This window comes from Xenopus laevis, chromosome 8L (assembly GCF_017654675.1).
Source record: "Xenopus laevis strain J_2021 chromosome 8L, Xenopus_laevis_v10.1, whole genome shotgun sequence".
Classification (NCBI taxonomy): Eukaryota; Metazoa; Chordata; class Amphibia; order Anura; family Pipidae; genus Xenopus; species Xenopus laevis.
In genome coordinates this window covers 116,059,857-116,131,945 of record NC_054385.1, presented here as the reverse complement: position 1 = coordinate 116,131,945, position 72,089 = coordinate 116,059,857, and the positions used below count along the sequence as shown (strand labels likewise).

General features: G+C 38.0%; 5 protein-coding genes across 5 annotated transcripts; all 5 read left to right on the top strand.

Annotated features, from left to right (window-relative positions):
* The first annotated feature begins 4,059 nt into the window (after positions 1-4,059).
* On the top strand, positions 4,060-4,995 carry LOC121397323 (olfactory receptor 49-like). Its single transcript, XM_041573957.1, has one exon. The coding sequence runs from the start codon at positions 4,060-4,062 to the stop codon at positions 4,993-4,995; it is 936 nt and encodes a 311-aa protein (XP_041429891.1).
* A 5,733-nt stretch (positions 4,996-10,728) lies between these two features.
* LOC121397322 (olfactory receptor 493-like) lies at positions 10,729-20,657 on the top strand. Its single transcript, XM_041573956.1, has 4 exons — positions 10,729-10,761; positions 16,153-16,229; positions 18,518-18,581; positions 19,704-20,657. The coding sequence occupies exons 1-4, from the start codon at positions 10,729-10,731 to the stop codon at positions 20,655-20,657; spliced, it is 1,128 nt and encodes a 375-aa protein (XP_041429890.1).
* A 5,319-nt stretch (positions 20,658-25,976) lies between these two features.
* LOC121397321 (olfactory receptor 502-like) lies at positions 25,977-26,912 on the top strand. Its single transcript, XM_041573955.1, has one exon. The coding sequence runs from the start codon at positions 25,977-25,979 to the stop codon at positions 26,910-26,912; it is 936 nt and encodes a 311-aa protein (XP_041429889.1).
* Positions 26,913-34,695: 7,783 nt separating this feature from the next.
* Positions 34,696-35,616, top strand: LOC121397320 (olfactory receptor 6N1-like). Its single transcript, XM_041573954.1, has one exon. The coding sequence runs from the start codon at positions 34,696-34,698 to the stop codon at positions 35,614-35,616; it is 921 nt and encodes a 306-aa protein (XP_041429888.1).
* Positions 35,617-36,125: 509 nt separating this feature from the next.
* v2rb-1.L (vomeronasal receptor B-1 L homeolog) lies at positions 36,126-66,124 on the top strand (the record flags this gene model as incomplete). The annotated part of the gene is given in 7 exon segments (XM_041573953.1): positions 36,126-36,136; positions 46,740-47,031; positions 49,579-50,269; positions 50,404-50,678; positions 59,172-59,295; positions 61,127-61,997; positions 66,085-66,124. Coding segments are annotated over 7 exon segments (2,304 nt in total), but the record flags the coding sequence as incomplete, so codon positions are not given.
* Positions 66,125-72,089: the final 5,965 nt, after the last annotated feature.

The window sequence follows — 72,089 nt, the reverse complement described above, 5'->3', positions numbered from 1 at the left end:
ACTCATAAAAATTTTGGATTTTGATAAATAAGGCCCTTTAAAAAGGTTGCCGATCCCAGTCATGGTAAATACACCAAAAATATCCAACCAAGCCTTCCCCGGATATTATACCCCATTAGTATATTCAAAATTATCGGTCATAAAATATCGCTTTGATTCATATAAAGTGATATACGTGCAAATGTACAAGTACATGTTGTATGTTATGACTTGCTGCACCTGTGAACCAAATAATCTGCCTGTGCCAAAGATCAAATAGCCAATGCCACATACCTCAATTCTATTCTTAGTCCAGCATTGTCCCCAGTGATTCTTTGTTGTTGAAGAAGCCATGCAAATGATATTGCTTGTTTCTTTTTTCATTCCCCCTTGATACATGCACCAGTAAATTAATTGCTAAATAAGCAAATTCTCAGATGACCAACTTTCTTCCCTTGAGGCTAATGCTGCACAATCCCCACTGGGTAATATTAGATGTAAATACAGTATTTATTTGTTGTGCTTCAACCTCTTTCCAAGATATCGCAGAAGCTGACACCTTGTGTTGCACGTATTTAACGTAAGTGGCATTCATGAGATTGTGGTGGAGAAAGGAATGAAATATATTGAAATGTATTATTATAATTAGTAGATTAGTAATACTTATCATTGTTATTATTATAGTTAAGGGTTAAAGCAACTTCTGCTTCATATTATTGAGAATTTCTGTTTTATGGGCTAGACTAGTGAACTGATGTAGGGCTGGGGATGTGAATTCAGTCTGGCAATGTGACATACTCCTGCCGTATTCTCTTCTATACATACACTGCTTGTGGATAGTGATGGGCGAATTTGCGCCGTTTCGCAAAACGGCGAAAAATTTGCGAAACAGCGATGGCGTCTCATTTTTGACACCGGCGTCCGTTTTTGATGCTGGCGTCTGTTTTTGACGCTGGCATCCGTTTTTTTGGCAAAAATGTGCCAATTTGCGTCAGTGAATTTTCGCGCCCGTTTCGTGAATTTATTCGATGACGGTGAATCGCGTGAATTCACTCCTGGCGAATAAATTCACCTATTACTACTTGTGGAAGCTTTCATCTTTTACACTGTACCTCAAACAGCTCCAATATTGTCTCTAGCTCCTTCCCACTACAGATCAAGGTAATAATAGAGGAGTCAGGTGAGACTAGAGTCAAACTCATGGTCTTTTACCATCTACAGCTAGTGATGGGCAAATTCCTCCTGTTTTGCTTAGCTGAAAAATTTGCGAAACAGCAAAAAAATTGTGTAAAATTCGTGAAAGTCAAAAATTGATACCCACGTAAATTTTGGAAACGCGTCCGAAAAGTCGACGCTAGCGACTTTTGGGATGGGAGTCCAAAATTTTTTTAGACAGGTGAATTTTCGGTGACAAATTTTTGCGGGGAGTTTTGTGAATTTATTCACCGGCGGCGAAGTGTGGAAATTTGCCGCAAATTACTAAAAAAAAAAGACTTATTTATTCGCAGATCACTATCTACAGCATTTTAAAGCAGATGTACTGAGACAAAAGCAAAATCAAGCAAGAGCAAAATCCTGGGACTGTAAAGCCAGTACTTTTGTGTACTGTTTCAGTTAACTTTTAGTATAATGTAGAGAGTGGTATTCTGAGACAATTTGCAAATGGTTTTCATTTTTTTTTTATAATTTTTGTTTTTTTGCATTATTTTATTCAGCAGCTCTCCAGTTTGCAATTTCAGCAATCTAGTTGCTAGGATCCAAATTCCCCTAGCAATCATGCGTTGATTGGAATAAGAGACTGGAATATGAATAGGAGAGGGCCTGTATAGAAAGAAAAGTAATAAAAAGTAGCAATAACTATAAATTTTATTTATCACCCGAAAACCCCGAATTTTTCGGATTACTGGATGAAACCCAATGCATACCACAATTTGTAAAAGGGACATCTACCATTGACTTCTACATGACCTCGGCAGGTTTGAGATGACAGATTTTCAGATACTAACTTTTAAGCAGTTTTGGGTTATAATAAATCTTGAAAAATGTGAGTTTTTTTTTCCTCTAAAAATTAGAGTTCTCCCCTTTAAAACATCGACTGGAAAAAAACTGAGATTTAGTAAACAACCCTACATTGTATTACTCATATTTCTGTTCAGGCCCTATCCTATTTATATTCCAGTCTCTTCCAATCAATACATGGTTCATTTGGACCCTAGCAACCACATTGCTGAAATTGCAAATTTGAGAGCTGCTAAATAAAGCTAAATAACTCAAAAAATTAAAACCAAATGCAAATGGTCTCAGAATATCACTCTCTACATAATAGTAAAAGTTAACTCAAAGGCGAACAACCCTTTTAAGAAAAGCTTTGCATCTTGTTTATGCGGACCTAATGCCCAGGGTCGGACACCGGGAAAAAACCTGGTGGGCCCCACCGGGCCCCCTAGTCTGATCCTGCTTAAGCCCATGCACTGGCTACACAGTTTTTAACCATGAGGAGGGCAGTGCCATCTAAAAAGTGCTGAATAGAAAATGAAAATAACTGCCTGCCCTGTGTATAGACATGAGGCAGGCAAAGAAAGATTTCTAAATTAGTGTATAACAGGTATGACTGTTTTAATAAAATAAGAATGTTTCGTGTTTAATCAAAAAAATGCTTTTATTATGCAGCTTTTTTTGTCTGGATGACAGGTCCCCTTTAATCAAATTATTCAAATGTTTTAAAAAAAATTTAATAATAAAACAGTATATTGAAATTGATTCCAACTGCTAAATCATATTAAATATAAAAAAAAATATTGCTTTATTTAAATGGATTCTGTCATGGGAAAACATTTTTACAAAATGACTATGTAGATTTTCATTCATCCAGGTCATGGTATATCTAGTATAGGTCAATCTAAAACAACTGGACTTGCTGAGTAATCATTGAAGACGTTTCAATGATTACTCGTTACTTTTTACAAAATAAAAAATTCATTCTTTATTAGTTAAGCAGAATCCTGCATTGTAATCTATTTTTTCAAAAGAACAAAAATATTTTTCTTATATTAAATATTTACATGGGGCTAGACATGTTCTTAGTTTCTCAGGTGCTCCCTGCCCGGTGACTTAAGCTCTTTTAAACTTCAGTCACTCTTTACTGCTACACTACAAGTTAAAGTGATATGACCCTTTCCCCCTCCAGCACCCCATCAATAGAACAATGGAAAGGTAGCAAGATAGCAGCTCTCTGACACATACATTGCACATTTTAATTTAGGAATGAAAGATACACCTCAAAAATAACAGGGTCCTTTTAATATTTAATAAATTATTTTTTAGCTGATTTAAGATACATGTATGGGACCTGCTATTAAGAATGCTCGGGACCTGGAGTTTTACGGATAAGGGATATTTCCATAATTTGGATCTTCATACCTTACAAATCTGTTAATACTTAAAAAGCATTTAAACAATAAATTAACCCAAAATGCTGGTTTCGTCCCAGATGAGGATTTTACTATATCTTAAATAGAATCCAGTACAGGTATGGGGCCTGTAATACAGAATGCTCGAGACATGGGGTTTTCTGGATAAGGGATCTTTCCATAATTTGCATCTCAATACCTTAAGTCCATATCCTGAAAAACACAAGGATTTGAGTAGTGATGGGCAAATTTATCCCGTTTCGCTTTGCCGAAAAATTTGTGAAACTCGAAAATTGACACCGCGTCAATTTTGGACTCGCGTCTGAAAAGTCACTCTTGTCAGTTTTGACGCCGGCGTTAAAGTCAATGGGCGTCCGATTAGTGTTGTTGCATGGCGATTTTGATGCAAGCAACTTTTGTGACGAGCGTCCAAAATTTTTTGCCACTGGAGAATTTTCGGGAGTTTCGCAAATTTATTTGCCTGTGGCAAACGGAAATTCGCCGCAAATTTGAGCTAGGGCAATTTATTCGTCCATCACTAGTTTCGAGTATTCCCAATAATAAGTCCAGTACCGTCCGCTAATAGGAATTAAATGTTCAACTGTAAATACAGAAATTTCATACAGAAACCTATTGTGTTTTTTTCTTATAGATATTGCTTGGAAGCCTGATGGATAAAACCAATATAACCACAGTGAAAGAGTTTATTTTATTGGCTTTTTCAGATTTATATCAACTCCAGATTCCTCTCTTCATTGTCACTTTGCTCGTCTACATCATGTGTGTGTTTGGGAACTTTGTCATTGTTATTATAGTTAGGGTTGAAACTTCACTTCATACTCCAATGTACTTTTTTATCAGCACATTATCTGCCATGGAAATAATATTTGTATCTATATTTATTCCTAACCTTTTAGCTAACCTTGTGGCTACAAAAAAGAGCATATCCTTTAATGGATGTTTTATACAATTATTTGTTGGCGCAACCTTGGGAACAGCAGAAAGATTCCTACTTGCAGTCATGGCTTTTGACAGAGTCCTGGCTATTAACAAGCCCCTTCAATATGTTTCTATCATGACCCAACGGGTCTGTGTGCAACTTGCACTTTTACCATTAATTGTTGGGGTTGTCACTGCATTGATTCCCACAGTGTTCACAGCTGAACTGCAATTCTGTGGTCCTAATGAAGTCAACCATTTTGGTTGTGATTTCAGTCCATTACAGTCCTTGGCTTGTTCTGATTCCTCCATCAGTCAGTTGGTTACAATTTCTGGGACGGCCTTTGCAATAGTTCTCCCATTCATTACAACTGTTGGACTCTACATCCATATCATTTTCATAATTTCTATGATTAACAGTGCCAAATCTAAATGGAAAGCCTTCTCCACATGCTCTTCTCATCTCATTGTAGTAGGTTTGTTTTATATAACAACTATTGTTGTGTATGCCACTCCAAGGGGTACCCGATATGACAGGTTCTTTGCCCTCATGTATACTGTTATTACCCCTCTTTTGAATCCATTCATATATTCATTCAGGAACAACGATGTAAAGAAAGCGCTCATAAAATCAAGAAGGTTAAAGTTTTGCCAGGGATCATTCTAATAATAACTAGAAACAAATACAATTCAAAGCTTTTTATTCCATATCTGTGTTCCTTGATGTTCTATTTTCTTTTTCATACTGTTTGACCTACTTCCCTCACCAAATCATGTTCTTTTGTTCCTTACTTCTTTGAATCTGAGAAGCATTTAAAAGTTTTTTAATGATAAGGGACTTTTCATTCTACAGTTCTACTGTTTTAGTTCATAGAAGGGGTTGCAGAAGGACTAAAGTACTGTAATTGCTAGCCTACTGCTAAAAACATTATAATATTATAATATTTTTTATCTATATATACACACTGAGGCCTAATCCATGTGTAACGCTATAGTAGACTGAGTGGCACCGTTTATCTAACTATGAGCTTTACCCCATCATGTGCTCCGGATGAGACCTTAATTCCCAGCGGTTGAGCCCTTGCAACAATGTGAAGGCAGGGTGTTGTACAACTGTAAATGAATGCTGTGCACTATAATTGGGCACCAGTGGTTCTTGCAACTTACATTAAACAGAGAACATATTTATTAAAGAGAATAATCCACAAGGGAGTTCACATAGTATTGAGCTGGAACAAGAAACAACAGTAGATAGGCATATATACTCACAGCATCAATGGTCGGTACAAGTCCCCCCAGGGAAGAGAGCATAAACAGCATCTACAAAGGTACACCCAGCTTTCAGCCTTTACCCTAAGTGGAGTGCACTCTAATACTAAGTCCCTACTTCTGGGCAATCATAATCCCACTCACACTCTTTGGTGGAGCCTCAGCTGCTCGGAAAAAGGCCTAACTATCTGTCACTTCTAGAGTGACCTATGAAAGTGAGCTAGCCTATCCTTACAAGACCTGACCTTGTCTAGGTTCCACTTCCCCTGTCCTGCCTGCTCAAATTAGGGGATTAACAAAATGAACCTTGAACACGTGGCTGCTCTGGCCTGTATATTTTATAACAGTAACTTCTACTGGACACTTATTGAACTACAGGGGCATAGCTAAATGCAGGATAAGGAAACAGTTCCTCCTGTTAACTATAATTTAGGACCCATTTTAGGAGTCTAACACTAGAGAACTACCTGTTAAATAATAATGGGAGACTAATTTACATATGTGATGTTGATTATCCCGTCGGATGTGAGAGGGAGTGATTTCAAATAGACTAGATCCCACTTTAATCTACCACTACACTACCACTACACTACCACTGGTTGTTACTACAAATCTGGTGGGTACAAGGTAGCCTTGTTTTAACCACCTGCCACGTAATATATGTAAATAACATACAATTATCAAATGGATACACTGGATATACTGACAAGGAATCCCATAACATCCCATTACAAAAGCCCAATACTTTGATACATTTGTTGGCATTCTTGCATTACTTTGCATTTGGACTGCTGCACAATCTCCTTCCCTATTATTAAATGATTTTACAGCCAGCACTTGACTATAATCTGGGTAATTTTCTGCAGAGGAGCACTGTCTTATCTTTTATCTAGTTACTAAAAATTAACTACATGGTTTTTTTCCACACCCATTATATATTTCACCTACAGAAACCCCAAATATTCTTGATAAATTCAAATAACAAGTTCCAATATGTAATGACAATGACAGTAAGTAATTTGTTGGTGCAAAGTAGGAGATAGAGGAGAATGAATTCAAAAGTCTTTGAAAACAGTGATAGATTCATTGTCATCATCATCATCATATTATTATTATTTTTATCATTATGATTAGTAGTAGTAGTAGTAGTAGTAGTAGTAGTAGTATACAAATTTATAAAGCACCAACATATTACAAAATACAACCTATACATGGTGCAAAAATGGCCCTGCTTAAGAGACCACACAAGCTAAGAGATAAGGGGGCACATTTACTACAGTGTGAATTGTGGATGTTTAGAGAAAATATATGGTTAAAATACACCTGACAAAGTGGGGCAACTGTGGTGAAGTTAGGTGAAGAAAAAATTCACACTTTAGTAAATGTGCTCTGAAGAATTGTATTGAGACAGATAGTGTATCCGGGTAAAGGACAATGATGCATGGGTCAGAACCTTAACCAAAAAGAAGAAACATTGGCACAGGAATTGTGTGCATTAGGGATGTCGCGGACTGTTCGCCGGCGAACTTGTTCGCGCGAACATCGACCGTTCGCGTCCGCCGAATGTTCGCGAACGTAACGCAACGTTCGCCAATTTGGGTTCGCCTTAGCTGGCGCTTTTTTTTGCCATTTCTCCCCCAGACCAGCAGATACATGGCAGCCAATCCGGAAGCTCTCCCTCCTGGACCACCCCCACACCCCCTGGACCACTCCCCTTCCATATATAAACTGAAGCCCTGCAGCGTTTTTTCATTCTGCCTGTGTGTGCTTGGAAGAGCTAGTGTAGGGAGAGAGCTGTTAGTGATTTGAGGGACAGTTGATAGTAACTTTGCTGGCTAGTAATCGACTTGATACTGCTCTGTATTGTAGGGACAGAACTCTGCAGGGATTTGAGGGACATTTTAGGTTAGGTAGCTTTGCTGGCTAGTAATCTACCTTCTACTGCAGTGCTCTGTGTGTAGCTGCTGTGGGCAGCTGTCTGTCCTGCTGCTGATCTCTCATCTGCATCTGTTCTTCAAACCACTGCCACCTAGCTGTGTGAGCTTTTTCACATTCTGTCTAAATATCAATAATAATACCGTCTCCAGAAACACCACCTAAGTGACGTAGTGTGATTTCTGCCCTTTACAGCACAAAACGCAGCGCTGTGTCAACAATGGATTTTTTAGAAACATATTTGCCCTTGATCCCCCTCTGGCATGCCACTGTCCAGGTCGTTGCACCCTTTAAACAACTTTAAAATCATTTTTCTGGCCAGAAATGTCTTTTCTAGCTTTTAAAATTCGCCTTCCCATTGAAGTCTATGGGGTTCGCAACGTTCGCGAACCGTTCGCATTTTTGTCCGGACGTTCGCGAACATGTCCGCGAACATTTTTTCCGACGTTCGCTACATCCCTAGTGTGCATCTGTTGTTATTTGTTTTGAGAGTGTTAATGAAGACACGGAATAATTTAGCTAAATACTAAAATAGTTTATCCACTCCTGGCCACTTGCACTTTGGCCAGTCTGCTATTGGTTGCTATTAACACGTCAGATAAGAAAAGAAGACTATTGAAGAAAGACATTAAGGTACATTTACATAGCCTGTATGCTAAGTTCCAGCAGATGTGAGCACAAAGCTCCAAAACATTCTCTAAACATCTTGTGTGTTTTCATGAATCTCTTGCATGTTGCAGTTTACATTTGCACAATGGGCATGCCATCACTTCTGGAAGGCCAATGAGTACAATACAGTATCAATAATGGCATTAGAGTGGGATTTGCTTAGTGCAAGTCAGTAGTGACTATTGACACAACCTGCTACTGTAAACCTGCAATTACCATCATGTTCACAGTGGTGCCTTGTACATGTCCTTGTGCATAATTCATCACATCAAGCTAAATGGGCAAACTGGGGCACAACACAAGTAAATGGAAGTGCTAAATGGAAGTGCAAGGAGCATTCACGAATGCAGGTACCATGTATGAATGGCACCAACATAGCACATTTACAGAGCTTTATTGAGCTACTGCCATAAAGTAGAAGAACCCACATCCAACTGCTCATCTGCAAACATTGCAGTTAAACCCACATACTGCAGTGAATGTCAGTAGCAGTACCCAACCTTGATGTTCTCCACAGGCAGAACTGCTAAGTGCAGACTGCCTACTATAGCATTTCTATTAAAAATCGTGTAAATGCTGCACTAATGAATTTTATTTCCTAATGGAACCATTTGTGCAATTCCTACCTTATTATCATTACCTTCCACTGTCTAGAAGCTGTTAAAATCATCACAAGGACTTTCATCATCTTTATTTCATACACGAATAATGAGAAAATAATTGAACTAATCTCAAAAAAACACTTAATTTACAATTTATTTAGGGACCCATAGGGTTTATGCTCCTCTATAAATGTATCTGGGACTGGAGCCGAGATACAACAGAGAAAGTAAGGGTGCTGCCTGATGACTTGGTTTTGTTTGATCAGCTTGGATGCCTTGAGCTTGGCCATATGATGAGAGATTAGCATAGACACTGAGGGGCAAATTCACTAAGATTCATATTTGCGCCAGCGTCCGCTTCGCCGCGTATTTTCACCAGCGCTATGCAAATTCCCTAAAATCTGAAGTTGCACTCAGGGGAAGCATAAGGTTGCGAAGTTGCACTAGCGTTACTTCGCCAAACAAAGTGAAGTTACTCTAGCGATGCTTAATTTGCATACGGCGCCAAATTGAAGTTACAATGGAGTTATATGTAGCAGCACTACACAAGCCTGGGAAACCTTCAAAACAACAAATAAAATTTTTATTTTGCCCTACACATGTGCCCACTGTATAGTTAAGGTGCCATGAGTTAGGAAATGTAGGGGGGAAGAAGGGGAGCCCCAAAAAAATTTTCGATCTTTTTCAGCCTATCACCCATAAAAAAGAAAAAACGCCAGCGTTTTTTGGGACTTAGAAATTTTTTTAACTTTTTTTGAAGCAATCCCTATCTACTCTATTGCACTTCACCTGGTCTGAGGAAGTTTGGCGTAAAAGGTAGCGTTCAGAAAAATTTGCGTAGTTACGTCCGTTGCGCAAATTCGCCAGGCGTAAGGGTGCGAAGTAACACTTGCGAATTTACGCCAGCGTCCGTTAGTGAATTGGCGAATTGACGAAAATGCGCTACGCTAGCAAATTAACGCTAGTGTTAGGCGCTTCGTCCTTTAGTGAATTTGCCCCTGAGAGTCCCTGGTGAGTGATCTGCCTGAGGGGAGTTATTAAAAGACTCCAGTAATGTGGCCCCTTGTGTGATGACAGGTGTTGATTGTGAGCCTGCTATGTGGGAGCTACTGCTTTGACCAAAGGAATGGTACTGTGGGCTAGGTAGCACTATCTGGGGTCTAATGAGAGTTCCTGGGGTAGGGACTGAACTGTGAAACTGTATTAGTCCACCCGAAGTGGAGTGTGGGACTATGTCCTAGGAGAGACATGGGGAAACCACACGGGCTCTCTAGAGCAGTGTGACATTGTTTGTAATTGCATTTTGTATTTCTTTTCATTTATATACAGTTTATCTTGTTATTGCAACTTGCATGTTTTATATTCCTGGTGGAATTCCCCTGAGGTGTAATTTTTCACTGACCACTAGGTAGAGGCACTGTGTTAAAAATCCCAGTTTCCAATAATTTTCAAAGAGAATTCAGGTCCTTTATTGTGAAGAGTTAAGTTTTTTTGAGAGTGTATATCCTATTGTACCAGAGGTGTCATGATAGGGTTAAATCGATTACACCTAATACTACAGAATGTTCTTCTTAAATTTGTGGTTAATCATAAGGTATCTCTCCACATGAAAGGACATATTGCTTTTTTTCAGCTCAAAAAGCTTAAAGGACTTAAAGTTAAGCTGGCCATAGGTGCAAAGATTTGATCGTACAAATCTCCATTCGGTACGATTTTTGGGCTGTGTGTGGAGTGTCCCGACATTTTTCCTGAGATGGGGATAGGTCGTTAAATTGATCAATTGCCGATCTGACGATATTAGTGGGAGACTGTCACCAGCTTTTGTCAGACATGACTTTCGTACAATTGCTATCAGGGGCAGAACATCATCTGATCTGTTCTTTTACTACTTTATTTGATCTGAATGGCTAGTGGCAGGTCGGGAGATGGAACCTAACGATCGTTCGTCCCGTATGAAGGTAAATCTGCATGTCTATGGCCACCTTTACTCGTTCACACAGTGTTTTCTCTAAGCCAAGCACTTGTGTGGGACACAAACATTTATTGACCTTTACCGGCAAATGTTTTTGTGAAATACCTCTGTATTGATAAAGTTAGGGGACATGTCATGCTGCGTCATAAGCAATACACTAAAACTATCTTACTAACACTGGCTAAAATTCCCAAATCATACACCATGACTATATTTATACAGTCTGTATAGCAGTAGCCTTGGAACAAGAAACTGCCACTTCCCTTTAGTGAAACAGGGGACCTCTGCCAACACCGGTTTTCACCGACACCCTTTTAAGGCCCTGGTAGACAGGGAACCTCTATATGACAGAATGAAATACAGTCAAAGGTCAGGCAAAACTGTAGCTAATAAACAGGCATAGCTCAAGCATCAAAGAGACAAAGAGTCAAAACCAGGAATCATAGATACACTCAGCTTAAGCACAGAGGAAACAGAGCCAGCTAGGGCAATGAAAACAACCAGAACCAGCTATTTAAATTGGAATTTGGCACTAAGGTGACATCAGAACTGGATTTAAAAAAAAAAGTGTGACCCCAGGCCACTTGAACTCCCATACCCCGCACACTATACTGTCTCGGACGCCTCGGAACATCCAGCACACTCACACCCCTGTATGATTGCTAGGGACTGGTCACCAGTTCAGTAATGGCCAGCAGACAGGATGCCACCCCAGCAATTTGCCGCCCTAGGCCTGGGCCTTTGTGAGCTGTTCTCAAAGTCAGGTCTGGTTACCGCAGTGATTGCATTGACATTATGCCCCGGAATTGTGGTTCAGAATGCATGCATGTTCAGATGCATAGGAGCAAAAGGACTTACTCGGACGAGATCACATCCATGCACAACCCCAATTGACAGGTAAGAGGGCACACTGGTCTCCAGGGGTCCCTGACATATACAGTACATATTGTGTTGTTTGGGGCTCACACTGGGATTTGCACCATAAATGCAGGCCACTCTATAGTGAAGAAGAACAATCTGTATACAAGCAGATATACAAGGACCCTCACACCCTCCTCCAGCACAAGGAGGTGTCCTCTGACAACGAGGTAAAGTCCCACAAGTATTTTAACTGCAGCTCACCTGCAACCTAATCAGGCAGCTACCTATGGCTGAGCAGCTGAAAACCCCTAAATGGAGCATGGAATGGAGGCCCCACATCACTCTCCTCAATTCACTCCAGGGACCCATCCATCCAGCTTTTCCATAGCTGGCAAAATACAGCGTTACTTACCACTCTACCACTGGTGAAAAATACACAAAACACAATCTTTTCAACCACACCTCTTCCATATAAAGGTATAAATGTTTAAGAATATAATAACCCTTAGAAACCATTAGCACTATCATATTCAGTGCAAGTTACAGTACAGATGAAAGTGAGTGTAGGACTGGCCAGATATGGGATGACTTTGACGTAGTTGGCCAGCTTAAATATATTGCAATATATGGACAAACAATCCCTGTTTTGTTTAAAGGGTAAGGCATTTTTTAGTAGCTTAAATTGATAAATTGATATTGGGTTGAGTGCAGAGGACTCTTGTATTTGTCTATATGAATTTTGTGGTCACAGCCTCATTGCACCCCACTTAATAGTTTATACAGTAATTTAATGGCAAGCAAAATTTCGCCTTTTTGCTATAATTTATACAGGAGGAATGGCCAGATCCATGTTGTACTGTAGCTCCCACCCTTTCCAGCTATAGTCAGGTGATCCCAGTGGTCAATAAAGGGTTTCCATGTTTGGGAGTTTTAACCATGAATGCGGCAAGTAAAGGTGGCCATACACGGGCCAATAAAAGCTGCTGACAGACCGAGTCGGCAGCTTATTGGCCAGTGTATGGGGCCCTCTGACGGGCTTACCCGACCGATATATGACTTTCGGCCAGATGTCAATCAAACGGGACTAAAAATCCCATCGGATCACGGCCGCATCTGTTCGTTGATGAGGTTCCGTGATCCAACCGCCTGTTACCCATCATTAGGATCCGATCGTTGGACCCTAGGGCCCACGATCGGATCAGCACGATATTGCCCACCTAAAGGTGGGCATATCGGGGAGAGATCCGCTCTTTTGGCGACATCGGCAAATGAGCGGATCTCTGTGTATGGCCACCTTAAATTGTAGGTAACACTTAGTCCCTGTGTAAAATGTATAATTAAGCAATTGAATTCTTAATGAATCAGATGAAAATTAAGCGTAGGACTGGCCAGATATGGGATGACTTTGACGTAGTTGGCCAGCTTAAATATATTGCAATATATGGACAAACAATCCCTGTTTTGTTTAAAGGGTAAGGCTAGTGACCGGTGAATTTATTTGCCAGGCATGGATTCACAGAAAATGTTTTTGCGAAACTGCCGTGAAAATTTGATGTGAGAAAATTCACTGTGACAAAAAATTGCCACTCATCAAAATTGTCGCACGTCAAAATGATTCGGACGCCCAATGAGTTTGGCAAATATTTTGCCATTTTGCAAATTTTATCGGTTTCGCAAAATAGGACAGATACGCCCATCAATAGTTAAGGCATTTTTTGGTAGTTTAAGGCACAAAATTTCTCAATGTCCTTAATAAATGGAAAAAATGGGTTGAGTGCAGCAGAGACTTGGGGGCAGATTTACAGTTAAAAAAACTTCGAAATTCGACCCTCAAATTAAAATCCTTCGACTTCGAATATCGAAGTCAAAGGATTTTTAGCATATTTGATTGATCGAACGATGCAATAGAAATCGTTAGATCGAACGATTAAATAGTTCGAATTGAACGATTCGAACGATTTTTAGCGATCGATCAAAGGATTTCTATTCAATCAAAAAAACCTTAGAAAAGTGCTGTGGAAGGTCCCTATAGGCTAACATTGCACTTCGGTAGCTTTAATTTGGCGAAGTAAGAAGTCAAAGGTTTTTTTTAAAGAGACAGTACTTCGTCTATCGAATGGTTGACTATTCAAATCGTTTGAATCGAAGTTGAATGCTCGAATATAGCCTATTCAATGGTCGAATTACCCAAAAATTTACTTCAAAATTCGAACTTTTTTAACTTCGAAAATTCACTCGAGCTTAGTAAATCTTCCTCCAACTGTCAAGTTATTCTAGGGGGGTTATTTATCAAAGTCCGAATTTATCTCAACATTTTCTGCTGCAAACTCCGATCAAATCTGCTCGGGTTTTTAACGCTTATTTATTATTACATTTTCCGAAAATTTGCTTTGCGGGAAAAAAAATCCGATTTTCACAAATTTTTCGGACTTCAACAGATTTTGATGAATTTCTTTGTTATTTTCACCTGAAAACTTCGGGAAACCCAGCGCACATCAAAAAAATATTGGGACTTCTGCCTCAACAGGTCTGAGATGCCAGATTTTCAGATTCAAACTTTTTCATCCTTTGGGTTTAATAAATTCTGAAAAATTTGTGATTTTTTAAAAGTCAGATTTTATATAAAAAAAAACCAAGACAATTTTTTCGTGATTTTTGCATTCAGAGTTTAGTAAATGACCCCCTAGATGTTTGATGAATGTTATGATTCACTGCACCTGTGCTCCAGATACAAATACTCAATGGCAGATAATTATTTTCTTATTCCAGCATTGTCCCCAGTGATTCCTGATTTGGAAGATATCATATAAATAATTGTTTTTTTTATTTCTCCTTGCTACATGCACCAGTAAATGAATTGCTAAATAAATGACATCTCAGATGACCAACTTGCCTCCCTTGAGACCAAGGCTGCACAATCCCCAGTGGGCAATATTAGATGTAAATACAGTATTTATTTGTTGTGCCTTAACTACTTTGCTGGATATTTGTCTCACAGAATCCGGCACCTTGTGTTGCACAAGTTTAAAGTAAGTGACATTGGCAAGACTGTGGTGGACAAATAATTGATTACATTGAAAATGATTGTTATTAGTAATTATTATTAATATTATTATAGTTAAGGATTAGAGTTACATGTACTTCATAATATTCATTGTATGCTGTCAGTGCAGCTAGACCTGATGTTGCCAGATCTTTGGCAGAGTTCAGTGCAGGGAATATCTCTAACCTAATTTTAGCTATTGACAGACCAGGTCCATTCACGTCTTCTTCTCTTATAATGTATCTCCTGACAGACACTGCACTAGCCAGTCAGAGCATACATACTACAGGTATGGGACTTATAATTCAGAATGCTGGGGACCTGGGGTTTTCCAGATAATGGATCTTTCTGTAATTTAGAACTTTAGATTTTAAGTCTACTAGAAAATCATGTAAACATTAAGGGGCCCATTTACTTAGCTCTTTTTGGCTACCTCGACCATCGAATGGGCTGGTTGATGGTCGACCATCGAATTGTCTACTTCGACATTCGACTACGACTTCGAACTAAAAATCGTTCGAATATTCGACCATTCGATAGTCGAACTACTGTCTCTTTAAGAAAAAACTTCGAACCCCTAGTTCGCCACCTAAAACCTACCGAGGTCAATATTAGCCTATGGTGAAGGTCTCCATAGGCTTCTTAAGCATTTTTTGGTAGAACAAAAATCGTTTGATCGATGGATTAAAATAGATTTTTCGTTTGATCGTTCGATCGAACGGATAGCGCTAAATCCTTCGACTTCGATATTAGAAGTCGAAGGATTTAACTTCGACAGTCCCATATCGAGGGTTAATTAACCCTCGATATTCGACCCTAATTAAATCTGGCCCTAGAGAAACCCAATAAACTGGTTTTGCTTCCAATAAGGATTAATTATATCTTAGTTGGGATCAAGTACAAGCTACTGTTTTATTATTACAGAGAAAAAAATAAATAGTTTTTTAAAAATGTGGATTATTTGATTATAATGGAGTCTAAAGGAGAAAGCCTTTCCATAATGTGGAGCTTTCTGCATAACAGGTTTCCAGATAACAGATCCAGTACCTGTAGTTAGATTTCGGCATGAAAATTCATACTTTTCCATTTCTGTGCCAAAATCCACCTGAGGGGATCAGCCTTTTTCAGAGAAAATTCCTAGTTTGCCTTTAGCCTTATTTAACCCATCAGTCCAGCCTCAGATGGTCCAGGTATAAAAAGCATAATAACCATCATGCAGCTAGTAAGCAATTAAAAAGTACAGGTATGGAACCTGTTATCCAGAATGCTCAGAACCTGGAGTTTTCCAGATAAGGGGTCTTTCTGTAATTTGATTCACCATACTTTAAACTTTCTAAAAATGAATCTAAACATTAAACTAATCCTCAAATAAGTATTATTATAGCTTAGTCCTGATCAAGTACAAGGTACTGTTTTTGTTTGTTTTTTAATGTATTTTTTCGAATTTACGTAAACTTTTTTTTTCTCCAAAAGGTGCACAAAGAATCAGGGATTGCACATTATCAAAAGCAAAGCATTGTTACAGTCATCCCCAGGCTCCTCTACCTCAGGTAAGAGAGGGGGACTGCTGTAGATTGCTGTGCCCCAAAATGTAAACAGCAGAAAAAAACTATAAATGAACAATCAAAAAAAAAACAAAAAACTTCCATTTAGAATTTTATATAAAAGTGCAGGCTTGTATGTTAGTAACTGTGGCTTCAAGGTTCTGTTTTATTGTAACAGACAAAAAGGAAATATTTAAAATAAAGTCTATAGGAGATGGCCTTCTCCTAATTCGGAGCTCTCTGAATAATAGGTTTCTTGATAACAGTACTTACCCCTACAATTCTTGTACTGCTGATCTTTACTTATATTTACTTACTACTATCCCTGACAGTGAGGCTTTGCAGCCATGACACATGTGATGCTATTCCCAGTGTGGATTATTGAGAAACACTCGGCTTTATCAAACAACAGCAATTCTGTGCACTAAATTATTCTTTGTACACATACTGGGGCTCATTTATAAACTTCGCGCAGGGCAGATTGGTTCGCAAAGTGAATATATTTGCCCTGCGCATGGTTATATTTATAAAGCACTGCGTATCTTGACAGCGCTATATAAATAAATGATGATGAAATGATGATGATAAAGCTGAATAAGAGGGTGCAAACAGAATTGCAAATTTTTTTTTCACAATGCGAATGTCTATAGGAGCTTTTAAATATGTCACAATTCGCAAAATGTGAATATTTATGCGCACACTCTGCGACTCAATTACGCCACAACTTTGGTGGCGGATAAAATATTCGCAAAGCAAACTGCGAATTTAAGTTACTGTCAACGTTATTTTCGCGCCCAACAACCTTGCACATTGGGTGCGCTCACGCAAACACCCGTCTCATTTGCGCGCCATTTGCGAAAATTTATTCACACTGCAAATTCGCAAAAACCGGAAAGATGGGCAGAGCAGTGCAATATATTAGCGTTCAGGGAAAAATATGCGCTGCACGAAATTTATAAATGACCCCCATTGTATCATATATATTTAACAGCAAAACCCAGAAGACCAAAGGTCCAGTCTATTTCGAAACTTACGTGCACAAGTGTCATCTGAACAACCTGAATAACATGGAGAAAAATGGCCCAAAAATACTCCCAAACAGTGTTTAAAGCTGGTAAGTATTTCACCCAAAATACTTGAAGTTATAATCACTGGAAAAGGTTAATCCAAAAAATATTAAATTCTGGGGCTAAATATTTTTGCAAACAACATTTTTCAGGGGTTTTCAATTAGTTTTTTATTAAAGAGCGCATATACCCTACTATGTAACATTCTTACAGTCAGTCGAACCAAAGTTTTTCAGGGGACCAGAAACCAAATGTGTAAAATCTGGGTATTATGTATTATATGCCCACTAGTGATTTTCTCCAGCCAAGGATTTGCAGCAAATTCCGTATTTCAGCATCTGCAATTTTTGAAATTTTTTTTTTTGCAAAACTGTTACAAATCTACAAATCTGGTTGTGGACACCCAGGCCCCCTTGGTTCTTATACTTAATTTGCATTTATTATCTATCAGCATCCCTCTCTCATTTTACTCTACTGTTGTAATCACATGTTACAAAAATTTGCTGCAGAAAAAATTGCTGCCACGAAAAAGACATGGGGGGTCATTTATAAAGTTCACACAGCGCATATTTATTCGCAAATAGTAGTATTGCGCATGTTTTTTTCCTGAACACTAAGGGGCAGATTTATCAAGGGTCGAAGTGAATTCGAGGGAATTTTCACAGTTTAAAAATTTTTTGGATACTTCGACCATTGAATAGGATACTACGACTTCGAATTAACTTAGACTTCGATTCGATGTAAAAATCGTTTGAATATTCGACAATTCGATAATTGAAGTGCTGTCTCCTTAAAAAAACTTCGACTTCAATACTTCGCCAAATAAAACCTGCCGAAGTGCTATGTTAGCCTATGGGGACCTTCTATAAACTTTTTCAAAGTCTTTACATATCGAATAAAAATCCTTTGATCGATCGCTGAAATCCTTCGAATCGTTCGATCAAACGATTTTTATTCGATTGTAGGATTGCCAAATTCAGTGAAAAAACGTCAAATTCGATATTCGAATTCGAAGTTTTTTAATTCGATGGTCGAATTACAAAGTTTTTTGTACTTCGAAATTCGACCCTTGATAAATCTTCCCCTAAAATATTGCACTGCTGTGCCTGCCTGGTTTTTGCGAATTCCCATTGAGAATACATTTTTCGTAAATGGCTCACAAATGAGATGGTTGTCGTGCGCGGAAACAGCATTGACAGTAACTTAAATTCTCAAATTGTGAAACAGTTTTGAAAATATTTTCTCCGCCACCAAAGTTGTGGCATTATTCAAACACGAGTGTGCACATACAGTAAATATTTGCAATTTGTGATTTTTTTTCATATTTAAAAAGCTCTTATAGTCATTCGCAATGAAAAATGAAAAAAATGAAAAATGAAAAAAAAATTGCAATTCTATTTGCACACTCTTATTCAGCTTTATAAATGTAACCATGTGCAGGACAAATATATTCCCTGTGCAAACCAATCTCCCCCAGCAAGACAAAAAATGTCACAAAGACAAAAAGTTGAGAAAAAAACGTCCATTGACTTTAATGCATTTGGACAAAAAAATTGCCATTAGAAAAAAAAAAAGGCCCATTGACTGTAATGCACTTCACAAATTATTCTCTGGGACAGATTCTCTCATCACTAGCGATGGGCGAATTTGGGGCATTTCGACTGGCCGAAAAATTCTCAAATTTCCCGTGAAATTCGCGAAACAGCGAAAAAATTGCAAAACGGAGCTGGCATCTTGTTTTTTGACGCTGTTGTCTGTTTTTTTATGCCGTGCAAATTCGCTGGCGGCGAGTCCCACAGACTCCATTTTATCCAAATAATCAAAATTTTAAAAAATTTTCTTTTTCTCTGTAATAATAAAACAGTACCTTGTACTTGATCCCAATTAAGATATAATTAATCCTTATTGGAAGCAAAACCAGCCTATTGGGTTTATTTAATGTTTAAATTAATTTCTATTAGATTTAAGGCATGAAGACCCAAATTATGGGAAGATCCATTATCCGGAAAACCCCAGGTCCCGAGTATTCTGGATAACAGGTCCCATACCTGTATTAATAAAAATACAGGTCCAAAACATTCCAGATAATAGAAATTTGTTTACATACACTACAAACTGTAGCCCTTTATTTTACGGTAACCCTGGATATTTTGCCGGTCCAAGAAGACATCCAAGTTCTTCATAAGGTCTCATTTAAACTGCCAACCGGGCAGAGTTTGAATACATTTTTCATAAAATACATTGAAAACAACAAAGGAAAAGATTGTTTGGCTATTAGTGTGGGGAAGTGGTCATAATATGGATTAGGGTTGGGATTATTAATATGAATATAAATTATGCAAAATGTAGGAAATAAATGTTTAACTTAAATAGCAGAAATTTAATACAAAAACATCTTGTGTTTATCTTATAGATACAGTTTGGAAGCCTGATGGATAAAACAAATACGACCACAGTGGAAGAGTTTATTTTATTGGCTTTTTCAGATTTATATCAGCTCCAGATTCCTCTCTTCTTTGTCATTTTGTTTGTGTATATCATGTGTGTGTTTGGGAACATTTTAATAATCGTCATAGTTAGGGTCGAACCTTCACTTCATTCCCCGATGTACTTTTTTATCAGCACATTATCTGCATTAGAACTAATATTTGTATCTTCAATTATTCCTAATCTTTTAGCTAACCTCATTGCAGGTAAGAAAAAAATATCCTTCATTGGATGTTTCATACAGTTATTTGTTGGTTCTACCTTAGGAACAGCAGAATGTTACCTACTTGCAGTCATGGCTTTTGATAGAGTCCTGGCTATTAACAAGCCCCTGCAATATTCTACCATCATGACCCAGCAGGTCTGTGTGCAATTTATACTTTTACCATTCATTGTTGGGATTGTCATTTCAATAATTCTCACAGTGTTCACAGCAGAATTGAAATATTGTGGACCTAATGAAGTCCATCATTTCTTTTGCGATTTTGCTGCTCTCCAGTCCTTGTCGTGTTCTGATACCTACAACAGTCAGTTGGTTACAAGCTCCGGGGCCTCATTTGCAATTGTGCTCCCATTTATCACAACTGTAGGATTATACATCCATATTATTATCATCATTTCTAAGATTAAAAGCAATAAATCTAAACGGAAAGCCTTCTCCACCTGCTCTTCCCACCTCACTGTAACAGGTTTATATTATATAACAACCATAGTTGTATATGCCACCCCAAGGGGTACCCAGTATGACAGGTTCTTTGCCATAATATATAATGTTATTACCCCTCTTTTAAATCCTTTCATTTACACCTTTCGAAATAAGGATGTAAAGAGAGTACTCATAAAATCAAGGAGGTTAAAACTTTGCCAGGGATCATTCTAATACAAATTTAATACCAATAAAGTCAATTACCGGTGGTCTAATAAAAGGGACATTCACAAACTTGTTTGTACCTTGTTTCTATAGTTTTAGTAAACAGAAGAGGGTACAGAAGAGTTGAAATATTTGTTAGTTTGCTGTTAAATACACGATTGTTTAGGGGGCACAGTGTACACACAATTCATTTCATTGGAAAAATGGGGGTGTCAAGTGTAAAAATCACATCTTCTGTGTCTGAGAATACCATTCATATTGTATGTGGGTTTATCAGAGTGCACAGAGTAATGTCACCATGACCATCTCCAAGGATCGATTGGGCATTTAGCGGAAGGTACATGAACTGCTGATCAGAGCCAGAGTCTTGGTATACAGGTCACTTCAGGATAATGCACAGATGGTAGTATGCTCCAACAACAACGGTGTCCCTCTGTCAATGACAATGAGGTCAGCCATTCCAAAAATTCATTTTAGCTACATATTCTGGAACACCAATTTAGACTAATAGTTACTGAATAGCACCGTTGATAGTTACTTATATTTTCTATCTTATTTTAGTAAAGGTTAAGTTCCTTATGTAAGGGACTGATTCACACTGATTATATTTCATTGCTTTATTCTCTTACCTTAGTTCTATGCCTTCTTAGATCCTATGACGTGACAAGCAACTTTTTTCACTCATGGAAATTCAGCATTTCACATTGGAAGATTTTTTTCATGAAACTGCAACAAAAATTCACAGTGAAAAAAATTTGCAGAGAAAAAACACCCTTTTAGTTCAATGCATTTGGAGTAAGAAAAACTTGAGAAAAAAATGTACATTGGCTAAAAAAAGTTGATTTAATGCATATGGCAAATTTTTCAGGAGTTTCACAAATATTTTGGCAAAGCGAAACGGGGCAGATTAGCGCATCACTAATCCTATTTATTTTGTGCCTATTTTGTGCTAGCTATGTTTCATTTTTTGGGTAGTGTATCACCCTTGGACCCATACTGTTTTAAGAAAGTCAATGTTCATATTGAATAGTACCCTCACTAAAATTTTATTCTAGAAATAAATATACAAAAACACCACCTTCAAGTGCCGATTTGCAAACAAAAGCTTAATACTTAAAAAATTTGTTTTGTGGTTCTGTACCAGCCTAAGGCTACCACATCCCTTTAGCAGGGAATATCCCTATTTCGCAAGATGCTCCCAGTAGTTCCCCATATTAGCTCCCCATATTATTTTCTGCCTATTCAATGCACATGCTCTAACTGACATACCTAATAAAATCCAAGATGGTGAGCTCTTGTGACAATTATGAATACTGGAGCATTACTGTTATAGAGACACTGGGGGGCAAATTTACTTAAGGTCGCATATTGAGGGTTAATTAACCCTCGATATTCGACTGTCGAAGTCAAATATCGAAGTCGAAGGATTTAGCGATATTCGTTAAATCGAATCGTTCGATTCGAAAGAATTTTAATCCATCGATCGAATGATTTTTGTTCAACCAAAAAATGCTTAGGAAGCCTATGAGGACCTTCCCCATAGGCTAACATTGACTTCGGTAGCTTTTAGGTGGCGAACTAGGGGGTCAAAGTTTTTTCTTAAAAAGACAGTACTTCGACTATCGAATGGTCGAATAGTCGAACGATGAAAGGGAGTTCAAAAATTGGTTGTAGACCATTAGGGCAAGAATCATAAAGTGAGTTAGGCTATAGCTTAATTACTTTAAAATTGGTATTTTTAAGGGATGCTATAACAACAAATTATATTTGTAAGTTTTCCAGAAGAATTATGCTAACTATGAAGTCAAAATAGAAAAAAAGTCAAAAGGAGAAAGCATGAACTCAATCATTTGACTTTAAAATTAATTCTCTTAGAGACAATGGGGCCCATTTACTTATAATAGAACATTGTTTTTTTTTCCATGAGATCTAAAAATTTGAGATTCATGGGATTATTTATTAAAATCTGAATATTAAAATATTAGATTTTTTCATTAGAAAACACACATTTTTCACGAGAAAAAAAAAGTAGATTTTTTAAAGATTTATTCTACCCTAATGCTTCAAAAAGCCTGAATTGAAAATTCACCATCTCAGACCTGTCCAGGTCCTGTATAAGTCAATGGGAGAGGCACCTATTTCAATTTTAAGTTTTCGTGGTCTGTGCTGGGTTAAGCACAAAAATCCAATTTTTTGGTGGGTTTTCGGAAAAAAAAAAAGACCAAAAATACCAACAATTCAGGAAAACTCTGAAAAATTCAAGCAATCAGGGAAAAAACCTGAAAAAATTTGATTTGATTTTATAGAGCTTTCTGGTATCTGATTAAATCAAGCATTTACTAATAAATTAATTATTAATAATTAATAATTAATTATTAATAAATAAGCTAAAATCAGACATGGGGGTTTGAAAAACACTAAAACAAAACTTTGCCAGGTAAAAGTTGTCGAGGCCCTAAAGAAGTGAGTGGACAGTGGACAGTTTTAAATCAATTCAGATTTTTAGAGGTTTGTGGATTTTCCTTCACTAGGAATTAGCCAGAAAGCTCTATTTTGGAGGTTTGAAAGGTATTCATATTTTTTTCAGCTCTATTTTTGTTCATACTTTTTTGTTTGGATATTTTAATAAATATGACATTTGTGGTTTTAGAGAAATTGAGTTTAGCTGTGGTTTCAAAACCCAACTAAACCTTTGGGCTGGTTCTTAGGGGCATATTTATCAAGGGTCGAATTTCAGATTTGAAAAACTTCGAAATTTGAATTCAAAAAGACCAACTGAAATGAAGTTGAAGTTTTTTTTTGGCTGAATAGGTCCATTTTCAATCGAATAGGTCTGTATTCGGCCGGATTCGAATCGTATGAATCGAAGTAATAGTGTATTCGATTAAATTCGACTCTAGAAGGTCAACCATAGCCTAAAACAGCAATTCATCAGGTTTTAGATGGCGAATGGTTGAAGTTGAATTTTTAAAGAGACAGTACATGATAAATTTTGATATTCTAATTGAAATTGTGCTAAATATACTTCCTTACTATAGTTTACTTCCTTTTGTCCCACATAAATACAGTATGAAATGTTGCATTATTATTCTCAGTAAATATCTTCAATCTATTATCAATCCATTATCCTTAATGAATAAATGATTGAACATACAATATTATGTAGCAATACTGAAAATTGCTCCATTGTTTGAGCGAGTCTAGCATGTAAGATTACAGGCATAATTAATGGCTGTGCTTGATTGCGCTTGTGATGCAAGTTGATAAATGTGCTCACTGAGCATTATATAAAATATTATTTAACAGATATTTCATATTCTATTCATAGTTCATCGTGATCTCATAAGTCCCAAAATAATTCCTGTGGAAACTCACATCACTGTGAAAACTCACTTTCATATGACAAAATTTGTTGTCAGTTAAATTATGAAATTCATTTGTTGAAAAAGAATTCCTCAAATCACCAGCTTTCCTCCCTAGAGATCATTATTGTATGATGCCCCAGGGTTATATTAGAAATAAAATACAGTATTTATTCATTGTCGCTCATTGTTATTTTTCTCACAGAAACAGATTTGAGGGACACATATTTTAAGAGAAATCCTTACAACTGAGCTTGAGAAATGAAATTATTATTACTGATTATTTTAACTTCTGACAATAGGTGTGGATTAACAATATGACACAGGTACTTTGATCTATAAATTTAAGACTCCTAAACACTCGATAATATGTTGGCACAAGAAAGGAAAACAGAGGAGAAATTAATTAATAAGTAAAATTGTTTCCTAAAACAGTGATAGTTGATAGATTTATGTATTGGTACTTGTATTGTAAGCAGTTAATAAGTTGAAGGGGAATATGTAAGTGACTACAACATTTTACATCAATTCGGAGGTGTAAAAAAAATACATGACTTGGGCCAATTAAAAAATTATACACAAGCACCAAAAGGTCAATAAAATGAAAAAATGTTCAGCAACCCTTAGATCGGGTTTCGCCAACCTTTTTTTTTACTTGTGACCCACATTGAAGTACAAATAGAGCTGGGAGGCCACATAAGCAAGAAATAATTCCTGGGGTAACAAACAAGGGAAAGTTGTGCTCACCACCAACATTAGGCGGGGGTGCAATGAGGCTGTGACCACAAAATGCATAAAGACATAAAGATGTATTTTGTGGTCACAGCCTCATTGCACCCCCGCCTAATGTTTTTAAAAAATAGTGGTGAGCACAACTTTCCCTTGTTTGTTATAGTTATACAAGAGCAGTGACCAGCTCTATGTTGTAGCTCCCACCCTTCCCAGCTATAGTCAGGTGATCCCACTGGTGTCTAATAAAAGGGCAGCCAAGTTTGGGAGGTTTACTTTGAAAGCAGCAAGTAAGTTGCAGGTAAAACCTAGTCCCTTTGTAAAATGTATAAAGAAGCAATAGAATTCTTAACGAATCAGATGAAAATTAAGCGTAGGACTGGCCAGATATGGGATGACTTTGACGTAGTTGGCCAGCTTAAATATATTGCAATATATGGACAAACAATCCCTGTTTTGTTTAAAGGGTAAGGCATTTTTTAGTAGCAGTATGCACAAAATGTCTCTGTCTTAAATATATTGATAATGGGTTGAGTGCAGAGGACTCTTGTATTTGTCTATATAAATATATATATATATATATATATATATATATATATATATATATATATATATATAGTGCTCCAGCACTAATATTAAATACTAAATATTAAATACTAAAATAACCCTGAGCACAACATTAAGATGTACAGTGTTACCCCTTATCCAAGGCCTTGCTTGTATCAGCAAATGAGTTTGTGCTGAGTTAAAAAAGTGTGTAAAACTATGTGCTTTTCTTTTTTTTAGCACTAACTTATTTATTATAAAGCTGCTTTACACTAGTTCATATTGTCTTCTTCTGATCAAACTGACATTTTATTGAACTGCGTAAGGGTCGGAATTATAGTCTCCTCCAAAGAGATCTGGTAGGAAATCACCTAGATATCTATTGGGCAGGTTTGATGTGGGCTGTGGATAAGGTCTTCTCCTGACCCTTGCCTACACCATGTATGCTACTTGGTCAGCTTTTATATTGGTAGAGATACTGTATAATGTTAACATTGCACTGTAAATGTATATACTGCAGACATTTTAGTCCAGTATCATGAATTTGGAGATTATTGGACAGTTGAAAAAATTAAGTATCAGTTGTGGTAAAATAATGAAAAGCAGGAATATAAGATAAGGTCTCTCAAACTTTCCAAAATTTTATATAGCAACTTTTTCATTATTTGTACAGGTGACCTCCTCAAGCCTGATGGGTCAAGTAAATAAAACATCCTTGGAAGAGTTCATTTTATTGGCTTTTTCAGATCTATACCAGCTTCAGTTACCCTTATTTTTTGCCGTGCTGTTTATCTATGTAGCATGTGTCTTTGGGAACTTGTCTATAATTTGTCTAGTAAGGGTTGAACCTTCCCTTCATACCCCAATGTATTTTTTTATTAGTACATTAGCTGCAACAGAAATGATGTTTGTGTCTTGCATTATTCCTAATCTTTTAGCTAACCTCATTGCAGCTAAGAACAGAATATCTTTCATTGGCTGCTTCACGCAACTGTTTGCCACTGATTCGTTGGGAACAGCAGAATGTTACCTACTTGCAGTCATGGCTTTTGACCGAAACCTGGCTATTAGCAGCCCTCTGCAATATTCTTCTATCATGACCCAGACCTTGTGCATACAACTTGCTGTTCTACCTGGGATTGTTGGAATCATCAGTGTATTAATCCCCACTATATCCACAGCTAAATCGGAATTCTGTGGCCCTAATAAAGTCAACCATTTCTTTTGTGATTTTGCTCCTCTAGAGTCCTTGGCTTGTTCTGATACCTTCAACAGTCAAATACTTACAAGCTGTGGGGCCTCATTTGCAATTGTGCTCCCATTTATCACCACTATTGGACTCTACATCCATATCATTGTCATAATTTCTAAACTTAACAGTACTGAATCTAAACAGAAAGCCTTCTCCACCTGTTCTTCTCATCTCACTGTAGCAGGTTTGTACTACATTACAGCTATCAACGTGTATGTTGTGCCAAAGGGTTCCCATTATGACAGGTTCCTTGCCCTTATATATACTGTCATTACTCCCCTTTTGAATCCCTTCATTTACACCTTCAGAAACAAGGATGTAAAGAGAATCCTCATAAAATTAAGGGGGTTAAAATTTTGTCAAGAATTATTCTAATTCTTACAGATACAAAATAAAGTGCTACATGAAACATCCTCAGAATGGTTGTTTCTTTCCTCTAAATCAGGGATCCCCAACCTTTAGAACCAACATTCGGAAGTAAAAGAAGTTGGGGAGCAACACAAGCATGAAAAATGTTCTTGGGGTGCCAAATAAGGGCTGTTATTAGCCATGTAGTAGCCCCTATGTGGATTGTCAACCTACATTGAGACTCTGATTGGCAGTGCACCTGGTTTTTATACAACCAAAACTTGCCTCCATCCCTGGAGTTCAAAAATAAGCAACATCCAAGGGGTTGGAGAGCAGCATGTTGCTCACGAGCTACTGGTTGGGGATCACTGCTCTAAATGCTACATGAGTTTGGTGTTACTCTTAGGGGCCGATTCACAAAGGGTCGAATATCGAGGGTTAATTAACCCTCGATATTTGACTGGGAATTAAAATCCTTCGACTTCGAATATCGAAGTCGAAAGATTTTAGCGCAAATAGTGCGATCGAATCGGATTATTCCTTCGATCGAATGATAAAATCCTTCTAATTGAACGATTCAAAGGATTTTAATCCAACGATCGAAGGAATATCCTTTGATCAAAAAAACTTTGGAAAGCCTATGGGGACCTTCCCCATAGGCTAACATTGAGTTCGGTAGCTTTTGGATGGCGAACTACGGGGTTGAAGTTTTTTCTTAAAGAGACAGTACTTCAACTATCGAATGGTTGAATAGTCGAACGATTTTTAGTTAGAATAGTTCGATTCGAAGTCGTAGTCGAAGGTCGTAGTAGTGAATTGGCCCCTTAGTCCAATTTATTAATGGTCAAAATTTAGAGATATTAGAGCTTTTTGAAACCATGTATAAACTTTATTTATCTAAATCCATGAATACCATAAAAGATATTAAAATGACTGAATATAAAGTATGAAATGGAAAAACGCTGAATAATTCAATAAAAATTTTAGTTTTTTGGATAATTAGGAGCCCATTTACTAACAATCATTTTTTCCCCCACAAAACTCATGAAAACAACAAATACAAAATGTCTCTAGGTAAATATTGTCCTATAGGAGTCAATTGGAGCTGCGCTCATCCTATTGGACCGTTTATATCAATTTGGAATTTTAGAAGTTTTTGGGTTTTTTTCCACTAGGATTTGTCCTAAAAGCTCTCGTAGTTTTAGAGCTTATGAATTTAGTTGTGGTATCAAAAATCTCTAAAACCGCTAAAATCTGACCTTTGATAAATAGGCCTTGTACTAGTGTAAAAAAACCCAAGAACCTCTAAAGTCTGAACTCCAACTTTTTAAACAATGTTGCAAAATTCTTGGGTCCCCAGCAAAGACAGGTCTGTTAATCAACTGCCTTGTCTTACATTGTTTCTGTTTTTTAATAGCAATATATATACAAATAATGTAAAACCACAGAAAATATGCAATGAATGATTGAAAATGAAAATATGCAATTAAGGGGCCATTTTACTAATCGTATTTTTTTCTCTAAAAATTTGATTTTTTCAATACTCTAGAAATGTGAGATCATGTAAAAACCACGAAAAACTGAAATATATAAAGTAAAAGCAGTCAAGGTCTCATACAAGTCAATGGGAGCTGCGCTGATTCTATTGCAATTTTTATTCTGGGCTTGACTTGCCCTTTAAGTATTAAAAAAGCAAGAATATCCAAACAGGAATAGTGTGTGTTCATCAATTTCATTCTGTCATCAAACTGAGGGTGGTCCTCTAACCCAATCCCAAACCAGAAATTTGCCTTTTTAAGTTACAAGGAGTGACATTCTGCCTCTCCTTGTAACCTGCTTGGCCCTGTCGTCTGTGCCTCACTGGCACTATGTCCGTGATTAAAGGAGAACTAAACTTAACTAATGAAGTAGGCTAAAAATCTTGCAAATGTTTTGTGCTTCTGTACCAGCCCAAGCCAACCACTGCCCTTTAGCAGTAAAGATCTGTGTCTCCAAAGATGCCCCAGTAGCTCCCCATCTTCTTTTCTGCTGATTCACTGCACATGCTCTGTGCTGCTGTCACTTACTGAGCTTAGGGACCCACTCACAATATATAGAACACATAGAATACAAATGTCTTAATATAAGGCAGCACAGAACCAGTACAACTAGCATCATTATGCAATGATCTGCCCTGCTTGATAATTCGTGACAACCCCTAAGCTTAGATTCTCAACAGCTGCTCAGAGCCCACTGAGCATGTGAGTGTCACAGACACTTTACAAAATTGTGACCCCCTGTGACAGGTTTGAAATCCTGGATAATTGCTGCTATTGAGAAGCTGAAACTTTAGGCTGGTACAGTAAGGTGACTATACTGTATATGGCATTTTAGCCATATTAATTTTTAGGGCTTAGTTCTCCTTTAAGAGGCATGTCTTTGTGGAGCTTAGTGCTCTTTAATTTCTGCTTAAGGCATTTTAAATGACTCCTACAGTCTGGAATAAAATAGATCTTCACAATAAAGGTGGCTTTATCGAGACAATCAGGCAAGTTGTTTGCAAGAGAAAGTTCAATGTAACTAATATAGACACACATCCTATCTCTCAGACTATAGAAACATTCAAACTGTGATTTATTTTATCATATGTATGTATTCTGCACACATCCATTAGCAAAGAAACCACAACAGGATTGTGCAGAGCATTGCCAGACAAATCAGCAACAAATCATTCAGGCTGCAAGGTGAATCATCTTGATAGTCCTAGTATAAAATAAGCAGTGCCACTCATTTCTGCTGTAGGGATATCCAGTGTGACTGCAGAGGAGGGTCTACATCACTGGTCACATGGTTGGAGAAATGGATTATGGGGTATACGGGATAATGGGATACACATTTTGGCTTCTGAGGAAAATATCTCGACCATTAGTGTCACATGAGCAAGAAGTAAGTTATGGGATATGAAGCCTGGCTGCTCATATTGTACATTGTTAGAATCAAAGACTTTCTTAGATTCAGCCTGGTGTGGGAGAAGCACACTGAGGAATAGGTAGTGATTAAAGTCATCTTATACATATAAATGTCTTGAAAATTGTATTAGAAGGTCTGGAAAATCATTTCATTTTGAAAACTCTGCATACTGGGTAATGTAATTTTGGGTTGACATTCCCCTCGAAAGTGGACCATCATGAACTAGGAAATTGTAGCACACATACTGAAAGTAACATGGCTAGCCAGAAAGTGATCCTCTTCCTTCGCATGGGAACACATGCGCAGTAAAGTTAAAAGCCCGGTTTTAACAAAAAAAGCCAACATTTTTATTCTACTGCATGTGTCGCCCGTTGGATTCTGAAAAAAGGAGAGGGGAGGAATTACTCACTGGCTAGTGGGGCGTGGGGTATGAGGTAAATCATTTCAATCCTTGGGCGGTGCGCTATAACATCTGGGACCCCTCTTGGATTGAAACTTTTCTTTTCCTTTAAAGGACAAGTTACCTCATCACCTAAATAAGGGATGGATGGTTAAAAGCAGTCACCCCTCTGTCCTCTATGAAAAAGTGAAAAGGGTTTAAGAGTCAAGAGAAAAGGGTTTAATAGCATCAAAATGGGTGCCGGCTCAAAGTTGACACCGGCACCCATTAAAGTCAATGGCGTTAATCGTCGCTGGGGTCGAAAAAACTTTGATGCCGGCGTCAGATTTGTGAATTTATTCACCGGCGCCAAACGCACAAATTCGCACCTGCCTAATAAATTCGCCCATCACTATTTAAGAGTAAGTGGGAGTGAAAAGGAACACATTTGAATAAGATGATTGGCAGTTCCTCCTACACAGTTTGAACCCTTCCAGATGATCGGGTGCCCATATATCATCCTGGGAGGAAAGAGTAATTTTGGGTCCCCTATCCCTGTGGTCTCTACACTAGGCAAGTACTGCTTGGGATGTATGAACCCCACCAACTCCTCTAACAGGGGGAATGAATGGTCCTTACTCACTAACACAGATCTGCCTTACATCTCTGGGGTGTAGTTTGACAGGGGCAAACTATAAATTGTTATTTGTCTTCAAGGGAGAATATCTCCATTCTACAAGGCACAGGTCACCCCTACATCACTTTCTGCCAGAAAATGAAACGTTAACTTTTTCATATCCTTATACTGTACATGCAAAAGTGCCAGAATACAGTAATCCTTAACAGCAATTAGCATTACAATATTCAATGCATGTCATGCTACATGTGTGATTCATATAATAGTCTTCTACACCTTTCAACCAAATGTGCTCATGTGCATCAGATCAATTATTGGATGTCACATATCTCAAATTATCATTTTTATCATTGTTAAGATTGTTATTTCTCACAGTCTCCAATGATTTCTTGTTGTCTCACCAATTACATTGTTTGTTATTCTATTTCCCTTCTCGCATGCATCATTAAATAAATTGCTGAGTAAGTGATTTCTCAAATGACCAGATTTTCTCCCTTGAGATTAATAATGCTGCAGAATCCCCACTGGGCAATGTTAGATATAAATATAGTATTTATTGGTTGTGCCTCAACCTCTTTCCATGATAATTGTCTCACCGAAGCCAACGCCTCGTGCTGCACTCATTTAAAGTAAGTGACATAAGATTTGGTTGGACAAAATGAATGATTTAATTTACAGTTATGAGTTCATTATCTAACATAATGGCAGAGTTAACATAGAAGGAGATTATGTTAGAGTAATATATGGATTATCATTTTAAGTTATATTTCCATTATATGGGGCAGTCAAATAAACATGAGTTGAGTACACAAGGACACAAATGCACAAACACACAGGTACATACAGACACATACACATGGTTGTGGCTTAAAGGGGACCCGTCACCCAAAAAAAATTATCCAAAATATTTTATCACATTAATCAAGTAAAATTAACTTTAATTACACTATATAAATTATCTGAATGTTTTTTCCTTTAGTCTGGGAATTCATAATTATAGCAAACAAGCAGGAGCCATTTTGTGGACACTGTTATTAAGGAAAAGCTTTGATTTATCTCAGAATCTTGTTTGTGCACCAGAATGGAGGGACCCGATGTTCAGCCCTATGCACTGACTGCACAATTAAATGGTGAATAGAACGGGGGAAATGTGGGGAGAGCAGTGACATCTAGGAAGTGCTGAATGGAAAGTGATAGTAATTGTCTGCCCCGCCTCAATGCCTAAGGCATAGAGGAGGGGCAGACAATATTTGATTGAAAGCTGAGATTTTTAAATACATTTACTACAGCTATGAATGCTTTAATAAAAAATAGAAATTGGATTTCATGTTTAATTTGAAAAGGACTTTTATACAGCGCTGCAAAATATGCTGGCACTATATAAATACATTTTCATAAGAAAAAATAATAATTATACAGATTTGTGTGTCTGGGTGGCAGGTCCACTTTAAAGGAGAAGGAAAATCTTGGTGCACTTGGGGGTGCCAAATGTTAGGCACCCCCAAGTGATTGTATTGACTTACCAGAAACCCCGGGCCGGTGCTCCTATCAGCAGAAAACTGCACTGGCCCAGGGTTATACCAGTGAGCACCACGGAGCGATCCTCTTCTGTTTTCCTCCTTCTTTGCGCAGCTGCGCATGTGCAGTTGAACGAAAAGCCGAACTTTAACTAAAAAGTCGGCTATTTCGTTCAACTGTGCATGCATTTGCCCCAGGAAATTTGAAGACGGAAGTGGATCACTCCATGGTGCTCACTGGTATAACCCCGGGCCGGTGCAGTTTTCTGGAGCACTGGCCTGGGGTTTCAGGTAAGTCAATACAATCACTTGGGGGAGCCTAACAATTGTCACCCCAAGTGCTGCAAGCATTTCCTTCTCATTAAAAACCCAAGTGAACTTGCAATAAGTACAGAGATACACTGTTAGGAATTTATACCTTCTGCATTCTCTAATCTACAGACTATGCTGCCTGATAAGGAGACCAGACATGTCTTCTAAAGCTATTACTTCAGCTTCACTAACTCCACACCACAAACAGTGCTGGAAGCAGGGTGCAAAGGGAAAAACAGGCAAAAGCAACAGACTTAGTTGACGTATGCACCCTGCTTCCCTTTAGTGACTCTGTCCATGGGAAAGAAAATTGCATTTCCCCATCAATACATTGCTGCCTGCACTTGGCAGGCCTGTATTCATGAAGTAGGAGAAGCATCTTGATTTACCCCCTCCAAATCACCAAACCTACACATCATTCTGATGCACAAACTAAGGAATACCTTGTCTGCAGGCTACAAAGTGGCCCTTCACTTACAGCCTGCCCTAATGCAGTGAAGGACTGGATGATCTTGCACCCAACTCTACTGCACTCTGCAAAAAGCTGATGTGGGGTGCAGAGCACAGCATGATTTGGATGCCAGTTCTTTTATAAAGACCACAAAGGGGTGTGGTTTTGGAAGAAAAATGTAATGGAAAGTTAAATGGGGCTAGACATGTCAGTTTCCCAGGTGGCCCCAGTAATGTGACCTGAGTTCTGTTAAACTCTTTACTGCTACACTGCAAGCTGGAGTGATATCTTCCTCCTTCCCCCCAGAAGCCCATCAGCAGAACCATGGGAATATATAGTGAATAAAGTACCCCCTTTTGTAAAATATAAGGATATTATAAGTTACCGAGGAGTTTCATGACCATATAAAAACACGAGGCCGAAGGCCGAGTGTTTTTATACAGGTCATGGAACTCCGAGGTAACTTCTAATATCCTCATATTTTACAACTGGGGGTACTTTATTTATTATAATACACAAATTTCAATGAGTCATGTGACAGAAATGACATCATAACTCACCGTTTATAACTGATGACATCAGAACTCACCGTTTATAAGGATATAATTTACAGGATATTCATGGCTTTTGTGTATTATAGAGTGAATAAAGTACCCCCTCTTGTAAAATATAAGGATATTATAAGTTACCGAGGAGTTTCATGACCATATAAAAACATGAGGCCGAAGGCCGAGTGTTTTTATACAGGTCATGGAACTCCAAGGTAACTTCTAATATCCTCATATTTTTCAACAGGGAGTACTTTATTTATTATAATACCCACTTTTCAGTGAGTCATGTGACAGAAATGACATCAGAACTCACCGTTTAGAACTGATGACATCAGAACTCACCGTTTATAAGGATATAATTTACAAGACATTCATGGCTTTTGTGTATTATAACAGGATAACTTGTACCTGACACCTTCATTGCTAAAAATTCTCCCATAACCCCACCTTGTGGCAGATATTAGTACAGCACTCAATAGTAAAATTCCAAGTCTGGCCAACACAATTTGCAACTCTTCCAGTTACATTGAGTAGGAGAAAAAAATAGCCTGTCTGAAAGTAGCTTCATTGTGAAGTGCTGGTGGTTCTTTCTGAAAGCACATGGCCAGGTAAAATTACCTGAAATGGTTGCTTACACACAACTATTACAACAAGAAAACATGTATTGGTTCAAGAATAACATTTGAAATGGTAGAATGGATTATGTACACAGAGTGCTTAAGTAATAAAAAAATATACCATAAAAATCATGACGGAACCCCTTCCCATTCTATAACATAGTAAAGGTTAACATAAAGGTGAACCCTTTAACAGCGCACATTAAAAAAAAAATTCTTTATTAGTTGTAAATGTGGGGAAGTTGTTATAATAATAGGATGATTATAGCAAGTATTAACTGTGTCAAGATTTAATAAATGGAATGAATGTCCAACTGTAATTCCAGATGTTTAACATGAAAACTTATTGTGTTTATCTTATAGTTACTGTTTTGGAATTCTAATGGATAAAACCAATATGACCACAGTGGAAGAGTTTATTTTATTGGCCTTTTCAGATTTATATCAGCTCCAGATTCTTCTGTTCATTGTCATTTTGCTTGTCTACATCATGTGTGTCTTTGGGAACTTTCTCATCATTTTTATAATAAGGGCTGAACCTTCACTTCAGACCCCAATGTACTTCTTGATTAGCACACTCTCTACATTGGAAATAATATATGTGTCTTCAGTTGTTCCTAATCTTTTAGCTAACCTCATTGCTGTTAAGAAGACCATATTTTTCAATGGATGTTTCATACAATTATTTGTTGGCTCTTCTTTAGGAACATCAGAAAGTTATCTACTTGCAGTCATGGCTTTTGACAGAGTCCTGGCTATTAACAAGCCCCTTCAATATGTTTCTATCATGACCCAGCGGGTCTGTGTGCAACTTGCACTTTTACCATTCATTGTTGGGATTGTCATTGCTTTAATTCCCACAGTTTTGACAGCTATCCTGGAATTCTGTGGTCCTAATGAAATTCATCATTTTATTTGTGATTTTGCTCGCCTACAGTCATTGGCTTGTTCCAATACCTATATGAGCACACTGGTTACAAATTCTGGGGCAATTTTTGCATTTGGACTCCCCTTCACCATAACTCTTGGACTCTACATCCATATCATCATCATCATTTCTAAGATTAGCAGTGCTGAATCTAAATGGAAAGCTTTTTCCACCTGCTCTTCCCACCTTACTGCAGCAGGTTTGTTTTATATAACGACCATCATGGTGTATACGGTGCCAAAGGGTTCCCAATATGACAGGTTCTTTGCCCTTATATATACTATTCTTACCCCTCTTCTGAATCCCTTTATTTATACTTTCAGAAACAAGGATATAAAGAGAGCTCTCATCAAATCAAGGAGGTTAAAACTGCGCCAACTATCGTTCTAATACTAAATAAAAACACTTTCATTTTTGAATCTAAGAAGAAATGTGATCTATTTGATTACACGGAGGGGGGTTGAGATAAATAAACCATGTATGGAGACATAAGTGAAGATATATTGATGTGCTGAGTTGCCAGAGTTTAGCATACCGTCAATAGAGTAAAGGAAAAAGTAAGACTAGGTTTAAATATGTTCATCACATCAAAATCACATTATCAGGGTACCTTGGATTGGCAAAGATGGAGCTTAGTGTTGTGTTAGAGTTGTGTTAGATAGAATCCCATAAGGCAATACCAGGCTCCATTGATACCTTCTCATTCTACGTCAATCAATTTGTATTACTCCTTTTTTCAAAATGTTTGGGATGTCTTCCCAGAACCTATTTTCTCAAAATGGTTCATTTTCAGCTATGTTGCCATCTGAGCTTCCAAGGCTAACTCATTAAACACCACTAGAAGTTGAATTGATTCCTCCTTGTCCTAGTATGGAGCAACCTGACTTATAATGCTCATAATGTGTGTCAGGTAAGAAATTTTGGTTGACTGTGTTGCTGGAAATTCTGTATTTTGTTGGTTTTTTGGTCATTATAGAAATTTGGATCCTGGAGATAACAACCCATTGATTTCTAAAAATGTACCAGCATTACAGTAGTCGGTTCTCTTGTAAATTCTTTTTAAACAGATAAATTATATTGTTGTAAGTATTTTTGTAATATGCAATTTTCTCTAATTATAACTGACAAAATTACATACTAGCTGCGTTATACTTGTGATGAAAGAGAATAAAATATGGGACAAGCTCAGTGGAGAAACAGAACTCAAGCTGAGCTGTCATACAACAAAGCCCTGTGATATTTGGTGAAGTTTAACTAATGAAAAAAAAATATCACTACATTCCTGTTACTTTTGAAGAACTGCTCAACGACAAGGAGATCTCAGAGCAAGGAATTCAGTTTTAAAAATGTGTATCATTCTCTGTTCTGTTATCATTTTGCTGCTCATTCCACATCTGGTGGGAAGTTGGTCCAAGCCCAACTGCTCCCTCACTTTTCCAAATTCTGCCCATTACTATCAAGATGGTGATTACATTATTGGAGGCTTGATAACAGTTATGGTTTCGCGAAAGAACAAGGCACCTGACTTTCAAAGTGTTCCTTATGATGGCTTGTGTTTTATGTGGGTAATTCTCTTAATCTATCTTTACAAAAAGCTGAGAAGTCCTTGTCTGTATTTGCATTAACAAATAGGGAAACAATTTTAATTTATGTTGCTTAAGAGTATATACAAGATATGTTTATAGTATTATTATGATATGTTTTAATAGAATTGGAGTTTGAGGAACACATTGTAAAAGTAGATGCTTTGATTCTTATGCTCAAGTGATTAAATTCTAACTTATTTGTCCAAATAATTCCTACCTAACGTGATGCCATCTACAACTAAGGACATTATTCATACATGCTTTTCAGTCAAGGTTTAAAGTGTATATACAGTATCTGTATATTTTTAAACCCCAAATGTATAATGTTTTATTTATTCACTGTGAAACTCCCCTGCCACTAAGATGCTCAGATTGCCCAAGTTCACAAGGATGTTTGAAAAAAACTGCATCTGTTTATGGATTCTGTGCATCTGTAGTTCAGTGGCATAGTTGGATTAATTTAATATCCACACAAAAAAAGCTAAAATAAAAGTCATATATGGAGACAGACAAAATAAAACCAAGAAGCTCAGACAATAAAGTGCAACCCGGTGTATGCAGGCCCCTGTATTAATTGCTCTGAAGCCTTAACACTGTCTTTTTTGCTGCACCGGTTATTACTTTTAGTGATGTTGCATTTTTATTCTACAGTTGCAGAATCATTGACTGGAAACCTGTTCCTGTACCTTACTCCTGCTCCTTTTAGGGCATTATTTACTAAACTCCGAATGGAAAAATCAGAATTTTTTTTTTTTTTTTTTATAAAATCTGACTTTTAAAAAATCACGAATTTTTCAGAATTTATTAAATCTCTGAGGATGGAAAAGTCTGAATCAGAAAATCCGGCATCTCAGACCTGTAGTGGTTGCATATAAGTCAATGGGAGAAGTCCCAATGATTTTTTGAGGTGCTCTGGGTTTCATGCAAAGTTTTCAGGCAAAAAACATAAGCATTCCGTTTTCGGGTGAAAAATCCTAAAAAATCTGCGTTTTCGGGTGAAAAATCCTAAAAAATCGTAAAAATCTGATTTTTTTTTTTCCCGCAAAGCAAATTTTCAGGAAAATGTAATAATAAATAAGCGTAAAAAAAACAAGCGGATTTGATCAGAGTTTGCAGCAGAAAATGTTGAGATAAAATCGGACTTTGATAAATAACCCCCTTATTGTGTGGGTTTCTGGGTGTGGTATGGTTTTTGAAAGCATTATTCAGTTTCTGTTCCTACTCCTTGTCCTGCTTCTTATCTAGCTCCAGGTCCTTTTTGGTTTGCCCTGGCTTCTAGCCTGATTCCTTATCTTGTTCCATTTGGTCTCTCTTGTGGTTTGCTTTACTGGGGGCCGATACAATTTTGCATTTGATGGCACTAACTTCTTGGTGCACTAGTACATGCAGGATGGCCTTGTCTGATTGCTGTCAGCTCTGAACTCTGAACATGTCTCATGACAGTACTTGCTGGTCTGGATTGACCTAGTCTATCTGTCATGTTTATAAATGCTCATATATGATATTCTAGGAATCTAAAGCCTGCCTAGTAGCCACACAATGAATCTCTGATGCTTTTATCTTGGTGGCACCTGAAAAGTGGACAGTAATGTCAGTAAGTAAGCACAACTATTTCCTGTCTGATATCTTCTTATATTCCGTTTTACAAACTTAAAGACCTCACCTTGCAAAACTAGTTTATAATAATTAGTAAGAGCATGCAATGATACACAAACAAGCAAAGTAAAATTGTATAGAAAAATCAAATATGTCTCCCAATATGTCATAGTTATATTTGCTCTCAGAAACCAAATTAAGCAGGCTGATATCTTATAAAGTAAAGTTTCCTTAAATTAAATTATCATGTGCAATATTCACACATATTCACTCTGCTATTTTACTATTACTTAAGAGCCCTGATGTCTCGGTTGTCTAGGGGTCTTATAAGGTGTTTTTGAGGGCAGTAATTCTAATTATTGAATGCTCCTTCCACAAGTTGCTATTATTCATAGGTGGAATGAATAGAATTATAGTTCTTTATGCACTGCTTCTTCTTTTATGTTGAGAGGATATACACATATATGTGTGTGTGTGTGTATATGTGTGTATATAATATATATATATATATATATATATATATATATATATATATATATATATATATATATATATATATATATATATATTATTTTTTTTTTTTTTTTTTTATTTAATTTTTTTTTTTGCAACACAAACTTTTAGGGGCAGATTTATCAAAATTGAGTTTGTGGGGAAAAAAAGTTAGTGCAGAATAACCAAAACGCAGATGAAATGTGTCTTTTTGTACACAAAAAGAAGATGAAAGATTGCCAGTGCACAGTTAGCATTTAAAAATAATTCTGATACAAAATAATAAGGTGTTGCAACCACACTTTGGCCAAAATATGTAAGCTCACATGCCACATTAACGTCCCTCATTTAGGGGCTAATTCACTAAATTCGAGTGAAGGATTCGAAGTAAAACAACTTCGAATTTCGAAGGTTTTTTTGGGCTACTTCGACCATCGAATGGGCTACTTCGACCTTCGACTACGAATTGAAGGATTCAAACTAAAAATCGTTCGACTATTCGACCATTCGATAGTCGAAGTACAGTCTCTTTAAAAAAAACTTCGACCCCCTAGTTCGGCAGATAAAAGCTACCGAAGTCAATGTTAGCCTATGGGGATAAAAATCCTTCGAATCGTTCGATTCTAAGGATTTAATCGTTCGATCGAAGGAATAATCGTTCGATCGAATTTTCTGCGCTAAATCCTTCGACTTCGATATTCGAAGTCGAAGGATTTCAATTCCTAGTCGAATATCGAGGGTTAATTAACCCTCGATATTCGACCAATAGTGAATCAGCCCCTTAATGTCTTACACTGCCTATTAGCATTTTAAGTCTATAATGCATTTAAAATCAAGTCCCCCAGTGTGACTGTGTTGGAAGACTATGTTGCATTTACCCTTAACAGCACTAGCGAGCAAGCAGAGAGCTTCTTGCATTTTGTTGTGATTGTAAGGTTGCACAGAAACAAAAATCACAATGTTCCATGAATTTTCAATGGGGACTGAAAGTCTTAAATGTTATAATAAAATGGAAAACAATAAATGAAGTTGATTGCTCTTTTGCCAGTTTAAATAAAGTGGGAGATGTAACATAATTGAGGTGTGATTTTAGCAAGTACTGTACTGTATGTTGTATTTTATGTACAGATGACCTCTATTTATAGTGGAATATTAGATACAGTATATTATTGTAAAAATTAGAAATGTATTGCAACATTGTGGCCTTTCCACCCATAAAAATTGTAAATGTCTGTATTTTGGGTAAAGAGGTTTGGGCACTAATATTGCAATCACCCATAGTTATTGTTTCTTACATGCCTATATTTCACATAGAAGGGGGTGTATTGAAAACATTGTTTTAAAGAAAGGGATTTTGAAAAGGAAGTAGGTTGGGTAGATTTTTAAAGATGTGATAAGACAGTAAAGTCTTAAAGGAACAGTTCAGTGTGAAAATAAAAACTGGGTAAATAGATAGGCTGTGCAAAATAAAAAATGTTTCTAATATAGTAAGTTAGCCAAAAATGTAATGTATAAAGGCTGGAGTGAACAGATGTCTAATAAAACAGCCAGAATCCAACTTCCTGCTTTTCAGCTCTATAACTCTGAGTTAGTCAGCGACTTGAAGGGGGGCCACATGGTACATTTCTGTTCAGTGAGTTTGTAATTGATCCTCAGCATTCAGCTCAGATTCAAAAGCAACAGATATGACCTATGTGGCCTCCCCTCACATCTCTGATTGGTTACTGCCTGGTAACCACGGTTACCAGTCAGTGTAAACCAAGAGAGCTGAAAAGCAGGAAGTAGAGTCCTGACTGACTTGTTATACATCAAATTACTCCAGCCTTTATACATTACATTTTTGCCTAACTAACTATATTAGAAACATTTTTTATTTTGCACAGCCTATCTATTTACCCAGTTTTTATTTTTACACTGAACAATTCCTTTAAATAAGGCATGTAATATCTATAATAATATCAATAATATCATACTAGATTGTTCTGCATTCTTGGGGAAAAATAAAGAAAAACTTTTATAAGTAACAACTAGGGGCAGATTTATCAAGGGTCCAATTTCGAAGTGTAAAATACTTCGAAATTCGACCATCAAATGAAAATACTTCAAATTCGAATAACAAAGTCAAAGTATTTTTCACCGAATTTGGCCATCGAACGATCGAAGTAAAATCGTTTGAATCGAACAATTCGAACGATTTAGCGTACGATCGAACGATTTTACTTCGGTGTGTAAAGACTTATAAAATGGTTGTAGAAGATCACCAAAGGCTTACATAATTTGGCGAAGTATTGAAGTCGAAGTTTTTTTAAAGAGACAATACTTTGATTATCGAATGGTCAAATATACAAACTATTTTTACTTCAAATTGAATTCGAAGTAAATTCGAAGTCGTAGTATCCATTTCGATGGTCGAAGTATCCAAAAAAATTACTTTGAATTTCGAATATTTTTACTTCGAAAATTCCCTCGAATTCACTTCGACCCTTGATAAATCTGCCCCCTATTGATGGCCGACGACAACTAAATTGTCACAGCAAATTCGCAAATTTATTCACCGGCAGAAATTCGCAGTGAATTTGCACCTGGCAAATAAATTCCCCCATCACTAGTTACAACAATGGGACTGCAGGAGACATTAAAATATCACGAGAAACGAATGGCATATTTTTTATAGGAGATTAAATGTTTTAGCCTTTAGAAAAAAAATTCAATATTTAAAAAAATGTTGAAAAAAGAAAATTGTTTGGTGGTCCAGATGGGTTGTCTGGCACATATAATTGCCATTCTTCCAGATGCCACAAATGAAAAACTAATGATTGCAATGCCTAATATTTTTTAAACCAAATATGTTAACCACACATTGTTTTCCTGTGTAATACATTGTAGTAGAACATGTAAGCAGTATTAAGAGGCAAATTTTTCAATTCAAATTTTGAGTTTATTTTAGTGTAATTCGACTAGGAGTAGTCCACATTAAATTTGAATTTAAAAAAATTCAAAATTCAAATTGTACTATCCCTTTATTCATTTTCAAACATTTTTTAGTATGATTGCAACTAAAAAGTTTGATTAAACACAATCACGTTTTTTCACAATCTCTTGAAAACTTGAATCAGAAAAAACTGATTGCATTTAGGCACAGTATAAAAATCTATTACTTATGTAGATTAAGATTTTTTTCAATTGATAAATGTTAAAAACATTTGGAAAACCTGAACTCATTATCATGTGTTTCTGCCATTTTTGAAAAAAAAAAATGTGATAATGAGTGCCAATAAACTTGCCCCATGGGGTTTTTTTTTTTATGCAAATATACAGTAAATCATTTTTTTTTTTATCTATCTGGTAATGATTGTTACCACTTAACAAAAAATAGACCTTTGGAACCCAGCTGTTAATAGGCATTCCTTTGTTCTTAAATGTGTACATTCACCTCCTTCCAGGTGACTGCAGTCTAACAATTAGGGCGCTATATAAGCCTACATCTTGCAAAAGTTACTTGGTCATTAAAGGAGAAGGAAAGCTATGGAGGCATTTTATTGCTAATAGTTTAGCTGCAATAGTGCAAGTTAGAATGCTATATTTAATTTTTTACCATACCCCAGTATAAAGCTCTAGAAGCTCTCTGTTTGTTTAGGATAGCAGCAGGAGTATTAGCTTGGTGTGACATCACTTTCTGCCTGAGTCTCTCCCTGCTCACTTATACTGTAGCTCTGGGCTCAGATTACAGCAGAGAACGAATGGGGGGGGGAGATGAGCAAACTGAGCATGCTCATGCCCAGGGCAAGGAGGTTTAAGATGAAGGCAGGGAGTCTGATACAGAAGTCCATGTATACACAATAGAGTAAAGAAATGCAGTGTTTCTTTTGACAGGAGACTCAGAGCAGCACTACTTTGAGGTTGTACCGGTATATTAAGATGAACCTTTCTGGTTTACTTAGTTTTAACCTTTCCTTCTCCTTTAAGCATTCTAACAGATCTAGCCTGTGATTTATTTAAGCTCCCTACCTTGTTCTTGCTTGACCCTAGTTTATGATTGGTTTATGATTCCCTTCCTTGTTTCTGTGTTCCAGCCCCTGTTCCTTGCTTCTTTTATTGTCTCCTGGTTCTGGCCTTTTGCCTCTGTAACTTAGCCTGTTGCTTCCCTGAATTTTAGCCTGTTTGCTAGACTTTGTTTCTATCATAATTAATTGCCATGAGTGGTTACTACTCCATGCCAGCAGTGAGTGGATGTACAGGTGGAACATACGGGAGAGGGAGATGCCGGCAGAACCCATCTCTTTGTATTGCAATGGTTCACCTCGATGATCTGCACTATAAGATTAAGACTATTGTTTGATATGCGCTCAGAAGTTTGACTTATGTAAGTGCAATAAGATTTAAAACCTTTTAAAAAATGAAGTCAAAATACACTATGGGCGCTGTCCCTGCTTTTTAATGTCTTTACAGAAAAAGGAATACCCTGGAGTTGATATTGATATGCTGTTTTGAAATCAGGAATCTTGTAAGTTGCCAATCCCACCATAGAGTGGAGAAGCCACATGCTGATTTTTACCGATTAAAGAAAACACCATTGCACCTTATTTCAATTCATTTTACCTTTAGAAGCAAAAGCATTTTGTTTGACTTAATTATAATTTTATTTTGGAGATAGTGCCTTGTAGAAATCACTATAGCACTTTAAAACACACATGAAACATCTGTGCATAGACTTTCTATGGTTCAAGACACACAGATTGGTGCTGTAACACTTTGGTGATTGCACTAAATATTAACAATATTGCACTAGGTTCTGTGATTTGTTTTTTTCCATAGCCTGTGGTGCTGATCTTTAATTGTATCTTGACTTTACTCAAATATGTACTGCACTAAGATGTGCAATAGTGATCAAATTAAAGAGTCCTTGCAGCTAATGAAAAACCCACATATTATGAATATCAAACTATACATCTATGAGTCCATTTGGTCTCAAACAGGAATGATTAAAAAGGCTTTCATATTGCCAAAAGCTCCAATCAATTGTTGTGTCAGGTAATGGGCAGATAATATGAGTATAAAAGTTTTTTTTCCAGCACAACAGAATAAATTTTATTTTTCCAACTATGCAGAATTGATGGCAAAATTGAAGCACAGATTTTGTTGGGTTTCAGTTTGAAGTTAAACTTCACTTGCAACATGTAATCTCCTGATAATAATGGTCTGAACTTGAATGTGTTCATAGATGGGCTGAGATGAGCTGCCCCATGACCCAGCCCTCATCTTTCCCTTATCACTATTCTTTTTGCAGAGGTTAATCCAAGGGATTACATTTCTTCTGAAAAATGAATCTTATCCTCTGTTTTGTGTTTATCCTGCTAATGTTCCCTCATGCCTCATGCTGCCTACAGTAAATGGGCTCTAACTTTGCCAAGATCAGACCATTATTTTTCTGACTATTTTTATAAAAAATGTCTTGACTCTAACATCACATGAATGGATGCAACAATATTACAGTGATTTGATTTTTTTTGAGGGAGAATATTAACTATAGTACTTTAAAAATGTAATCTCTATCTATGAGATTGAGTTATAATGGCAGCTCCAGTTTTAACAATTGCACTTCTAACAAACTGCATTTCTACGAAAAGTTGATTACTTACCCCCGCTTTGAATACTTTGTATACTGTATATGAGACTAATATGTATTGCTATCTTTCTTCTTTGAATGTGCAATCTCTCTTGCAAATCTGTGGATATAACATCTGAAATAGACCACACATTGAGAATCATTTCATTAGAGACTACTCTATCCATACTCATAGGGCTTATAAGATTTTAGATCGGGACTCAGTTGAAATGGTGGAGGCCTATTTATTATAGGTCAAATTTTAGTGGTTTTTGAAACCACAACTAAACTCACTTTCTCTAAAATATTAAACGTCATGACATTTATTAAAAATTTCCAATAAAAAAATATGAATGAGAGGAAAACCACAACATTTTCGAGTTGACTCGCAATAACTGACTTTTATGTATTGACGCTCGAAAGTCAGCATCAAAAACACCCGAAATACTCTAAAACCATCGAACAAATGTAACTATATTTTAATCCTTTCCTTTAATATAGGATATACATCATTAATATTGTACCATCCACAGGTCCAGAATGCACTTTTCTAAGTGAAAGGGTGCAGGGAATTTACCTCTCGTGGCAGTGCCTCCACCTAGTGGGATCCGGGAATACACATGCGAGGGGCCCCACTAGGAAACAATAATTACACACCAAGTGCTGTATAACAAATGGAACTTTATATCAGAAGAAAAGTGCAGATTAAATATGCAATTTGCATATCAATGACCCACATGAACTCTTTGCAGTCCAACCCTGACATAGTTTTTACTAGGCTCAGTCCCATAATCCACTCCTGGTGGATAAAGAAAGTCACAGTCCCTTTTCCCCAAGAGCTCTTAAACTTCCCCAAGGTAACACAACCTGCCCAGATACCTCTCCAGATGGACAGAGGTAGTCATTCCCACATAGCAGGCAGACAAACAAAGCCTGTTTCTTAAACAGGGGACACATGCTGGATCCTTTCACTACTCTCCCACAGGCAGAAGAGCTGGAACAGACATCCACAGCAATTAAATCCTTAGGCCACTGCAACACCCCTCCTGGGTGGGAGTACTCACAAGCCTCTAGCTGTCCAGGCAGAGGATTTCCCATCATGTGGTACTTTCAGGACCATAGGGGAACTTAAACCAATGGGTCCCTACACAAAGATCTTCCAGTTGTAAAACGGACATCTGCCATTGACTTCTACATGTATTCAACAGGTTTTAGCTGGACAATTTTTGTATTCACAATTGTTGCATTTTTGTTGCATAATAAATCTTGAAAAGTAAAAAAAAATTCAGCAAACATCCAAAAAAGTTTTTGCTTAATAAATCAGCCACCCAATGAGTCCTGTGTATTAATGGTTGAATTTTAGTGGTTTTAGAAATAACAAATAAAAAAACAAACTAATACAAAAAGTATTGTGGAAGTGATACCTATATTGGCAAACAATAAAAAAATACATTGCAAGCTTTCAGAGCACCAAGGCCCTTTCGTCCGGCAAAATACAAATGAAAGCTAGAAAGGCACAGCATATATTCTGTTAGATCAGTGAAAGGTATTCATGGGCAATAAATTAGGACGTTACAGATAGAGATCAAATGTAGAGATGTAGAGATTTTTTTGAAGTCATCGCTAAACTCACTTTCTATAAAACTATCGTGACATTTATTAAAACATCGAAACAAAAAAAGTTTGAATGGTAATTAATGCTGAATGATCCGTAAAATAAAAACACAAATACCTGTAAAACCTCTAAAAAAAATTGTTTTTTTGTAAAATTCCTTGTAAAAATTTCAGAAAACATCTAAAAGTCCAAATTTATTTGAAATGGTCTTCATGGTTTTCATGGTTTTTACCCTTAATAAATCTCGAATTTATAGAGCTTATAAAAAAAATAGGAAAACCATGAATTTTTAGAGCTTCATGGAAAAAAATATGTGAGATTTGCAAAGCAATGTATTTATAAACATGTATTAAAATTGTATTTGATTTTTTAACTGAGTAAATTCTTGGAAGAAAAAACAAGCTATCTTGAAGAAAGGCATTGTTTTAATGTAAGAATAAGAAACATTATAAATAAGCTGATTATAATTGTTCACCAGAGAATGACTACTTTATTTTGCCTCCTTATTCTCTCTGCATCAGTTAAGATCTCAATATAAAGAACATGAGTTAGATCTAAGCAGTCTTACAATCCATTTTTGAATAAAAAGTTTTGTAATGAATTATTTTTCTTTCCTTAGAACAAACATCAGGAATTATCAGACTCTTTTGACCTTTGTATTTGCTAGCACTGAAATAAACAAGAACCCCAAACTGTTGCCAAATACTACTTTGGGCTTCCATATTGTAGACCCTTGTTTAACTGAAGCAATGGCAATGAATGGAATGATTGACATTTTCTCTGGAAAAGGGGTTCCCACTCCTAACTATCGGTGTGGTCATTCACCTAAGTTGGTGGCTTTTGTGGATGGCATATCTTCTAAAGTGACTCTTCTTATAGCCAGAGTGTTTGGAATTTACAAAATCCCGCAGGTAAAAATGACATTTTTACAATTGCATAGTTCCATACAGAAACGTTTAGCAAATTTAGTTGACGAGTACTCAACAGTTTCCTTTTAAAATGTTTAAAACCTCCTGTTTTCTTAGGCATTATAATATTGTCAGCAAAGACTTGCTCTGCTGATTGAGTGCAAACTCAAGTTCAGCATTTTGGACAGATAATCTGTGATCTAGGGGATCACTGTTGACACTCCACTTTGCAACCGCCTTATTGTCACTCATTGAGCCAGACAAACAATATGTCTGACACAGTTGCTTATCACCAAGCACAAAGCACATCTTTTCAGGCTCTTTAACCTGTTATTTCAACACAAGCCATCATTGCTTGTGGAGTTGGAATAACCCTACTCCAGCTTCTTTTAGCCAAGCACTGGCAAAAAAACAGTATTAATGTGCCCACTGGCAAACCATGAAGGATAGTGTTAATTTGTGGTTAGAAAGAAGATTTAACCCTACCTTTAGAAAATATTTACAGTATTAAGATATTGAAATTATCTATGCCAAAAAACACCTTAAATCTGTCATTTACATATACTTTTTTTTTTTACAAAGCTCTGTTGTTGTCCTTACATGTAGATTTACTCCATGCTTCACAGAAATCATGTTTTTCAAAAACAAGTTTTTATAAAGGGGATTTTTTTTTGCCATACTAAATCTGTTATTTACTTTTTCTGATTTTCCTCACGTCAGCAAATAATTTCTGGCGTTAATGAAAAGTCACCTGCGCTAAAGCACACGCGGCGATGCATTTTCCGTAGCCGCCCGAAGTCGCCTCACGGAGGAAACTTCGGCGACTTCGGAAAACGCAGCGCAGCATGTGCTTTAGCACAGGCGACTTTTCATTATAGGTACAAAATATCAAATCTTTTCTCCGCTAAGATTTTTACAAAAGGTATTTATATGTATCGATAGGAGGTGCTCAGTGTTGGCTCTGCTGCAAAAAGGAGCTTTCATCCAATAGTCACAAAAATAGAAACAAAGGCATACTCACTTCAATGCTTCTGCATTAAGTCAAAGTATTTTCTTTTTATTTTTGGTGAGAACCCAGCAAACATTTTGGGGTCGGGCCCCTTCATCAAGTGCTACTTGCACTTGATGAAGGGGCCTGACCCCGAAACGTTTGCTGGGATTTCACCAAAAATAAAAATAAAATACTTTGAATTTATGCAGAAGCATTGAAGTGAGTATGCCTTTGTTTCTATTTTTGTGACTTTTCATTATAGCCTATGGGAAGACACGCTGAGGCAGTTCGGGGAGAGAAGACAAGGCAAGCAACAAAATCTCCCCGAATCTCCTCGTGTGAACTAACCCTTACAATGAACTACCACAGACGACAGATCTCCTGAAAATGCTTTACCACCGCAGGTGGGAAAACATACGAGTTACTTCATTTTCTTAAGTCACCCAAAGTTTCCTTGTGAGTCCACTTCGGAAGGCCAAATAAACTTGTATGTTTTCCAACAGACAATTTACATTATTTCTGGTGTGAAAGCTTTTTTGGGAAATGCGTCTCCCAAAATGTCCCAGTGTGCCATTGCACTTATAAAATGTTCCATAAATAAAAAATACTCTGGCTATCCAATTAATCTCTCAGGATATCCCAGATAGTTGTATTTTTCTAGATGTTTTGATATGTAGTTGAATAGTATATAAAGACAGTTTGTTTTCATTTGGCATGTACTAGATTACCTTCTTAAACTGTAAGGGGCACATTTACTAAGGATCGAATATCGATGGTTAATAAATAGTGATGGGCGAATTTATTCGCCAGGCGCGAATTTGCGAGATTCGCCGCCAGCGAATAAATGCACGCGAAAATTTGCGTCAAAAATTCGCCGGCGTCAAAAAAAAACGGGCGCCGGCGTCAAAAACGAGACGCCGGCGCAGTTTCGCGAATTTTTCACCGTTTCGCGAAATTCGCACGAAATTCGCACATTTTTCGGCGAAGCGAAACAGCGCGAATTCGCCCATCACTATTAATAAACCCTCAAAGTAAAATCCTTTGAATTCGAATATCGAATTTGAAGGATTTAGCGCAAATGCTACGATCGATCAAAGTAAAAATCGTTTGATCAATGATAAAATCCTTCGAATCGAACGATTCAAAGGATTTTAATCGATCGAAGGATTTTTCTTTGATCAAAAAACGCTTAGAAAAGTGATGGGGAAGGTCCCCATAGGCTAACAGTTTAAACTGCCCAAGTATGTAGTTGTATTTTTTTAAAGAGACAGTACTTCGACTATCGAGTGGTCGAATAGTTGAACGAAGGTTGTAGTATCCTATTCGAAATTCGAAGTTTTTTTTATTCAAATCCTTCACTTGAGCTTAGTAAATGTGCCCCTAAGTGTTGGCCATACACATCCAGACCTCACATTGCTACTGCTGAGCTTTAGATTGTGGCTTTATCACTACTGAATTACTTTGTACTTTATCGTCTAAATATTTTATGAATAGTACTAAATTAATGGTTCTCAATATTTGTATTAAAAGTTTAACTATAATAAATCTCGTCTTTCTAGATAAGTTATGCATCCATGGATCCAGTATTAAGTAATAAAAATCAGTTTCCACATTTTTACCGCACTGTGCCAAATGAAATTGCCCAGTATGACGCACTTGTAAAGCTAATAAAACATTTTTCCTGGACATGGGTGGGTGTGTTGGTTTCAGACAATGAATCTGGCCTAAAAATTAGCCAAATTTTGCAGAAGGAATTTGCACTCCATGGAATATGTTTTGCTTTCCTTGAATTTATCCCATACCATGATGGCTTGGATTTTGTCAAGAGAATGCAGATTGCCAGAAGTCTGAGTAACTCAGCTGCCAATGTTATTATTGCTTATGGTGACAGAGACTACATGCTTACTTTGCAGCTTATATTGTATATGTTTCCCATATCTGAAAAGGTGTGGATCATTTCCTCCCAGTGGGATGTTGCCAGTGGATTTGACTATTATTTTTTACATTATGATACTTTCAATGGCAGTTTGGCTTTTGCACTTCATACTAGTTCCATTCCTGGTTTTGAGGATTTTTTATTAACCTTAACTCCAGATGATTTTCCAAATGATATCTTTATTTATGATGCATGGTGGGAACTGCACGGGTGTGTGTGGAAAACAAATACAACAGATATCAAATGCAATGGCACAGAGGAAATAAGGAAAGTAAATGAAAATGCGTACAAAGATATATCATTTTACAGTTACAGTATATATAATGCAGTATACATGTTAGCATATACTTTGCATTATTTGCAATTACAGAAAAAGGAACAAACCCACGGTGCACACAACATAGAAGCATGGGAAGTGAGTCAGACCTGACAACATTTTATTTTTTAGACCAGCTGCATATTTTGAACTGTATTGATGGGATATTTTTCTCTATTTAGATGCACAAGTATATAAAGCAAATTAGTATTACAGGCAGTGATGGAAATGAGGTGCATTTTGATGAGAATGGTGATATGCCTTCTGACTTTGACATTTTAAATTGGATTGTCTACCCAAATCAAACTCTTGATGGCATCAGAGTAGGAACATATTCACAGAATTCTTCATTCCCAGAACTAAGAATTAATGAAAGTCTAATACAGTGGAGCCTAACTTTTAATGAGGTAACTGATGATGCTAAATGTTTTAATTGGTGTAAAGAGAACATGTTTAAGTATTATTTATTGGGGAGGATATAGGGACATAGCCATCTATTGATGATGTAGGACCGATCAACTAGAAGCATTTCTTTATTTGGTAAAACTTTTCCACAAGTACCATTTTGTTTTATTGGTTACTGTGAAGAATGGTTTATACATACTTTGCACATTAGTTTAGTTTTCTACTTAACTCAGACATTTAAAAAAAAAAAAAAAAAAAAATGATCTACATTATTTTTCCACAGTTTAAATTAACTAGGGACATGTAATACAGCAGAAGAGCACTTTCAATAGCTTTGGGTGTATGTTGTGTCTCACAGTGCCAGAATCTATTTTGTAGCCTTACTCCGAGCCTTGGAAAATTAGGTGGTATGAAGTCTGAAAATCATACTATTCTGGAGTCATGCTTTTTAAATTGATTTAGGCTAGAACAATTTACCGAATAGGAAAGCAAATTAATTCAAATTGAAATTTACCTTGTGAAAGCTCACCCAAAGTGAGTGGGACCTTTGGGAGTGAAATGGAACATGTTTTCTCATTAAATATATTCTGGTGACTGCTAACTGGTAACTGACTGTAAGAAAATTACCTGAGTCGCGGCGGCGTGGACGGCCGCCACGCCGCCGCGCTCCTTCTCCGTCGGCTTCCGGGTCCTAGTGCGCGGCGCGCATGCGCATTATTTAAAGGCGCAGGCGCGCTGGCGTAATGACGTCAGCGCGCAATGGCGCGAATTTCAAACGGTATTTAAGCCCATACATTGGTACTGCTGGTTGCCCGTGATAGGATTTATCCTGTGGTTTTGCCTGAAGCCTTGTGCTGTTTGTTCGTGTTTATTCTGCTAGTTATCCGGTTTTTGACCTCTGCCTGTTTCCTGACGACGCTCCCATCTGAATCCTGACCTGTGCCTGATACCCGACTACTCTATTGCCTGAACCCCTTCTGCTTGATACCCGGTTTTGACCCTTGCCTGCCTGACGATCCTTGCTATCTGCCTGCCTCGACCCAGCCTGTCTGACTATCCTCTCTGCCTCATCCTTGCCTGTAACCATGATCCTCGGCCCAAAAGACTCTCGATACTTGCCGTGCCCCATTGCCTGCCAGAACTCTAGCCTTGCCCACTCATAAGTCCAGGTGGCACCCCAGTAGGCGGAGGGCCTTCCCGAAGCCCAAAAGTGGTCACACATACTGGTGAAGAGAGCTTTGACCACGGTGCTTGGCTCTAGTTCTGGTATTGGGTGCCGGCCGTGACTTGATAAAGGGCCATGCGGCTTGAAACGTTGTTGCGCTTGTTCAGATAAAGCCATGAAGTTCCAATAAAGGCTTTTTTAACAAATCTTCAAGACTGGTGCTGTCTATTGTGATTGTGGGATATTGAAGCTGGTGGAAGTGGACACCTATTTACGTGCACCCGGTCGTTATAACCAAAAATCAAAGTGGTGAGTGCTGGCTGACTATTCGTATATGAGCCGGCTGTGACATTATCACGGGCCATGGAGGACGACGATCACATTGAAGCTGCTGCTGCTGCTCCTCTCCCAACATCCACTGATCTGTTGCTTACTACTTTGTTGCAATGAATGGAGGACCAGGAGCAAAAGCAAAATTATCTGCTCCAGGGGTTCCATAATCTAACCCGCCAGCTGGGACCCTCGCAGCAGTCAGCTAGTTCTGTTCCTACATCCTCTGTGGGTTCCCCGCCAGATAGGGGTTCTACATCCAGACCCCAGGAACCCAAGATCGCATTTCCTGCCAAGTTCGGTGGGGACAGAACCCAGTTTTTTGTTTTTCAAGAAGCCTGCAAGCTGTACCTCAGCTTTTTCCCCCATTCTTTTCCCTCTGATGAGGAAAAGGTCAGATTCGTTATGACCCTATTAGTGGGTGACCCCCAAATCTGGGCACTTAGACTGCCAGCCACCGATCCTGCCCATTTTTCTTTAGACCAGTTCTTCCGTTCTATGGCTATTCTATACGATGACCCGGATCGCGCCTCTTCGGCCGACTCCGCGATTCGTAAATTACGCCAAGGTAAACGGGAGGTGGAAACTTATTGTACTGAGTTTCGTAGGTGGGCGGTGGAAACGGGGTGGAATGATACGGCTCTACGGAGTCAGTTTCGCATTGGTCTGGCCAAATCTGTCAAAGACAGCCTTGTTAACTATCCCCTATCTTCCAGTCTGGATGACCTTATGTCTTTGGCCATCCAGATAGATAGGAGACAAAGGGAGAATAGGGATGAACAGGATACTTCTGTTGGGTTTAAACATGTGCATAGTGCTAAGTTTTCAAACCCCTCTGTGTCTCAACCTCAGGAGGAGCCTATGCAGCTAGGCATCTCACACCTTACTCCTGAGGAAAAGGCACGCAGGCGGTCCCTTGGGCTGTGTATTTATTGTGGGGAGAAGGGTTACTTTCTCAATCAATGCACCAAGAGGCCGGGAAACGCCCAAGCCTAAATGGAGAAGGGGAGCTCCATTTGGGTGCAGGCGTTTCCTCTCCCCAATCTGCCTCCAAGGTTCTATTACCAGTTAAATTGACCTGGCCTACGGGCACTATCAAAGTGTCGGCTTTCGTTGATTCTGGGGCAGAAGGTAATTTCTTGGACGCAGCTTTTGCTGCAAAATTCAAAATTCCACTGGTTGCCCTTAATCCGCCCATGAGAATCCTTGCTGTAGACAAAAGACCCTTGGGGTCTGGGGTGGTTTCCCAAAAGACCATCAACCTGTCCTTGTGTATAAGTAATCTGCATTCTGAAGAAATAGCTCTGTACCTCATTGAGGGAGCTTCCTGTCCTCTCATTCTGGGTTTACCCTGGCTCCAGAGGCATAACCCTCTGATAGATTGGGTTTCTAGGGAGGTTATTCAGTGGGGTTCTGGTTGTAGTGGGGTGTGTACTCCATCTGTAGTGGGTAATACCATCCTTGAGGGGTTACCATCTGCCTACACTGCCTATTCTGACGTATTTTCCAAAAAGGCAGCTGAGACACTACCCCCACATCGGCAGTATGACTGCCCTATTGATCTGCTTCCAGGATCATCTCCCCCTCGAGGCAGAACCTTTCCCCTTTCATTGCCTGAGGCCCAGGCAATGAGAGAGTATATTCAGGAGAACCTTGCTAGAGGGTTTATTAGGCCTTCCAGTTCCCCTGCGGGGGCAGGGTTTTTCTTTGTAGGCAAGAAAGACGGTGGTTTACGCCCCTGTATTGATTATAGGGGCTTGAACAAGATCACTGTGAAAAACCGCTATCCCTTACTCCTTATCTCTGAATTGTTTGACCAGGTCAAGGATGCTAAAATCTTCTCCAAATTAGACCTGAGGGGAGCTTACAATCTCATACGGATCAGGGAGGGGGACGAGTGGAAAACTGCTTTCAATACCAGGGATGGCCACTATGAGTACCTCGTAATGCCCTTTGGTCTATGTAACGCCCCAGCAGTGTTTCAGGAATTTGTCAATGACATCTTCCGGGACCTGTTGGGGGTATATGTTGTGGTTTATCTTGACGACATACTAATTTTTTCTGCAAACCTTTGCGAACATCGCATTCATGTCTGTGAGGTATTACGTAGGTTAAGGGTGAATTGTCTGTATGCTAAGCTAGAGAAATGCACATTCGAGGTAACCTCTGTCCAATTTCTTGGGTTCAACATTTCTTTTAAGGGTCTTGAAATGGATCCGGGCAAGGTGAGAGCTGTCCTGGATTGGACTCAACCCCTTTCACTGCGTGCAACCCAGAGATTCTTGGGGTTCGCAAATTATTACAGGCAATTCATCAAAAACTTTTCTGTCATAGTGGCGCCCATCACTAATTTAACCAAGAAAGGTGCTGATCCCAGCATGTGGCCCCCTGAAGCTATTCAAGCTTTTGAAACCCTCAAGAGGGAATTTAGTTCCGCCCCAATTCTACGCCATCCTGATACTGCTTTACCTTTCATTGTGGAGGTAGATGCTTCTGAGGTAGGAGCAGGGGCGGTTCTTTCCCAAAGGCACCCGACTACCAACAAATTGCATCCCTGTGCGTTCTTCTCTAGGAAGTTCCTGCCTGCTGAGGTAAACTATGATATAGGGAATCGTGAATTGTTGGCGGTCAAGTGGGCCTTTGAGGAATGGCGGCACCTACTGGAGGGGGCTAAACACCAGATTACGGTCTATACTGACCATAAAAATTTGCTCTATATCGAGTCAGCTAAGCGATTAAACCCTAGACAGGCTAGGTGGGCTCTGTTCTTCACCAGGTTTGATTTTTCTTTAACCTTTAGACCTGGTACAAAGAACATCAAGGCAGATGCTCTCTCTAGGAGCTTCGACTCAATCTGTTCTGACTCAGATGATAATCCTTCTATTATCCCGAGTGAATGTATTGTAGCCACATTGGAATCTGACCTCTCTTCCTTATTGTCCTCTGTTCAAACTGATGCTCCCTCCAACACTCCTGAGGGGAGGCTTTTTGTTCCTGAAAATCTCAGAGAACAGGTGTTAAGAGAGGTTCATGATTCCAAAATGGCAGGACACCCCGGTGTAAGTAAAACTACATCTTTGTTATCCAGAAGTGTGTGGTGGCCAACTTTCAAGCAAGATGTAAAATCGTTTGTAGACTCTTGCCCTGTTTGCCAACGCTCTAAATCTTCTAAAAATTTGTCCCAGGGATTACTCATTCCCCTGCCTATTCCTGAGAGACCGTGGACCCATCTTTCGATGGATTTTATAGTGGACTTACCATCGTCCCAGGGGAAAACAGTAATTTGGGTGGTCGTGGACAGATTTAGCAAAATGGGTCATTTTATCGCACTTCCTCATCTTCCTTCCGCTAAAACCTTATCTGAGCTTTTTATTCAGCACATATTCAAGTTACATGGTTTTCCTGTTAATATTGTTTCTGACAGAGGGGTTCAGTTTGTCTCCAAGTTTTGGCGAGCATTTTGCTCTTTAGTGGGGATTAATCTTTCTTTTTCTACTGCTTATCACCCACAAACCAACGGGCAAACTGAAAGGGTAAATCAGACCTTAGAACAATTTCTAAGGTGTTATGTCTCTGAGAATCAGTCTTCTTGGGCAGAATTGTTACCCTGGGCAGAATTTGCCTACAATAATGCTTCTCACTCCTCCACTGGGTAGTCTCCGTTTTTTGTTGTTAATGGGTTGCACCCCAAGGCATTTTCTTTTTCAGGGTCTGGTTCCTCTGTTCCATCTGCCAACTCCTCTGTCGAACAGTTTTCTAAAATCTGGTCACAAGTTCACAACTCTCTTAAGACGGCTACATCCTCTCAGAAGAGGGCTGCCGATAGGAAACGCAGGGAGGCACCCCAATATAAGGTGGGAGACTTGGTGTGGCTCTCCACCAAGAACATTAAATTGAAAGTTCCTTCCCTAAAATTGGGTCCCCGTTTCATTGGTCCATATCCCATCACTTCTGTTATCAACCCTTCTTCTGTTCGTCTTAAGTTACCTGTTAATTTCAAAATTTCTGATTCCTTTCATGTCTCGCTACTAAAACCTGCTTCTAACACCCGCCTTGTTTCTGTTCCTCCTCCAGTGCAAGTTGACGGTCAGCCTGAATTTGAGATCCAGGAGTTCCTTGATTCCCGTTTGGTACGTAACAAACTCCAGTACCTCACTAGATGGAAGGGATTTGGTCCTGAGGAGAACTCCTGGGTCTCAGTTGATGACATCAAGGCTGACCGCCTCAGGAGGCAATTTCACATTAAGTTTCCTGGGAAGCCTGGGGGTCCAGTGGCCCCCCCTAGAGAGGGGGGTAATGTAAGAAAATTACCTGAGTCGCGGCGGCGTGGACGGCCGCCACGCCGCCGCGCTCCTTCTCCGTCGGCTTCCGGGTCCTAGTGCGCGCGCAGCGCGCATGCGCATTATTTAAAGGCGCAGGCGCGCTGGCGTAATGACGTCAGTGTGCAACGGCGCGAATTTCAAACGGTATTTAAGCCCATACATTGGTACTGCTGGTTGCCCGTGATAGGATTTATCCTGTGGTTTTGCCTGAAGCCTTGTGCTGTTTGTTCGTGTTTATTCTGCTAGTTATCCGGTTTTTGACCTCTGCCTGTTTCCTGACGACACTCCCATCTGAATCCTGACCTGTGCCTGATACCCGACTACTCTATTGCCTGAACCCCTTCTGCTTGATACCCGGTTTTGACCCTTGCCTGCCTGACGATCCTTGCTATCTGCCTGCCTCGACCCAGCCTGTCTGACTATCCTCTCTGCCTCATCCTTGCCTGTAACCGTGATCCTCGGCCCAAAAGACTCTCGATACTTGCCGTGCCCCATTGCCTGCCAGAACTCTAGCCTTGCCCACTCATAAGTCCAGGTGGCACCCCAGTAGGCGGAGGGCCTTCCCGAAGCCCAAAAGTGGTCACACATACTGGTGAAGAGAGCTTTGACCACGGTGCTTGGCTCTAGTTCTGGTATTGGGTGCCGGCCGTGACACTGACCCAACGAATCCCACCCAAAGAAAGAGATCATGGGAAGATCCTCTTCATAAAAATGTATTTTATGGCAAGAAATTAAAAACCCTATCAGAAATTTTATTAAAGTATTGAGAGCAATTTAGAAAAAAGCTTAACACAGACCCACAATAATTGGTTAATTCAGTCTTCAAAAAAATAGTATTTTATTTTTCTCACCATGGAAGGGGCTTCTGTCAAAATAATGTAAGGAATCAGATCAAGCTTTGATGTGGTCCAGTCCAAAGTCTTATCTATGCCGATTCCTTGCTCAGTTTTTTACCTGGTATAATTTGTTCCTTGACCGTGTTCATAGTCCTTGTTTCTGGATTTTGGATCCTGCATTTTGTCTGTCCCATATGTTCATTTATTCTGGCCATAGCTTCTGCCTTTTGGATTCCACTTCTTTTTTGCCCTGTCTGTGCTGTGATTCTGAGTGGACTTTCCCGTGTTTTTGATCTGGTCTGATCCTGATCCTTACAAGCAGAGCATTTTTTCTATACAAGTAACACTGCACCAATCTGCAACTTACCTGCTGTAGCTATAAGGGATGCATCCAATCCAAGTGCTTGGCCGAACCAAATTGTATTCATCACACAAACAAGGAAATCCAAAAAAATTTAACTACGCATACAGTGAGCAATCCCCCCCCTAATTTACATATGCATATTTGGTTTGGGATTCAGCCAACAAACCCCTTCTTGCCTGACCTGAACCTTACAGAGACTTTCTAGGTCTTATCTATCAGACCATTAGATATTTTTTGAAGATACCGTGTGTGTAATTATGCAGAACTAGATGAGATTTTTACAAAAGTAACATTTTATTTCCAACGTCAAATGGTCACAAAAGGAATTTTTTAAGCAGTCAAATTCATTTCCTAGGAGGTACAGAGCATCTCAGAAGCTGCACTATTCAATAATACTCTTCCAAATCTTTACTCTCTGGCGTGTATCCATGGAGGGCGAAAGAAAGCAAAAAAAGTCAAATACTTTACATTATTTATTTACATCAATAGGTTTCCAGCTCCTCAGTTTGCAGATTCAATAGCATTAATTTCATAATTTGAATAACACTTTTGTGCATCCCTTTTCTAAAACCATCCATCTTAACTGTGCTACACTGTGGCCCTTTACTACAAAATGGGATCATTTAAGAATTTCATCTTAAAGATTTAAGAATTTTCATCTGAAATATCTTACCTATTCCATTCCATTCCAATCACATTTCAAACATGGTAATATTTGATTCCATCGAGGTGATAAAGTTTGTTGCCCATTCTTTTCTGCTATATCTGGTATCCTTTTTGCCTATAATGCTGCTGTGTTTATATAATACATGATGGGGTACATAAAAAGTCTATCAAAGAAAATTCTATGCCCCAATTTTTCATTCACGTTATTTTCTTCAAATTTTAATTTTACTTGTTCTTTATCATTGAATTTATGTAACACTGGTGTAGCTTTTACAAGAACATTTTTGGATCATTTTGGTCAACACAGTATCATCAAGTTTTCTTGCCTGGAGCATACGGTAGCAGGCCTTATGATTCCACTCCCCACACTTCAATGTTTACATGTCCTGTGTTTAAACTGGCATAATGGGAGCATAACACTAGGGCAAAAATGCAGTTGCAGTCTCTACAATAAAGCAGCCACATTCTGTTCAAAATATGGAAATGTAAATTTGCTAGGAACAACTATATGGCTTCCCTTGTAATTTTCAGCATACGGCAAGAATCTTATCTTATGGCAAAAATACCCTTATTAAACCACCCAAGTGGTGGGTTAATAATGGTATCACATGGGAGCCTATAAGATGCCCAGTTGGGAGCTAAATCCATGGCCTGATACAATCATCAGCCAATTGTTTTTTTCAAATTTGACTTATTAATATACTTTAAACTGATATCAGTCAGATTTCAATGAGGTATGCCATGATTTGGATTAAAGTGCTTAGGTTGGCTTTTTAATTGTAGGTATTGACATTTCTTTTTGCAATATTTAGACCCCACGTTCAGCTTGCAGTGAAACATGTCACACTGGATACAAGAAGAAACCTAAAGTGGGATATCCAGCTTGCTGCTATGACTGTGTTCCCTGCCCAGAGGGTGAGATATCCAACCAGACAGGTAAGGAATATATATTAGATCAGAAATATTAGGAATCATTTACAAAGCAGAGAACTGTGAAAATTGCAATAAAAGGGCGAATATGCCGTTTTTTGGCACATGGTATTTTGATGTTGCAGAGACCTGCCACTATCACCATGAATAGATCACTACCAGCTTAAGCAACAAACCAACCATTAGCTATTCTAGCGGTATGTAGAACAATTAAATCATAGGTTACTATTTTGGTTTAAATTTGTGGAGTGTTTATTAAAGGAAGAGTAACACCAAAAAATTAAAGTGTTTAAAGTAATGAAAGTATAATGTACTGTTGCTCCTGCACTGGTAAAATGTATGTGTTTGCTTCAGAAATACTACTAGTTAAATAAGCAGGCTGCTGTGTAGCCATGGGGACAGCCATGGAGAAAAGGCACAGGATACACAGCAGATAACAGATAAGCTCTGTAGTATACAATGGGATTCTTCAGAACATGTCTGTTATCTACTGTGTATCCTGTGCTTGCATGGCTGCCCCCATGGCTACACAGCAGCTTGTTTATATAAACTATAGTAGTATTTATCTGTTATCTACTGTGTATCCTGTGCTTGAATGGCTGCCCCCATGGCTACACAGCAGCTTGTTTATATAAACTATAGTAGTACTTATCTGTTATCTACTGTGTATCCTGTGCTTGATTGGCTGCCCTCATGGCTACATAACAGCTTGTTTATATAAACTATAGTAGTACTTATCTGTTATCTACTGTGTATCCTGTCCTTGATTGGCTGCCCTCATGGCTACATAACAGCTTGTTTATATAAGCTATAGTAGTACTTATCTGTTATCTACTGTGTATCCTGTGCTTGAATGGCTGCCCCCATGGCTACACAGCAGCTTGTTTATATAAACTATAGTAGTACTTATCTGTTATCTACTGTGTATCCTGTGCTTGCATGGCTGCCCCCATGGCAGCTTGTTTAAATAAACTAGTAGTTAGTGTTTCTAAAGCAAAGACACCAGTTTTACCAGTGCAGGGCAACACTAATTATATTGTCATTTGATTAAAACACTTTCATTTTTTGGTGAAACTCATTATTTGGAAAAGCCAAGAGCTTGATGGCCAACCTGCAACAGTTTGAAAATAGCTGAAATGATACACAAGAAATGTGTTATATTTGTTCTATTTCTTGCATATGCATCACTGAAATTTAAAGCTTTATCTCCAACAAAATGTCCGTGGCTGACACAGCATAGGGATTGGCTAAATAATTATTCACAGACACAGTAGTTGTTAATTGTTTGTTCTCTAGATGGACTACAGTAGTGTTGTACTGTTATAATCAGCTGATTACAATGACTTACAATGACTCTTTCAAACTCCTTATGATGATGGAACTAGGAATATCTGTAGATAATAAACACGGTTATCGCAAGTAATGCCAAGGGTCAGAAAGATTGTGTCCTACATGGACAAAAATATTATAGATTGAGTGTATTTTTTTTTGGCAATCACTGTTAGGATGTGGCAATGTCGTGCCGAGCATAGAGGCACGAAACGCATATTTTTTTTGTATACCCACTGCCATATTTATGCCACATTGTGTGTTTTAATAAAGCCAAATTGATATGAACATTAGTGACTCCAGTGGATATATATGTGATCTCCAGTACTCAAAAGGGACATCACTAAAATAGAAAAAGTAGAGTGAAGAAAACTAAGTTTATATGAAGAACTGATGACCAACCGATTTATATTGAGGTGCTTAAAGGTGTATACACACATAAACAAATATATAATAATATAAAATAAATAAAAAATACCATAACATGTATATTGCTTTCTCTTTATAGGTAGAGACTCCTGTATTAAATGTCTAATAAACCAATGGCCTAATTCATACAGAAATATTTGCACTGACAAAGTCATAACTTACTTATCCTATCATGAGCCACTAGGTGCATCACTAACTTCATTATCAGTTATTTTTTTCGTGATGACTTGTTTGGTTCTGATGATCTTTGCTAAATACAGAAACACACCTGTTGTTAAAGCCAATAACCGAGATCTCAGCTACATCCTCCTCATCTCCCTAAAGATTTGTTTTCTATGTAATTTGCTCTTCATTGGCCATCCTCTACAAGTGACCTGCATTCTAAGACAAACAGTGTTTGGAGTCACCTTTTCAATTGTTATTTCTTCAGTTTTGGCTAAAACAGTAACTGTGGTTATTGCCTTTAATGCCACCAGACCCGGAAGCAAATTGAGGAATTATTTGGGAACAAGAGTGTCTAATTCCATTGTAATATTCTGCCCTATGATGCAAGTGATTATATGCACCAGCTGGTTAGTGTCCTTCCCTCCCTTTCCTTATTATAACATGGATGATGTAGTTGGGATGATAGTAGCCGAGTGCCATGAACATTCAAGCTTTGGATTTTACTGCATCCTGGGATTTATGGGATTATTAGCAATTCTTAGTTTTATTATTGCTTTCTTTGCTCGGACATTGCCTGATATATTTAACGAAGCCAAGTTTATCACCTTCAGCATGTTGCTGTTCTGCAGTGTATGGATCTCTTTTATTCCAGCTTATCTGAGCACTAAAGGCAAATATGTTGTGGCAGTGGAAATATTTGCTATCTTGGCTTCTAGCTCTGGAATTCTGAGCTGTATCTTTATTCCCAAGTGCTATATCACTCTTTTTAGAGCTGACCAGAACACAAAGAATTTTATAATAAAGAACTGATATGATTTAATTCAGTAGTGTTGGCAATTAATTGCAATTGAAGTAAAATAATAAAATTGACCTAGATGTTAGCAAATCAGTAGTATGATAGATGATAGATGGATAGACCTTTGGGTGTTAAATTCAAGTTTGGTATATTTTGTGCCATATTTTTTAATTCTATTCAATCTTCATTATATAATGTAATTCAAAGAATTGGAAGTCACTCATGCAATGCTGGTACAGACTGCCTCCTTAGTATTTTATTGGAGCCATCAGTTGTAGCCATTTGATATGTATGCACTCTGCTAGAAATTGTTTCTTTAATAAAAGTACACATCCACTTCTTGTATTCATTAAATAATGCCTGCTTCAAATCATCCCATAGATTTTCGATGATATTCAAGTTGGGGGACTGTGACGACCATTCCAGAACATTGTACTTCTCCCTCTGCATAAATGCCTTTGTAGATTTCCAAGTGTGTTTAGGGTCATTGTCTTGTTGGAATATCCAACCCCTGAGTAACTTCAACTTTGTGACTGATGCTTGAACATTATCCTGAAGAATTTGTTGATATTGAGTTGAATTCATCCGACCCTCGACTTTTAACAAGTGCCCCAAGTCCCTGAACTAGCCACACAGCCCCACAGCATGATGGAACCTCCACCAAATTTGACAGTAGGCAGCAGGCGTTTTTCTTGGAATGTGGTGTTCTTCTTCTGCCATGCAAAGCGCTTTTTGTTGTGACCAAATAACTAAATTTTTGTCTCATCAGTCCAAAGCCCTTTGTTCCAAAATGACTGTGGCTTGTCTAAATGAGCTTTTGCATACAACAAGTGACTGTTTGTGGCGTGAGTGCAGAAAGGGCTTCTTTCTCATCACCCTGTCATACAGATGTTTTTTGCTCAAATTGTGCTGAATTGTAGAACGATGTACAGTAACCATTCTCACAATCTTACGCATATGCCGCTCCTGTATTTTTCTTGGCCTGCCAGACCTGGGTTATACAGCAACTGTGCCTGTGGCCTTCCATTTCCTGATTACATTCCTTACAGTTAAAACTGGCAGTTTAAACCTCAGAGATAGCTTTTTGTATCCTTCCCCTTAACCATAATACTGAACAATTTTTGCTTTCAGATCTTTTGAGAGTTGCTTTGAGGATCCCATGCTGTCACTCTTCAGAGGAAATTTAAACAGAAGCACAACTTGCAATTGGCCACCTTAAATACATTTTTTCATGATTGGACACATCTGCCTATGAAGTTCAAGGCTTAACGAGCTAATCCAACCAATTTGGTATTGCCATTAATCAGTTTTGAGCAGTCACATGCATTCAAATTAGCAGAATTACAAGGATACCCAGTGGTCAGTTTTTCACATTTGATTTAATTTCATACAACTGAATAATGCTTCACTAAAAATCCTTTTCAGAAAACACCCCAGTGCTCAGATGTTCCTGGGAAATAAAAGACATACCACTGTTATCTTTTTTTGTTGAAAGTAGTGTGAATTATTATGAAGGCTGCAAGGGGTTCCCAAACTTTTTCATATGACTGTACATATAACATACAGAGTTACATACATAACGACCAGTACAGTACAAAAGGTGAGGAAGGCCCTGTGCAAAAGAGCTTACAATCTAAAGGGGAAGGAAATGAGACACAAGGTGTGGGAGTGGGCAAAGTGAAGAATAAGCAGGTGAGAGATGTAGCATATGGTATTACATTTGGTAGCTAAACAGAGTGAGGGTAGTCTTATCTAAATAAGTGTGTTTTAAAAGATCTTTTGAAAGCAGAAAGGTTGGGAGAAAGTTGGACAGACTGTGGGAGAGAATTCCAGAGGAGGGGTGCAGCCCTTGCAAAATCTTCTGATGATGTCAATTATGTTGACTCGGGAAGGGTTTCTTTTCTCTCTGATGTCAATAGCTCTGAAGGTATAGGGGCATAACTGTGTACATGTCTGTTGAAAAAAAAAAAAAAAGAGTAGTTTGCTTTAACAAAGCCATTCTAGGGTAAAAGTAAGAATCCTATGTAAACTGATTAGCTCCTTGGATTATTTTTCTAATCATAATAAATATTAATTTGGGTGCAAGGAGAACAATGGAGCTTTATAAATATACAATTTATTTAAACTGTCATAAAATATTTTTTTTCAATCTGCTCCTTTATAATTATGCTTTGTATTTTTCTTCCTATCAACTCAACATTGAGCAGGTGATTGAGATATTAAAAGGTAGTCTTACAATAAACCTATGAAGACTTTAATCATCTGTTCAGTTCATAGGTTTCTTGCCCAATATCACCCTGGGCTTCCATATTATAGATCCTTTTTTAACTGAAGAAAAGGCAATCACTGGAATGATTAATATTTGGATCCCATCCCTAACTATTGGTGTGGGCATTCACCTAAATTGTTGGGTTTTGTGGATGGCATATCTTCTCTCCTTATACCCAGAGTCTTTGGAATTTACAAAGTCCCCCATGTATAACCAAATTATATTATTATAACATTACTGGTTAGAATATGATGAAAAAATGTCAAATGTATGAACGAATTTGAATTCAGGAGTGTTGTTAATTAGTGATTGGCAAATCTGACCACTTTTGCTTCGCTGAAAATTCGTGAAATGGCGAAGATTTGCGAAATGCATTGAAGTCTATGGGTGACAATTTTTTTTTTTTAAAGCGTGACGCAGAGCAACAAATTTTCTTTTTAACTTACAACTATGCCTGCAACTATATTTTTCACCCATAAGAGTCTTTGGACATAATTTTCCCAGGACAACTGGATGAAAATGTGTTAGGGGCAGATTTACTAATGGTCGAATTTCGAAGTACAAAAAACTTCGAAAATTCGACCATCGAATTAAAAAACGTTGAATTTGAATATCAAATTCAACGTTTTTTCAACAAAATTTGGCAATCCTGCGATCGAATAAAAATCATTTGATCGAATGATTAAATAGTTTGAACCGAACGATTTTTAGCGATTGATCGAAGGATTTCTATTCGACCAAAAAAAAAAAACTTAGAAAAGTGCTCTGGAAGGTCCCCATACGCTAACATTGCACTTCGGTAGCTTTAATTTGGCGAAGTATGAAGTCAAAGTTTTTTTTTTAAAGAGACAGTACTTTGATTATCTAATGGTCGAACTATTTTTACTTAGAATCGTTCGGATATAGCGTCGAAGTACCCAAAAATTTACTTCAAAATTCTAACTTTTTTGAAATTCACTGAATTGAATCAGGCCCAGAATGATTAAAGTAACAGTTGATTAGTAGTAGACCCATATTCATGTTTGTTCTACTATAATGGATAGTAAAAAAAAAAAATGTTCAATGCATATGAAGACTTTTGCAAACTTTAGGTGGAGCTCAACAGGTCAGATTCACCCATCAGTAAATGGTTTATACTAAGAACATATAGAATTACATACACACAGTGACCAGTAACAGTTATAAAAGATGCAGAGGGTCCTGCCCAAAAGAGTTTACAATCTTGTCAGAGTTCTAAAATCTGATTCTACACCCAAGATTATCACATATATGTATTGTATTGTGCCCTATTCATTCAATTACTTAGAGATTTTTGAAACCATGATTAAAAACTCTATTTGGCAAATGTAATAAAAGTTGCAAAGAGAAAAACTACCCACACCAATAATAACAAAAATTCACATCTCCCAATGTAATATTCTTACTTAAACTGCATTGCGAATTTTAATTGCGCACTTTTAAGAAGCGCTTGAAGGTGTCGTAATCCTTTGGAGCAAACGTAACAACTTTTTCAGTAAGAAGTTTTATTACATTCACTGCGCAATAGAGCAAACTATAATATTTGCAAACTTTCTTCCAGAAATTGGTTGCTAAACAGTTTCCGGGGGTGCAAAAGCTATATTAAATTTGCGCACAGGAAAATTTGTTTGTGCAAAGGCATAACTTTTTTTGCACTGCAAATAGATTTTTATTATATTACCCCAATTCTCTAAAACCACAAATGTCATGAAAGTTATTAAACGATTTGAATATAAAAAGTATATATAGAAAAAAAAAAAAAAAACACTGAATGATCCCCCAAAAAAGTGATCAAACAAATAAATAAAACAAACTGTAAAAATTCAATTTTTTTGGACAATTACAAGTGAAAAAAAATCTGAAAACCTCTAAAAGCCCAAATGGCTACAAAAAAGTCCAATTGGATCAGCATAGATCCCATTGACTTGTATGGGACCTCGATTGCTTTTACTTGAAGAAGTCTTGTATTAAGAGTTTTTCACGGTTTTTACACATAATACATAGTGATGAATGAATTTGTCCCATTTTGCTTCACCATAAAATTTGCAAAACTACTAAAAAATTTGCAAAAAAAATGTTCTTGCTACAAACGCATTAAAGTCAATGGGCATTATTTCTTAAGGTGTTTTTTTTTTTGTCTTGACGACTTTTTTGTCGAAATGCATTAAAGTCAATGGGTGTTTTGTTCTTACGCCGACTTTTTTGTCTCTGCAACATTTTTGTCCTGCCAACTTTTTTTGTCATAGCAAACATTTTGCGGCAAATTTTTTCACTGCGGATTTTTGTTTGAATGTATCTGGCCTACTGTCATGCCCAGTAGCCCAAACCCCACACTGGAATGACCAGCAGGGCTACTGGGTCAGTATTTAAAGTGTAACTAAGAGGGAATAGACTGTAAAAGATGCAGACAGGTGTTCATTAGCCAACATAAAGAAAATAGCAACTTACTGGCTCAGGAGTAAAAATAACAACAAAAGTCCAAAATAGATACAGTTCAGCCACAAAGGAAGACAAGATTCGGGAACTTCAGTATGGAGAGAGTCCTGAAACAGGGTCACACTAGAGCTAAGCAACAGGAACATCTAACGGGTGACCAGCAGGAAACAGAACTATGAACTGGCAGGGAGGGAAGCTAGCACATGGTTTTTATAAGGGCCCTCTGCTGGGAGCTAATAAGGAATAGGCTGCACCTGCCGGTTAACACAGAGCAGCTGAGTAATTAACAGCGCCAGGGCTAGCCATAGGATCCTCAGAAAAGGGAAAACGCATACCTCAAACCTGCCAGAATAGTAAAGAGGTAGGGGAACAGGCTTTAATACAACAGGTCCCAGGTTCAAACCCCAGCAGAGGGATAATTTCTTACACCTACGTGATTGAGGGCCAATAATACAAGCCAGAATTACATAGTTAAGTTGGTTTGAAATATTACTAAAATCCATCAAGTTTACCCCTCCAAATGAAACCCAGCACACATACCTACACACTCCCACTGTAACTATGTATACCAATATATAAATTTATTGTAAATTTTAACATCACAATAGCCTTGGCTATTATGCTTGTCTAAGAATCCATCCAATAAATCTTTTCCTCTAGTCTAAAGGGATGACCTCTGGTACGATGATCCATTTTATGGAAAAATTGATTTCCTGCTAGTGGTCTTTAATGTCCTTCAATGGACTTATGTAAAATAATTATGTCCCCTGGCTAGTGTCTTTTTCACCAGAGAAATCAACCCCAACTTTGAAAATCTACCCTTATAATTTAAATCTTCCATCCCTCCAACCAGTTTGGTTGCACATCTTTGCACTCTCTCCAGCTCATTTATATCCCTCTTAAGGACTAGAGCCCAAAACTGGGCTACATACTCCAGATGAAGCCTTACCAGGGACCTATAAAGAGGGAAAATTATGAGTTCATCCCTTGCGTTAATAGGGAGCATAAGGAAGGCAGAGTATGGCGCACACACAGGAATCATAGCGAAGGCAAAGTATGACACACATAGGGAGCATAGGGAAGGCAGAGTATGGCACACACAAGGAGCATAGGAAAGGCAGAGTATGACACACGCAGGAGCATAGGGCAAAGTATGACATACACAGGGAGCATAGGTCAGGCAGAGTACTGCATACACAGGGAGCATAGGGAAGAGTATGGCACACACATGGAGTATAGGGCAGGCAGAGTATGACACACACAGGGAGCATAGATCAGCCAGAGTTTGGCACACACAGGGAGCATAGGGAAGACCGAGTATGGCACACACAAGGAGCATAGGGAAGGCAGAGTATGGCACACACAGGGAGCATGGGGCGGGCAGAGTATGACACACACAGGGAGCATAGGCCAGGCAGAGTATGGCACACACAGGGAGCAGAGGGAAGGCAGAGTATGGCACACACAGGGAGCATAGGGCAGGCAGAGTATGGCACACACAGGGAGCATTGGCCAGGCAGAGTATGACACACAGGGAGCATAGGCAAGGCAGAATACACCGGGAGACAGGGAAACCCATCAGTACCACTCTAAGATGAACAGTTACTGCGCATGAGCTATCAGGCTTGCAGTAGTCTCAGGAGTCTTTCTATGTGGAATGCGCATTCAAGTGTCTGGATGCATGTGCACTGACGTCATTGCGGCGCATCTCAACTGCGCATGCGCTTCGGCACTGGAGTTCTGGTATGTGCGATTTTGGAAACTGGCAAAGACGCACAGAAACCCGAATCGGGAGCCGCTCCGGAAAGTAAGTCCTGACATGAGCAGTGATTCCTGACTTGGCCCAACTGCTCCTGCAGGCTTCATGTTGGCGTTTTTTTACTAATGCTCAGTGTGCATTAGGGGGGTTGGTATGGGGGTTTAGTTCTCCTTTAGGCTTCATGTTGGCATTTTTTTTACTAATGCTCAGTGCGCATTGGGGGGGGGGTTGGTACGAGGATTAAGTTTTCCTTTAAGTGCTGACTGTTTCTGAAAGCACTGATTGGTTCAGGCATAGCATTTTATATGGTACAGTGAATTGTTTGTAATGTAAACAGTGTAATTTAGAAATAAAAACCATAAAAATAATGACAGAATCTTTTTAAGCCTATGTACAGTAGATACCCAAAGTACTAAATCAAAATGTTTATTGTTTTTAGAATGTCCCTATACTAATGATGTTCTGCATGTCTATTTTTACCTGACCTTCCTCCTCCCCATGTGTTACCCCTACGTTATTCACACCCCCATCTGTTCCCACTAATACTGTAAAATTATAAAGAGCAAATTAAAAAGAGAATTTTGATAGATTGAAATAGATGTACCTTTGCTCATTCCTGGGAAAACGTAGCTTCCCTCAATATGTCAGTTCAACTGACAGCTGCAACCTATGCAAAAGTGCAAGTGGTGGCGTATGGGAAATATTTGATAGTTGTACATCTAGCAACAATGGTGAGTTTTGATTTTGATATTCACCGCATAACATAGTTTTATTTGCAGACAACAATATTGTTATTTTGTTGAGCAATGAGTTATACTTTAGGGATGCACCAAATTCAGGATTTGGTTTGGTATTCAGCCTTTTTCAGCAGGTTTTGGATTTCAGTGGATCCTCACGCCTTGCCAAACCAAATCCGAATCCTTAAAATCATGTGACTTTTTTGTCACAAAACAAGGAATTAAAAAATACTTTAGCCACACACATTGTGTCTATTTTTCAGCCCCTCCCTCCTAATTTGCATTTGCAAATAGGTTTCGGATTTGGTTTAGTATACAAGTAAAAAATACAACCAAGCTTGGGCCATTCCCTTACATAACAAACACTTATGCCCCTGACAAAGCCATCTTGAACGGCAAAACGTGTAGGGTGGTGTAGGTGGACGGTGGGGGACAGCACCCATCCGGTCCCAACGTAGCTAGTAGAATAGGCATTGTGGGAATAATGAACCGGAGAAGGGTGGGGGCTAATAACAGCAGCACTTGAGCGATATGAACTAGTTTAACTGATAGCGATTGATACGCTTGGCATCATCAACCCCATCACCTCCACCTACGTTGTGGATTTTAATTAAGTGTATCTATTTTTATGGTAATTTTCCTGCACTGCTCAATTGAAAGGCAGTGAGTCGCTTGTCATGCGTGTTTGTTATGTAAGGGCATGGCCCAAGTTTGGTTGTATTTTTTACTTTAACACATTAAAGGTTAAGTTTTCATTTTAATTCCGGTCAGTAGTCTAATTACCATCACCTGAACGGGCTGGCATTTGAGCTAAAGGCTGCACCCTAGTTCTTTAAGGGTCACAGTCCGAAGCTCGACTTTTCTTGTATGATATATTTACCACCAGCCTGCGGGTGTTATTACTGTGGTGCTACAGTTGCTCGATTAGTACCATTTGGATATACTGGCTAAATCTAAAATGAGGCAACTTCATATCTAATATGATGGCCGAGGCTGACTTTAAGATGTCCAATGTAATCAATGTCCAGTGTCACTCATTTTCTATTATGGAGTGGCCATGAAGGTATTTACTTGAGCTCCAGTGTTAAATATGTTTTTTTTTTATTTATTATTGGAGTTTACAACTTGGAGCTTCTGGACCTGGTAATTATAATGGCAAAAAAATAGACTGTTCAGTGAAACAGTTTCATTTGCAATCTATAATTGCCCTCTAATTATAATGCAAAGTACATGTAACCTGATCTACATTTAGTACAGGAGAATATATAAACAAAAGGCAATCTCAGTAAACAGACACGTTCCTAGACAGACCAAGATGAATTGTTCTGTGATGCTTTCCCTTATAGCTATTGATTTTAAAGATTATCTTATCACTTATTAATGATAAGCAACACCTCACTGAGAAATTGTGTAATGTAAAGGAGTGACTTTCTGCTTTAAAAATGAATTTTATTCTTTGTGCTGTTCTGATTCTGCTAAAACTCCCAGATCTGGTGGAAAACCGAATCCAGCCTAAATTTGCTCTCACATTTCCAGAATATTTATTTGAAACATATTATCATCAGGATGGAGATTACATTTTGGGAGGGCTGATTACTGTCAAGACACATTTTTCACCAGAGTTATTTGACTTTAAAAGGAAAACCAGTCAACGCTCCTGTAGTGCGTAAGTACTCTGCTCCTGTTTTCTTTGTTGTTTTATTGATATACTACACACAGCATAAATAGCATTAGCTTCGCATTTCAATAAAACTCCAATTTTTCGCACTTTAATAAAAAAATTCAGCCAAACTTCCAAATCTGAATCCCCTAAATTTACCAAAATTGTTCTTGAAAAAGTTGTGCAAAGACAAAATCGATCATCAATTTAAAAACTCGACTATAGCAAATTTTGGCTGCAACAACTCAAATTTATCAGATTATTTAACGAAAACCAGTGTAAACAGCCTAAAACTATTGAGAATCCTGAAGGTAAAAACGTGTTCCAGTTGTTAAAGGGACAATCTGCCACTGACTTCTAGATGATATCGACAGGTTTTAGCCGGAGTATGTTCGGATTAAAATTTATAGCAGCTTTGGAGCATAATAAATCTTGAGATATTTGAGGGTTTTTTTTTTAAAACTTTACCAGAAAAAATTGAGGTTTAATAAATAGGCTTTCCAATTCCATTCAAAAAATTGTCTCAAAAAATGGTTGCCTTTCCAGTTTGGCTGTGAATCTCGCAATCTACAGCAAATATGTCAATGGGGAATTTCACATTTATATTTTTCTATATTGTTAATTAGTCCTTTTCATTTTTTTATACATATACTGTATCAAAAAGTCTAAAGACATCAAGGTTTAGAGTCAATCCATCCTTTCCAAAAACCACATTACTCTGCTGTGAAAGGCCTAGACTGGGGCTGCCTCCGATGGACTGCATAGCAGATATTACTGTCTCTGGTGCTTTAGCTTTTTTAGACAAGTGCCCTGATTGCTGTTAATGATCTGACTAAACTCTGAACGTATATCAGCACTCTGTCAGATGCAGCCGGATCACTACCAGCAAGCAGCAGTCTACAAATGCTACAGCACCAGAGACAGTTCTCTCTTCTAAGAAATCAACTTGAGACAGCCCCGGTTGCTGCACTCTTTTTTTCCATTCATTCTTTATTTAAAGGAAAAAGCTACACAAAAGAAAATGTAATTTTAAGAAACTTTTTAATTTACAGTTAAAAAAGACTACTTCCATACCTTATATATTATTTTTTTAAATTAATATACAGGTATGGACCCTGTTATCCAGAATGCTTGGGACTTGGGTTTTTCTGGATAATGGATAATTCCATAATTTGGATCTTCATACGTTAAGTCTACTAGAA

Excerpts from the sequence above, each read along its gene's own strand:
- LOC121397323 (XM_041573957.1), top strand. The coding sequence starts at position 4,060 with ATGGATAAAACCAATATAACCACAGTGAAAGAGTTTATTTTATTGGCT.
- LOC121397322 (XM_041573956.1), top strand. The coding sequence starts at position 10,729 with ATGGAACCTAACGATCGTTCGTCCCGTATGAAG. Across the intron at positions 10,762-16,152 it reads ATCGTTCGTCCCGTATGAAG|GTGCACAAAGAATCAGGGAT; the intron begins GTAAATCTGCAT and ends TTTCTCCAAAAG. Across the intron at positions 18,582-19,703 it reads AACACGAGTGTGCACATACA|ATACAGTTTGGAAGCCTGAT; the intron begins GTAAATATTTGC and ends TTTATCTTATAG.
- LOC121397321 (XM_041573955.1), top strand. The coding sequence starts at position 25,977 with ATGGGTCAAGTAAATAAAACATCCTTGGAAGAGTTCATTTTATTGGCT.
- LOC121397320 (XM_041573954.1), top strand. The coding sequence starts at position 34,696 with ATGACCACAGTGGAAGAGTTTATTTTATTGGCCTTTTCAGATTTATAT.